This window comes from Bacillus rossius, chromosome 11 (genome assembly GCF_032445375.1).
Source record: "Bacillus rossius redtenbacheri isolate Brsri chromosome 11, Brsri_v3, whole genome shotgun sequence".
Taxonomy (NCBI): Eukaryota; Metazoa; Arthropoda; class Insecta; order Phasmatodea; family Bacillidae; genus Bacillus; species Bacillus rossius.
Window position 1 is genome coordinate 59,605,895 of NC_086338.1, and position 60,948 is coordinate 59,666,842.

General features: G+C 37.1%; 1 protein-coding gene across 6 annotated transcripts; it reads right to left on the bottom strand.

Moving 5' to 3' along the window:
• Window positions 1-38,352: 38,352 nt before the first annotated feature.
• LOC134537106 (gastrula zinc finger protein XlCGF8.2DB-like) lies at window positions 38,353-60,005 on the bottom strand. 6 transcript variants are annotated; one of them, XM_063377392.1, is made up of 5 exons: window positions 59,868-60,005; window positions 52,086-52,183; window positions 50,068-50,121; window positions 45,228-45,399; window positions 38,353-40,028 (listed from the first exon to the last, which is right to left on the bottom strand). In XM_063377392.1, the coding sequence occupies exons 2-5, from the start codon at window positions 52,098-52,100 to the stop codon at window positions 39,100-39,102; spliced, it is 1,170 nt and encodes a 389-aa protein (XP_063233462.1). In that variant the 5' UTR covers window positions 52,101-52,183; window positions 59,868-60,005; the 3' UTR covers window positions 38,353-39,099. The 6 variants fall into 6 exon arrangements, 5 of the variants coding, with proteins under 5 accessions (XP_063233462.1, XP_063233461.1, XP_063233465.1 ...); XM_063377391.1 differs by having other exon boundaries at window positions 59,761-59,979; XM_063377395.1 differs by lacking the exon at window positions 50,068-50,121 and having other exon boundaries at window positions 59,761-60,005.
• Window positions 60,006-60,948: the final 943 nt, after the last annotated feature.

The window sequence follows — 60,948 nt, forward strand, 5'->3', positions numbered from 1 at the left end:
TATGTTTACTTTAAAGTGTCTACGCTCATACTAATAATAATAATAAAACCATTAATATTCAAAACTTACATTAAAAAATTAACTAATGACTAAAACTTTAATAAATCGTTTTTGACCCCAGAGCTTCTCGTCCATTCCAGCGTGTATTTTTTTTTTCAAAATCATTGCATATTTACCCAAAATTAGTGTGAGTAAATAAATTAATTTAAACTAATTAAATAAATTCCATACATAATTAAATAAAACAAGTGTTGATAAGATAGCCATATATGTAAATATATATTATTATATGGATTATAACAAATTTAATACAGTGTGTGTTTAGAGTTGGTTAAGTGTAAGAACAAGCATCTTTTCAGCCTTGATTTTGGAAATGAGAATACAAACATTTACAGGAGGCGATTAATTTTAAATGCCTTTTGTAAGGGGCTGCAAAAATTCGCAGTTTCAATAACCTCTAGAATATACTCCACGATCCTCTACGTATTCAGGCAAATTACACCTGCTCATTGGCTACTGACTCGTGATACCAATTAACTGGGATGCTTGTGACTCGATACTTCTTTTATTGAGAGTTTTTCATTGGCTCAGAGGCCTTCAGGTAAACTGTGGCCCAATCACTGAAGCACCAAAAAGGAAACTTTTTGGATTCGATTCCATTGCAAAATGAATATAAAATTTTTCCAGGCTCTATCTTTCGTACCTTCTGGAAAATAGCCTCAGCTTTGCAATAAGTTAAAACAAAATATCGTAACCAAAGTTTTACGCAGCAAAATTAAAAATATATCACAATTAAGCAAGCTTTCTATAATTGTGGTGTACATTAACTATCTACGTTAAATATGAATATAAATTTTCTTGTTCGTGTAAATGTATGGAAATAGGTTATGCATATGAAGTTAATTTTTTTCTAGAACCTTTGCTAACATTTTTTAAATATAATCTTTTCCCATTGTAACAACTTAAATATAAAAATTACTTATTTTGAGCAAAATTAATTTTTTTGGCTAAAAAAATCTGGGTTCATGGTTATATTTTAAATTCTAAGATGTTGATTAGCCGATGCCAATTTCTGAACTAACTATCTTTTTGAGTTTCACTAATATGCTAAACGTTTTCATAACCCAGATTACAGATAGTCAGTAGGTTGTCTATTGTCTCAAGTCTTAATTTTATGACAGTTATCTTTCAAAAATTAAAATACCTGAATAACAGGTAGGTAATAGGGGTTGATAAAAGTACTTTCTAATATTTCAAACTAATGCTATTGAAATAAGTATTTATTCGTATTTTTTATATGTGGCGAAGTTTAGGCCTTGTCTTTCACTTCATTACAGATTTCAAAAATAAGTATATTACTTTTTACGAATACAATAAACATTAAATGGAAAAACAAAGAAGTGATCACTTAAAAAATTACTAAAATAAGAAAATACCTCAAACTTAAACTACAGAAAAAAAGTAATTAATTTTTTTCCCAACATGTGCTCTTAAATAGTGGTATTATTTCTTACATAAAAAGTGCACAATACAAATATAAAATAAAAAAATTATTAAAAAAATAATTTTATTTTTTAACAAATAAAATTATGTAAAGTATACAATTTGACTTAAAAAACTTAAAAATAATTCATTATTTAACCATACACATTATGCTAATTAACTTATAACTTAAAATGTATAGGCCAACCATACACAGACCTCTCGTACCTGAAGTTGCTTGAAAAAAATTTCAAAAAAGGATCACATTCACTACCCTTTTCAATTACGATATTATTTTTATTATTTCGAACCAAATCTTCTGTGAGCTGAGTGCACAAGTTGTTGGCTTGCCGGCCTTCAAGTGCACTCCCAACGCGCGCTGCAGCTGCAGAGAGGGATTTGGAACATCCGCTGCAGTGATGCATAGGAATCAACAAAGCCAAGTTTCTCTCTGAACGAATACCGATATTGTGACGGGAATTTAGGAAGTAAAATCTATTAGCTAAATGCAATGGGATTAAAAAAGGGAGCTTAGCACCAATATCAACATAAAAAAAACAGTTATAGCATATATGACTGCGTCCATAACTGTTATTTTAAGTGTTTAAATAACCACTGCCTACTACACGAATACTGGCGACATAACTACTCGCCACATTCTTGTCGGCGTTATGACGTCTTCTCCAGCGAGCGCCGGACTAGTAGTCGTTACCTGCCTCAGGAACGAGTAGACTCGAAGTCCATGCCGGTCACGTCTGTGCAGGTAGACGCTTTCGGGAACTCGCTTGGAAACGCCAAGCCAATGTGGAGGTCAGGCGTACGCTATTCCTTAACCAAGCGAGTGTCACTATCTCATGATGCGTAGTAACGGCTCCTCAGGGTTGCTTGTCGTGGTCTGCCCTGGAACTGGGGTGGACTCGTCCTCTTCCTCGTCATGATCAGGTGACTCGTCGCCAGTCATGATGCTTCGCCAACACTCGTATCCACACTCGTCAAGCGAGTGAGACCATGCCATCAAGAACACATCCCAGGTAACTACTCGCCTCGCCCATGCCATCACCTCGTACCCCACGGAGTCACAGGCTCAACAATGTTACCAGATCCTTACTCGCCGAGCGAGTAACCTCTTGCTCTACAGGACTTGCGCCTGGAAACCACAGTCATGCTTCACGGTTCAACCCTACATGCTTCACGGTTCAACCCTACATGCTTCACGGTTCAACCCTACATGCTTCACGGTTCAACCCTACGGCGATGACGGCCATTGGTCGGCGCGGCGGGCGGACAGAGCTATGCGTAGTCCTGGGTAGCAGCGGGCGGTGGTGATGCGCTCTGTTTTCTGACGTGTCGCTACACAAACAGGGGTTTGTAGACCCACCAGGGGCACTGGTCTTGATAGCCGAGAATATTCTAGATTCTGCTCGTTCAAGGTGTGCGGACAGCCTACACACCGACGGGAGTTTCGGTGCCACGTTGCGGGCAAATGAACTCGCTCAAGCTTCGCGGGTCCGCTGAGCCACAGGTTAGCGCTGCGGGTTGCGTCCAATTAGAGGCACATCACAATACACACGGTAAACGTCTTAAAGAAGAAGCGTGACGGGTCAGTGAAAAACATCCCTAACACTATTATTCAAGGGCTATTTATGAAATTTTAGCTCCATACCTACTTCTCTTGAATTCGTATTTCTATCACTAATATTATCATTGGATAGTCACTAAGTGTAATATGATGGGTGTAAAAAGCCACACAAGTGATTATTATTACGATCACTTGCAAGATATTTACTCCTATTAATTTGCACATTTTGTAAATCTGTTAGAAATTACTAGTGACAGAATAACAAAAACATAGGAGGTGTTGCGTTGCAATCTGAGAAAAAGAACTTAATAATAGAAATGACGATAAAATGTAAAAAATAACTAGCGTTACGTACGCGAATGCTGTACGTCAGTTCGGTGCTATGCGTGTAGAGGTGAGTAGGCTTGTGACTTGCAAGCCAGTGTCGCCCTTATGGCCGCGAGCCCAGACGGAAGAGCCGAAGGCACCTCCTCCAGTGGCTGTCGTGAAGGTATCGAGCGACGAGGCTGGCTGACCGGTGAATTATTCGTCGTGAGGAGCGAGACTGGGGTCGCCTCCGACAAGCCTCGTGACGACGACCAAGGCGGAGGTATGGACTGTGCTTCTGTGAACCTCATCGGCGCGCGCGTAACGTCCGCAGAACCTCACCGCGTGAGAATGGCGTGACTCACGGCACCTGGGAAGATCAGCGGGGATGGACTCCACAGTCGTCTGTATGCTCGGGCGAGTATCACCTGTTCATTTGCTGCTCGCCTGAGAAACGTCTCTCCTGGATTGCCCCTGGTTCGATACCGTTCTCAATACCGTTGTCCATTAATGGGGTTTCCTCATTGGCTCACAGTACTAGTGGGTCCTCTTTCCAGAACTGACGAGAGCGGCCGTGACGAGTCGCGTCATCCCGGGCCGATATGACGCCCGAACAGTCCAGAAGGGCAGTGTCCATTCACGCCACTCCGCGCGGCGGCTCGCGGAATTTCCCAGGCCGCTCAGCGATAGATATAGGAGAGAATTGTGTTGCTATCCAGATGAGAAAAGGAGAAGTGGGTTGTTCTCATTTTGACTTCGATTATTAAATTGGTAAAGATTGTACGCACAAACACTAAAACTTCTTACTCAACAAACGCACGTGTAATTTTGGTTAAACCAGTTACGTTGATAATATTTAATTCAATGGCGGAGCTATGCGCAGGTCCACGAGATCATGACTCTATGCTGTGTGTCGCAGACGTGGGAGACGTGAGCCTCGCGCCCTGGAGTCCGCCGCCACGCCGCCCGGCGCGGCGCTCAACGGTAGCAGCGCCCCTGGCGGCTCGACCGGCAACCTCGCCGACCCCGGACAAGATGGCGGACCGTACTTGGCGACAGGTGCGGTGGCCAGGGGGTGACCACGTCTGCGTGACTACTTGGTATACGTGTGAATCCCTTCAGCTCATTGTTGCGCCATATTGGTTAGTCGCCCAAAACATTGGCTGACGTGTAGTGTTTGCACTTTAACTATATTATAATTCATACCTACTAGACATCATCAGATGTTATCAATCGCCATTTTCGCAAAGTTTTGGGCGAAACATTATGGCGATGGCGAGGTTTAAAGTGACCCTAGCTTCATGGCGATAGCCGTCTGAGTGAAGTCTCTATATATTATCACCACTTTTTACTTTACTTTGCATACCAAATCTAGTGGTTGTTTGTTTACACTGAAAGATAAATCCCGACTCATGCTCTTTGTAAGTAAATTGTTGTACAAAATGTTACAAAGTCTATTTAAATGACTATGTGAAAGCTGAAATATGCCGGTGCTACCATTGAGGTATTAGTTCGCAGAGTGATTACCTATTCGGTAGTTGAATTCAACTGGTTAGCAATTGGAAAGCAAAATAAATCATAGCTGTATAAAAGCTAATATGCTAAAAGGTTATCCTATAGCTTGAAAAAAACTTGCTAAAAAGAATAGTAAAAATACCATCATGAAGGAGTAGGCTATTGCTAAACAAAGCTGTTAACAATATGTCAGCAAGGACTCTACCTTAAACTTCATTATTAAAAAAAAATAATGGTTTTGCTATTCAGGGCGGTAGTTCCCATCTTCACTTCATTTAATAATAAGGCAAAGAATGCGCGGAGCCATTCCCTAACTTCTTACCTCCATGTTACTGCATAATACAGACTGATTCAGATGTCATACAATGACCATCTGGGTAGTTCATTTTAACTGCTTCCACCTTTCGCTTTTTACTTCACTTCTCTCGCCCAAGCATACACATAACATGTATGCTCCATGTCTAACGTCCCTTATGCTGTTGAGCGTTCTTTACAAACATGGCTCTAATATTACCAATATTTACTATTTATGCGGGAAAAGAATGGCTGTACTGGACTCATCCATCTCTCTCGTGTGCCTGAAGCCCCAGGCTGCACATGCTAAGGGCAGGAGGCGTGTCTGCGCAGGCGCGGACGGCGGCCAGACGCGCAGGCCTCCCCCGGAGCCGGCCCCCGCCATCATAGTGCGAGCAGAGGAGGCGCTCATCGTGTTGCTCGTGCTGGTGCTGTGGGTGGCCGCCATTGCGCTCTTCTTCAACCGCTGGGGCAAGATCCGCATGCTGGAGCCGTACCAGCCCAAGTTCCAGCAGGACCACCGGCCCAGCTGCCCCATGGGGGACATAGCCGTGCCCATCGGCCTGCAGGTCTCTCACTAGCTCACTCTGTGGTTCCATCATCACATGTAGGACAGTTCCAGATGGACCACCGGCCCAGCTGCCCCATGGGGGACATAGCCGTGCCCATCGGCCTGCAGGTCTCTCACCAGCTCACTCGGTGGTTCCATCATCACATGTAGGACAGTTCCAGATGGACCACCGGCCCGGCTGCCCCATGGGGGACATAGCCGTGCCCATCGGCCTGCAGGTCTCTCACCAGCTCACTCGGTGGTTCCATCATCACATGTAGGACAGTTCCAGCAGGACCACTGGCCCGGCTGCCCCATGGGGGACATAGCCGTGCCCATCGGCCTGCAGGTCTCTCACCAGCTCACTCTGTGGTTCCATCATCACATGTAGGACAGTTACAGCAGGACCACCGGCCCAGCTGCCCCATGGGGGACATAGCCGTGCCCATCGGCCTGCAGGTCTCTCACCAGCTCACTCTGTGGTTCCATCATCACATGTAGGACAGTTACAGCAGGACCACCGGCCCAGCTGCCCCATGGGGGACATAGCCGTGCCCATCGGCCTGCAGGTCTCTCACCAGCTCACTCGGTGGTTCCATCATCACATGTAGGACAGTTCCAGATGGACCACCGGCCCGGCTGCCCCATGGGGGACATAGCCGTGCCCATCGGCCTGCAGGTCTCTCACCAGCTCACTCGGTGGTTCCATCATCACATGTAGGACAGTTCCAGCAGGACCACTGGCCCGGCTGCCCCATGGGGGACATAGCCGTGCCCATCGGCCTGCAGGTCTCTCACCAGCTCACTCTGTGGTTCCATCATCACATGTAGGACAGTTACAGCAGGACCACCGGCCCAGCTGCCCCATGGGGGACATAGCCGTGCCCATCGGCCTGCAGGTCTCTCACCAGCTCACTCTGTGGTTCCATCATCACATGTAGGACAGTTACAGCAGGACCACCGGCCCAGCTGCCCCATGGGGGACATAGCCGTGCCCATCGGCCTGCAGGTCTCTCACCAGCTCACTCGGTGGTTCCATCATCACATGTAGGACAGTTACAGCAGGACCACCGGCCCAGCTGCCCCATGGGGGACATAGCCGTGCCCATCGGCCTGCAGGTCTCTCACCAGCTCACTCTGTGGTTCCATCATCACATGTAGGACAGTTACAGCAGGACCACCGGCCCAGCTGCCCCATGGGGGACATAGCCGTGCCCATCGGCCTGCAGGTCTCTCACCAGCTCACTCGGTGGTTCCATCATCACATGTAGGACAGTTACAGCAGGACCACCGGCCCAGCTGCCCCATGGGGGACATAGCCGTGCCCATCGGCCTGCAGGTCTCTCACCAGCTCACTCGGTGGTTCCATCATCACATGTAGGACAGTTACAGCAGGACCACCGGCCCAGCTGCCCCATGGGGGACATAGCCGTGCCCATCGGCCTGCAGGTCTCTCACCAGCTCACTCTGTGGTTCCATCATCACATGTAGGACAGTTACAGCAGGACCACCGGCCCAGCTGCCCCATGGGGGACATAGCCGTGCCCATCGGCCTGCAGGTCTCTCACCAGCTCACTCGGTGGTTCCCCCACCACATTAAGGACAGTTACAGCAAGACCACCGGTCCAGCTGCCCCATGGGGGACATAGCCGTGCCCATCGGCCTGCAGGTCTCTCACCAGCTCACTCGGTGGTTCCCCCACCACATTAAGGACAGTTACAGCAAGACCACCGGTCCAGCTGCCCCATGGGGGACATAGCCGTGCCCATCGGCCTGCAGGTCTCTCACCAGCTCACTCGGTGGTTCCATCATCACATGTAGGACAGTTCCAGCAGGACCACTGGCCCGGCTGCCCCATGGGGGACATAGCCGTGCCCATCGGCCTGCAGGTCTCTCACCAGCTCACTCTGTGGTTCCATCATCACATGTAGGACAGTTACAGCAGGACCACCGGCCCAGCTGCCCCATGGGGGACATAGCCGTGCCCATCGGCCTGCAGGTCTCTCACCAGCTCACTCGGTGGTTCCATCATCACATGTAGGACAGTTCCAGCAGGACCACCGGCCCAGCTGCCCCAATGAGAGACATCAGTAGTATATAATAGTTCCTCCGGCGGCTGGTGCCAGTGCGTGGTTTCGTTTCCACCGTCTTGGATGATGACTTCACGGCGTCCATATTAGATAAAACTTTAACTTTTTGTTTGACCTCGCCCTTTAAAAATTGTCCACAAGTTACTCTTAATTTATTAAAATCGTCCATATTTTCGCCTAAATACACCATTTTTCCTGTTTTAAGAAAAAAAAATTATCAAAAGATCTCAAAAAATAATAGATATACAAATTTTACTTTTTCGCAAAAGAGTTCTTGTGAATGGAATAATTTCTCCTATTTGTCCTTCCAAAAATTTCAGAGGCTTGAAATGTCCTCCAAACAGTTTTAATTCCTCATTTACAGCCTTTAATAAACCTCTGAGGATATTTGAATTCATCTATTAGCATTTCATGTCCACCATCTTGAATTTTGATATCATGTCCTTGAATTCTGATGTCACGTCCGCCATCTTTGATTTGATGTCACATACATATATATATTTTTTAATTATGACATCTTGTCCACCATCGTTTCTTCTGCTGAAGGTAACCATTTTTAATTGTGACATAACCGTTGCATTTTCCGTTACAGCTGCTATCTTGATAATCGGTAATTATTAACAGAAATTATTGTAAAACACTATGTAATTTTTAAAAAATTTAAAAATATAATTTTTAATTAAAAACTTTCCGCAATTTTGTTTCCCGTCTTTTTTAATTTATGTTGTCACGTTTGCCATCTTTAAAATACGAATTATTGTCCCAAAAAAATTCTGTAGGTACATGCTTCTAGGAACGCTATAGTCACGTAGTACACACATCGTCTTCTTGAGACTGCGGCCGACATCTTGTTTTAATTACAGTAGAGTCCCGCTAATCCGAACTAATTGGGACCGAACCCTGTTCGGATTAGCGTAAATTCGGATTAGGCGGAATTTTCTTATATAATGCCATTTATGGTCTTTATGAGGCGTGGGCTATTTAACATCTGATGTGTCAAATATTATAGATCAGACACAAAACACACCTTTATTATTTAGCGTATTTAGCATAATATAAATACGTAAATATTTAAGTACTATGTACGTAATCATATTTTTTTCTTTTTATTTGAAGGAGAAATAGATAAATAATTTCTTATGTACATATTAATAAACGTAAGACATTACTTGAAAAAGAACTTGTTTTTCTTTGCTTTTCAAGGTTCATAATTGTTATAAAAATATTTCTTTTTTCGTCCTAGCACTGTTCGGATTAGGCGGATTTTCGGATTAGCGGGGTTCGGATTAGCGGGACTCTACTGTACTTCCTTCCGCTATCTTGTCGACCGTGTTAACTGCCATCTTGGAAAACCGCTTTCATTTATCTATAAATTCGGGAAAAATTCCAAAATCATCAAAAATAATGCAACTACATACCTAATATATAAATTTAAATATCGGAACCAAAATAACTAATATATCATGAACCTTATTAAGTGTCACCCATTGTTTGTGAACTTTAAACTGTCATATGAACATATGTAATAAACGGCTTGGATTATCACGGTTTAATTTGACCTTTCAATGTTATTTTTTCCGTGCGTCAATAAATCATAGTTAACTCAGAACCCCTGAAATTTATCCCTTCTATTATAACGGCCTGTCACGGGAGTGTTCAGGCTATTATTCATGACGCTTAGTGGAAAGCATGGATGGCTTACATGGGCGTGGGCAATCACGCCATACATTGAAGGAAATGTTTGAAATATTATATTTCCTAAACAATTCGAAAAAAAAAATTATATCTAGCTGATGACCTGGTAGGATTCTCAAGTCCTTGAAAAGAGGAAATTGTAATAATGACACTGGTTTGTCTTTTTTCGAAAATGGGCAGACAAATGTAACATTTAAAGGTAACGAGCGGAACAAAAGGACGCCATATTGGTTTAAACAGTGTTTAGGACATAATACTTTTCTATCTTTTGGTTTGCAAATACTTTGGCTTCGTTTAAGCATGTTATATAGTTTAGTGGAATACCCGAAGTCAATGGTAGTGGCTGCAGCAAATAGTTTACTTGTTGAATTTACTGATGTTTAACGTTCAATTCTTTCTTTTTTAATTACTACAGCTATAATAATCCTGTCAACATACCTACACAATGTCATTGGCCTTTTTCATTTCTTAATGTGTGATCTTTGCTTTAACACGCGCCAATTTTCACAACAAAAAAAGTTGCTGTGTGTACTTACTTTTGCGCGTTAGAAATTTTACTTGGCGTAGTAAATAATTAAATTAAATTTTGAATGCAAATAATTACTAAAAATAAAATAATTAAATGACTGGATGGATATGACAAATACTTTCGGTTAAATATAAATTCAATCAAATTTTTAAAAAGTTAAATAAAAACTCAGTTTTCGGTAGTAATATAAACACATGTAACAAATTAATTATTAATTTAGTAAATATTCGAAATTAATTTAATTAATAATTTAAAATCAATATTTATGCTGAATATTTACTATAATTTATTAACATTAATTATTTATTAAATATTAATGAAATAATTTATAATAAAAATAAATTATACATACGGGAACATAACTTTTAATATAAAAATTCCCTTGAATAGTTTACGAACACAATTTCTATATACAATATTCACAATAAATGAAGGTTTTTAATTATATGGACCAGTATTCAATATAAATTACCTTAAGTATAATATTTAAAAGCACATTTATAAATATTATTTTTATGTAGCCTTTTTTTCAGCCTGTGAAAATTTCGATAAATGGTGCGCGTGCATCGTAATATTTACTCTTTTTTTTTTTTTTTTTTTTTTTTTTTGCAAAGCGCGCTTGAATATTTACCACTTCAATATTGAATGCCATTTCTAAATTGTACGGCATAAAGCTCCTGTGTTTTTTATTTTTTATCTCTTTCCCCTTCATTAGTGACTTAACATTTGCAAATTAATTGCATTGTGAAATTGGTTCACTGCAATCCTTCTTAGCTACTGAGAAATTGCCTTCCTAAAATTTAGTGATAAATTGTTAATTAATTCTTAATGGCCGATAATCTATAAGTCTACTTCACGAAAACCTTTCAGTGAACCTTTTTTAGTCCATAAAAATTACTTCTGCTTATAGTTCCTAAGTTTCTTCACCGAAGAGTAGCATATTTATTCTGTGGACAACACATTTCATATCCTAAAATTTCTTCGAAACAGAGACATTCACTCAGGCTTAAAATTCCATTGTTCAAGATAATTTTTGGCTGGTTATTAAATTTTCTGCTTTTCTGCATATAATATGTTTTCAAAAGTTAATCCTGAAAGCCGCAAGTGTTGTTTATTAATGTGGGTCTGTCGTAGGGGGGGGGGGGGGGGGGGGAGGTTAAACATGGATTCAACCTTTTAGTTCCTGACGGTTTTCATGATTATACAGTAGCGAAAACCAAGTGTTATATCATTACTGGTAGCATATTTGTGAAAGCATTTGATTTTCGCCATTTTGAATACGATGTGTAATAATTGTGCGATTGTTTCTTTGTTTATTGTGTTGCTGAATGTTGCAGAGTGATAGGTTGCTTGGGTTAGGTGTCTGCATTAACTAAACGTGTTTGATACGGCAATGAACATTTAATACGTATCACTGTAGCTAACCTAACAAAATCTTCACACGATTGTACAGCACTATAAATGTAGGTAACCTTGTTACACAACCCAACGAATTGTTAAAACAGGTAACTACTTGTAAGTTTCTTGAAATATTACAATGCTCCTGCACATATTTATTTTTTATGAAGTCAGAAACTAATGAAATACATTCTTAATCCATATATACTCTCTTTTTTTTCTTTTCTTTTTTTTCCGAAGCTCCGCCATGAGGTTTTCACGCCAAACGTACGCATCCAAAGCCACCCCCGTAACATTCGCGATCATTTATCCCCTCGGGAGCAAATTAACTTCCTCGCTGTAAGCCAGGGCGCGCTCCCTTTCATGTCGGGGATTCCAGGGACCTCTGGCGCGGAATCCACTCGCAGGAGGACGAGGGAGGTCCTCGAGTCTTGACAGGGACACTTGCCACCGGAATGCACCCCCCCTCCCCCTGCTTTACCCATTCCTCCAGCAGGGTGCGACATACCAGGAATTCTCTCCAGCCATTGTATCCTCCCCCCCCCCCCCAATCCCTTCCTTTATCCAGATCTATCGCAAGAACACAAAGTTTGAGGTTTCTTGGCTTGCGTGTTTTCATATGCCCGCCAAAATCGAATAATCCATCAACGTTTCGGTCGGCATTGCAATCACCATCATCTATTTAACCGACTCAGTACGAGACTGTTAACTGATTTTGGCGCCTGCAATGAATTTTGTAATATTATGCTGAAAATAACAAATTTCTATATTTATATGCATGTAGCATTCACAGATAACTTAAAAAAAATATTTAATAAATTTTTTTAAGAGGTCGAAACTGTCTGACAGGTCCATTAGAAACTTTACTTTACTCGCTATTTTTTTAAATGTTAAAATATTATTGTAAAAGCTAAATAGCATACATGCTAATATGATGAAATTCACTGAACTAGATGTCTAATGCCAGAAAATCAATTACATATAATCTAGTATTCACAAAAATTAAAATACTTATCTAAAGTTTTCTGTGGGTGAAAGTGACGTAAAAATAATCATTTTTTAAATAAAATCAAAAACTCCCAGTTGTTTCCATTTCTATTGTTACGATGTGGTGGTTTACCCACTCCAGGATAAGCCAACACAAGTTAGAAACCCACCTGGGAACGGTCTCCAAAATAATTAAAAAATCACAATTTAATTTTTTAATTACCTAATTTTTGAGGTGATTTTTCTCTCTGTTCCTTTAAGGTGCCCCTAAAATCAGAGCAAACTAATCAAATACACAAACTTTAAGGTTAGAACCAAATACAATCCCCTTATTGGAGGAAATTACGCAACTAGAAAATACGTTGAACACTTAATTCAAAATTAACTCTAACTTTTAAAATGGTTCCTGTAGCATGCAATGGATAGCCTGCATTCAATAAGAGCTACAAAATATTTTCTACTTCTGTAAATTTTTTATATATGTACCGACTTACAATTACCGCAAAAGTCTTAGTAAAATTCAACCTGTTTATCATACTTAAGCAATGTAAAACTCTACACATGGAAAATACTCATAAAACTATTTACGCAAATACTTATCAAATTGTCCTATACAATAAATTTTACATTATTCGACCCGGGTCTACTAATAGTCCACGCGCCGCGGTAACGCATATTTTCCTCTCGGGGGCAAGTTTTCTTCTTTTACTTAAAGTAGTTCTACTGGCCATAAACTTCACTTGCGATAACGTTTAATTCAAGTTTTCAGGGCGACCCCCAGCTGACATGAAGTCGCAACACTCGCACAGTGAATGCAACACAGCAGCTGACTCCGTCCACGGGGTTGCGAGGGCTTACTGGTTCCTTGAAGACTGCGAACCCCAGGTCTCCTGGCCCAGTGCGACCCACAGGCAGCCACTTGAAGGCTTGCAGGCTCGTGGAGACTCGGTGGTCGGGCGCCAATACTGTTGTCCAAATCCGTAACACTTCATTTAAGTATAGAATATTATTCTCCCAAGTTGCGGTAATTATTGCCCCATAGATGTTAGTCCATGTTGTGGGTTTCTGTTTTGGTATTGAAGTAATTCTTGTTAGCAATTGGTTAGTAAAACAAAAGGTACATATATAAAAATACTAATACTAGAAGTTTGTTAGGGAGTTCATAAGGAACACGCTTCAGAAATAATAGTAATAATTGCCATCACGAAGTGAGTGTTGTTATACAAAGATGTTAACATGTCAGCGATAAAATCTCAAACATGTTTCGCTTCGCCACGGCGGGCTTGATTAATTGCCGTTATCTGCGATACGACCGCATCTGCCGCTCGCCAGCCGATGCCAGCGAACCCAATCTGCGCCTCTTGAATTATAGACCGCGCCCAGATAGTGGTTGATGGTTAGGGGGGGGGGATGGTCAGTGCTTTACCCAGATGTGAAGGATATTCGCAGCGAGACGCCTGTGGGGTCCTGTTAATTAGACGTATGCGCCGTCCGCTTTTGGTAGCGGCACTGTGGCTTGTTCATTTATTTATTTACATGCCTTGGTGCCCATCACTGAGGTGTTAGACTTCCATTTCATCACAAAGCATTCCGATTAACTCAGCTACGATATATTTCACTATCGCTATGGAAATTATTGATATCAGCAGTATCATCACCACACAGTGAAAGCAAAAGTATATGCTATATTAGGTTTATCTATTTTATCATTAAATTTAAACTAAGTAATAATGCAAACGTAATGTTTATTGAAATTTTAAACATAGGCAGTAACGTATCCCAATTCTTATCGCTAATGAAGCTCGTGTCGCTGTACTTTATAATGACATACAAACATAGTTCGTTGTATTTGTATCGTTTTACTCAACGTTACACAATAAAACAGTCAATTTGTTTGTTTTTGCCATTACATTTGGTGGCCGACGTTAGAGACTACGGAATGTCCACTTGTGGCAGTATGGCCCTGTCGTTATAAACTCGTCCTACACTTCTCCGAAACAATATTAATCACTCGACTTTTGGTGCTATAGTTGTTTACAAGTTCAGCAGCGGAGCACACGTGAGCGTCCTTGGTGAGTGTATTCTCAGCGCTCGCGCCCATACTGCACAGGCTGCTAGTCAGCATTTATGAGCACCGAGCAGGAGTCAAGATTGTTTGGGGTTCAAAACACTTTTGGGGCTTCCATCGTCTTTACCACTGTACGCAATTGTTTCACTTAAACAACCTTCAAACAAAAAAAAATTAACCAGCCGAGTTCTAGTAAGTATGTGAATTGTAGCCGAGACATGAAGCGAGTTGTGAGACACTGGACCAAGGTTCTAAACGCCAGCTCTGCAAAACACTAACTTCTGTGTCCCAAAAAATCCTGAAGTCAGTCAACGTAAACTCTGATATGGTTCCCTCACTTATAATTATCAGTAAATTTAAGGACTTTACAACGTATATTGCACTTAAAATAAGCCCCGGGTTCTTCGTAGATCCAGGCAACCCTACATCGGGTTCCGACTTAACGAATCATTTCTTCTGTTATAAACAAGATAAAAAGGGGGTTGCCTGTAAATTCGGTTTACGGACAATAATTTTACGTGATAACGTCATAAGAAATCATTGATGAAAAATTGCATACTTTTTTCATTTTAAAGTATTATTTTCAGTTTTTTTCAAATTTAATCTAAATAATTTGTTTAAATATAATCACGAACAATTAGTCATAAAGCCCGCCTTAACCTGTTTGATATTATAGAAGATTTTCTCGCACGGTATGTTGGCCGGTTCTTGCACGCTCGGTTCAGGCGGAACATGACAATTTTTCGTGCGTGCAGTCGGCGTTCATCGATTTATAAGACGTTATCACGTCAAAAATAGGCAGAATGAAGAGTAGTGTATTTGATGTAAAAACCAGTTTGTTTAATATTCCAAAATGTTGCTTGTCGGTTGCTGGTCAGAGTAAGATTCCTGGCTGGTTCGAGGAGCGAGTGTGACCGCCTGCTCCCCGTCTGCCCGCAGCACCGCAGCTTCTCCAAGTTCAACCTGAGCTGCGTGGAGCCGCCGGCGACGCGCGCGCTGCTGCGGCCGCGCCAGAACTCGGTGTTCGTGGGCTCGTCGACCCTGGTGTCCATGCCGAGCAACCCGCCGCGCAAGACCAAGTCCGCCGTGGACATCCAGACCCTGGTGCTGGCCGAGTGCGGGCCCGGCTACTGCGACACCCTGCGGGACTGCCCCGCTAGGCCCTCCTGCAGCCGGCTGCACATCACGCCCGTTTGAGGTGGGCCTTCTCGCCAGCTTCCTGCCCTGCGGCACAGTCGTTACCCCCTTCTTCCCAGCTGATGGCAACCTTGCTTGGGTATCCTCTCACATCCCAGCTGATGGCAACCTTGCTTGCCCTCTCACTTCCCAACATACGGCAACAGCATTTATCCTCTCACATCCCAGCTGATGGCAACCTTGCTTGGGTATCCTCTCACATCCCAGCTGATGGCAACCTTGCTTGGGTATCCTCTCACATACCAGCTGATGGCAACCTTGCTTGGGTATCCTCTCACATCCCAGCTGATGGCAACCTTGCTTGGGTATCCTCTCACATCCCAGCTGATGGCAACCTTGCTTGGGTAACCTCTCACATACCAGCTGATGGCAACCTTGCTTGGGTATCCTCTCACATACCAGCTGATGGCAACCTTGCTTGGGTATCCTCTCACATCCCAGCTGATGGCAACCTTGCTTGGGTATCCTCTCACATCCCAGCTGATGGCAACCTTGCTTGGGTATCCTCTCACATCCCAGCTGATGGCAACCTTGCTTGGGTAACCTCTCACATACCAGCTGATGGCAACCTTGCTTGGGTATCCTCTCACATCCCAGCTGATGGCAACCTTGCTTGGGTATCCTCTCACATCCCAGCTGATGGCAACCTTGCTTGGGTATCCTCTCACATCCCAGTTGATGGCAACCTTGCTTGGGTAACCTCTCACATACCAGCTGATGGCAACCTTGCTTGGGTATCCTCTCACATCCCAGCTGATGGCAACCTTGCTTGGGTATCCTCTCACATCCCAGCTGATGGCAACCTTGCTTGGGTATCCTCTCACATCCCAGCTGATGGCAACCTTGCTTGGGTATCCTCTCACATCCCAGCTGATGGCAACCTTGCTTGGGTAACCTCTCACATACCAGCTGATGGCAACCTTGCTTGGGTATCCTCTCACATCCCAGCTGATGGCAACCTTGCTTGGGTAACCTCTCACATACCAGCTGATGGCAACCTTGCTTGGGTATCCTCTCACATCCCAACAGATGGTAACCTTGCTTGCCCTCTCATACCCCAACATATGGCATCATCACTTGCCCTCTCACACCCCAACATATGGCAACAGCATTTATCCTCTCACTCCCAACCGATGGCACTTACCTTACCACTTACCTTCTCACTCCCAACAGATGGCAACATCACTTACCTTCTCACTCCCCAACAGATGGCAACATCACTTACCTTCTCACTCCCCAACAGATGGCAACATCACTTACCCTCCAACTTCCCTAACAGATGGCAACGTCGTATCGCCCACTGTCTTTCCTACTAATTGCGTGCTTTCTCGCCCTCTTTCTATTCAGTAATTATCTCCAACACTTTTCTGGATGCCATCACTGAACAACTATAACGAATAACTGAATAAAATTAAGTTTCAGTCATTACATATGTAAATATTGTTATACGTGTTTTTTTTTGTCTCATAATGTAACATGCTTGGCTTATAAAGAAAATTTTAATAATATTTTCCATGCCATTATAAGTTGTCTAGCCACATTCAAGCTTATTTAAAGTTCGCGAATGTTCATTTTTATTATCAAAGTCAATCTTGAGACAAGCTGGATGGAGCTTGATATGGTAATCTTGCATGTGATTTTAAAATGCAGATTTTTGTGAATGATTTATATGTGGGATGCTAAAAAAACCAAACTATAATATGTGCGACCCCGGGCTGGTCATGCATATTATGTCTAACAGGTGACACTAATCTGCTCTGCTGCTGCTCACAAATCCCAAAGATTTTATATTAATATAGAGCGTGAGTGAATCTGTGCAGTACCGAGTTTTATTGTTAAATATCTCTGTGCCTGCAAAATAATTAGCTTCATGGATACGTACAAATAATTGGGGGTAAAGGAATTTTTTTCTTGATTTGATAAATTGGTTTGGCATCTGGGTCCTGATAATAGAACCACCCATTACTAGAACTCTGGCCACTCTCTGTTCTTTTTCTGAATTTAGGGGGCTTAGGTACGTGAAGAAAAAAATTGTTCCAGGCCATAGAGGTTCTACACAAGCTAATGCTAAATACTCCACGGCAATCAGTGGGACCTTCAAAAAAAATGTTAGTTGATTGGCCACATGTTTTAGCCACTCATATCTTGTAATGAAAGGTGGATTCAGCTCACCAAGGCAGGCACTTAGGTGCGCTGCGGCGGTAAATCCCAGGGGCTCGAGCTGCTTGGGACGTCATGTCGAGGATATCGATCACGCATTCTCCCGTAAGTGGCTTATCCAACGCCGATGCGTCATTCTTTCTCGGCTCCCTTCCTTCCGTGTCAACTACACCGCCCCTTCCCTCCACAAACCATCGATCCTTGGTTCAGTGCTCCCCCAAGACGGCGGATATCGCCTGTCGGAGCGCCATCGGGGCAGGAAGACGCCCCCCGCAGAGATCGGGCACTATGAAGCCGATATCAAGTTTTATTTATCTCGGTGCCCCAGATTCTGGCAGGGACTGCGTCCCAGTGCGAGGCAAGGCGCTGCGTTCACCGAGGCTGCCACGGACCACCGACACCTTCAGAGCATTCATACCGCCCTGATACGTTAGTAGCCTAGGGATTCACGCTACGGAACAAACAAAACGTGAAATATTAATTGGGCACTGATTCGAACACTCCTTAAAATACTTATATGAGGTAATCAAATAAAATTGAATGTAACCTTCCGAACATATGTTTTAGTTTGCAAAATAATAATTCATTATTGCATTCTTGAATTAAATAAAGAATTGGTAAATATTTCATAATGGTTCATAACATCTGGAACGCATCACACACCAGTTATAAATGATCAAGTATGAACAGCGCGTATTCACGGGATATCTTCCTAAGAGGAGGCTCGCGAACCGTAGATGCCCAAAATGTTTGCCGTAAATGTCTGCAGTGTGGCGGAACACAATTTGATAAGCAGCGCTCGAGGGTGAACTTGCCACGTGGCATACTAAAAAATGCTAAACCTTCCGCAACGTGGAGTTGCCAATCAGATTGCAGGCCATGTTCGCAGTCAGCGCTTTGTGACCAAGAAATTGCGGTAATATTTTAAGGCTTATAGGTAAGAAGAGTATAAGTCACAAATTACCCAAAACATATAAAGTCAACGGTCTGCTAGCAGGAAGAGCCTGTTCTTGTGCTCTTATCAGTAAACGTCGGCAGTCAAACAATGTTACGACATAACATTGATATTTTACCCTGGTTTCCGTATTGTGACTATCATGTAACATGCTATGGTAAATCAACACCGACAAGATAGACAGGAGTACAACAACACTTGGTTGTTTTGCGGAAAGGGAAAAGTTGCGGCTGTAGTCAAGTTCAAATTACGATAAGTTCAGGAGGATTTCCATTGAATATCTGTCATTGCATTCCCACAGCTTAATTCTTTAAACATACTTTGAAATAAAATAATTTTTTGAAGATGATTTGATATTATATTTTAGTCCAGTTATAAATTACTATTAGAAAATGTTTGTAATTTGTTTCAGTTGATTGTGTTAATAGTGCCTAATATTTTGTAAACAGGCATATTGATAGCGTTATATACGTTATATGCCATTTAAATAATTAAAACCATTCTGAACAGTTTAAAGTCCTCCAAAATGAGTGAATAAAAACCATAACTGTTTCTGTGACACCCGCAAGACTGCTGTTGCCCGGTGGTTAGTCCTCAGGCCACAGCATCCACCTCCTGTGAGCTTGTCTAATGACTTCGCTGTAAGGAGGTGCGTCCAGTTTCAGGCGTTTGTTTACACTTGCGTTAAACACTGTTAAATTTGTACTTTTTAGTGCCTTAGATATTACAAAATTTAAAAAATAAACCCTCTCCCCTTCCCACAATTTCCTTCTGCGCAGAAAAACAATTTTTGGCTATAATGAAGTTTAACCCTAATTTCTTGCAGGTGTTTAGTAGTATGTTTGTTCAGCAATATTCATTACTTGATGGCATCTTTACGATTATTCCTCGCGAGATCCTTTCAAAATACTAAACAAATGTATAGCATATTATTCTATATACAGCTACGATCTGTTTTGCAACCCAATTGCTAACCAGTTGACTTTAACTTAAGAACAAACAACCACTACACAGGCTAATTAATGCCTCCATAGTTTTAAAGGTCAAGCATGAAAAATTTCATAGAAATCAAAATACAATGAGTTATCAGTGCAATGGTGAAATTTTATAAAGAAAAAAAAATTGGTTGTCTGTAAAGTCAGTTTACGGACGATAGTTTAACGTGACGTCATAACAAATATTGATGAAATGATTGATCCAGAAGAAAATGAAATATCATATTCGGCCTGAGACTGAGCCGTAATAAGTTTTTGCAACCAAACCATTTAGGCATTAAAAATATTATATTCTTTGAGGAAGGAATTTTTTTTTTTAATTTTTCTATCTTTTGTATGATAAAATTTACCTCTGCATACTTTTATGAATAAAATTGAATCACTTTTATTGAATTATCACTATTTTGTATGGATACAAAGAAGGAGTGAAATTAAATCTACAATTTAATTAATAAATTTACTATTATTTGCATTCATTAATTCAAATATATTTATTACTTTTGAAGTGTCGCGCGCGCCGTATTTATTTTTACAAGTACAAAAAAAATTGCAGCGACCGGGATTCGATCCGTCAACCTTAATATTGGAAGTCAGCGATGCTCACCGCACGGCCACGAAGCCATATTGAATATTATTATTTCAGATGTTATATATATATATATATATATATTTATAAAAATTTTGTTTTATGTTGTGGAAGTTTCAAAAACGTATGTAGTCCGACATGTTTATTTCTTATAGTGGTAGGCGGGAAATTAAAAATATATTGTCAGCTGCAAATCGGTGGACGATCGTTAAATTGCATAATATTAATAATTCAAACGACGAAATTATGATTGAAAAGTCAAATCGATTGTTTTTCCAATCGAGTGGAAGAGAGATGCCACGCATGCGTACAATGAGCATAACAGGACACATCCGTAGTGGGACATCCGTAGTGGGACAATGTGCGTTACGGGACACTTTTTTGTGCGTGCAGCCGACGTTCATCGATTTATTAGACGTCGTCACGTCAAAATTAAATTATGCTTTAAGGAATGGTTCTATCAGAATCTCACCTAGAAAGTGACCTTCCCCGTGTTTCGAATGTCAAGTGAGCAAAATTTAATCGGAGTAGGATGAACAGTATGGCAGCGCATAAAATACGAACAAATAAACATTAATTTGTATATATTTGATTTAAAAGCAAATTAAAACCATTAAAAATAATCTAAAAGTTGAACAGTGTTTAAGGCACCTATAAAACCTGAAACAGGACCCAAAAGTTCAATCCTTTTTATTCCATTTCTGGTTTTTGCAGTCGTCACATGAGCCTTTAGTGTTGGCATTACACCTCCGCCTTGTCCCCTTATATTCGTTCCACCCTTTTATGTCCTCCATTCCGTTTTCTCATTCTTCTGCGCCATATTCGCCAGTCTCGGTTGGCAGCCCTGGAAGAGTGGAGTGGTTGGAGGAAGCCGTTCTGCTGCGCTTTTTTACGAGCTCATATTCCCCGCCAGATGATGGTCTTTCCCCCCCCCCCCTTCTCTTTTTGGACGTGAGTGATGGTCCCTCGGGGCAGAGGGCTGTTCTCAGGACAATGAACGCTCGCACGCATCCTAGCGGGGCGGGCATAGACTCCCTCCCAGAAACCTTGATTCATCGCGAAATTTTATTTTTGTGCCAAAATGGTCGACGATACACTGTATATTTTTTTAACGCATTAAAGAAAACAAATTAATCAGTTTATCGTAAACGAAGCATGGACGTTCTAAAAGATACTATAAGAAGTTAGGGAGTGGACATTTGCTCATTTTGCCATGTTTACAACTGTAGCAAGACTGTGGTTATAATGAAAGGGATGTGAATTCAACATCGATGTTCAACAACATGCACTCTATGATAGAATTTTTACGATATTTCCTAGCGAGTTCCTTTAAAGCTATTAAATAAACTCCTAGCTCTAACCTTTAAACAGATAATGTTTGTTTTACAAAACAATTGCTTAAGATAGTGACTTAAACTTTAGGACACACACCCCACTCCGTAACTGATACCTCTATATTTGGTCTAGACATGCAACAGCGAAACAGTTGTTGCAAACACTAGCGAAGGGAACTGTAGTTATTCCACAATATTAAGTAAAATTTTTCAATGATGTATCATCGAATTTCATAATTTTCAAGGTAATATTTTGTTACCTCAGATTAATTTATTGAGTTACAAGAAATTTTACGCACCTAACTATTGCTGTATATATTTTTTTGTTGGAGTTTGTCATTTAATAAAATACTTGTTTGAAATAACTAACAGAAATATTTTTGTCAGTTCGTCACTTACTTCCAAATTTAGGTCATATTTAAGTCAAACGTTTAAAATTGTCTCCCACTTTTTAAAGTGGGATAGTTTTATTTATTATACCCTCATTGTTAAACTAGATTTATCTGATTCACAAAGTATTTTTTTTAATATTCACAAGAAAGCTGTTTAGGAACTATTTTATTATAATTTTGCAAGTAATATATTGTGTTTGATTTAGAATGCGTTGATGCGGGAAAAAAACCAACGTAATGTTACGATGCGGCCAGAGGTGGGTGGAGCGTTTTGCTGGCAGGGCGTATCTCTGGGGAAACCCCACCGTGACACAAGTAACAAGCGTCCCTCCCCTTCCGCTACCACTACATGGACCTCCCATTAGTGGGCGTCTTTCTGTCCCGCGGAGTCTAGGCACCTCTGTCTCGTCTGGAGGGTTTCATACGGGTCCCGGGAGCACAGTCGAGTGAAGTGGCGAGACTAGGACGCCGTTGTTCTCACAGCTTCGAATGTGAAGTCGAGACACGATACTTCTGAGGGCTACGAGACATTCCACGGGTGATGCCGGCAGGTGAGTGAGAGGCTGGTGGCGCCGCCGGAGAATCCTTGGAGTGATGAAAGAGTGACGTGAAGAGGGTGAGTGAGCCCTTGGCGAGCGATAGTGGGTAGACGAGGTACGAGTCTCGTGTGCGAAGATCGGAGCATCAAGGACGGTGTTGTGGCGCGGACTACTGAGTAGAGCAGCCGTGGGTTGGGACCGAGGCGCATGGTAAGAGTCTAACAGTAGAAAGAAAAAGCCACCGTGTTGAGCTTCAGTGAGGCGAGTAAACAGTGGAATTTTGGAAATGTGATCAATTTGACAGTAATTTAGATTGCTGTAAATAAGGTAAAGTGCTTAATAAATAAACTCTAACTAACACATCTGGGCTATCTTATCTGAACCTGTTTCTCATTCGCAACAGTATTTTGTAACATTCTTGTTTAATCATAACCTACCTTTTCAGGTAACACATTTGTTTAACGTTTTATAACGACAAGAATGTAATGTACAAAAAAATATTTTGGAAAGTATTTTTTAATAAATTTCTTCGTAAATTACACAGTTTGTTTTATGTTGCAGGCCTACGTATGTGTTTTACTGTTGGCCTAATGGCGAACTGAATGATTACGTTCGTTTTCGTTGTAACATTATATGAGCCAAAAAATCAAAGCAGGGAATTTTAAGGATTGACAAAATTATATCTTGATAACTATTAAATTTATTTATTTTAATTGTTACATCCGTTCACTTTATATGTACGGGTGGTTTAAATCCTTCTTAATGACTTGAATTAAGTAGTTATACAGTTCATATTTCTTTTCTTTTTTCGAAAACTAATTACATATTATTTTGTCTTGTGAATTGAATCGGATTTACATATATCAGGAAATTGTAGACTGATATGACTAAGGCATAATTTTGTACCGTTACCTCACACTATATATATATATATATATATATGTATATATATAATGAGACAGAGAAAAATTATCACAATGGTTTGACCATTATAATACTGGAATGCTCCAGATATGTTTTGTTTTTTTCAGAGGCTGGGACATCCATCACTCGCACCGGCTTCAAGAAAACAGCCAAGTTCACGCAACATCAAGCCAAGAGATGATTTTCCACCCGCCTGGGGAAACTTCATGAACGAACACTTATTCCTGTTATATATGACGATTGGAGACTCCAGGGTTTCGTGACGTTTTTCTGTGGCAGGCAAACCTTATAATGGGTTTGTCTCTGTAGTTTCGTTCCTTTAGTGACAGAGAATAGAGCGTGTCCTTGGCAAGCTGCCTTTGTGTCACGTCAGGTAATGAGACTTGCTTGCAAGTCTACTGGAGACACATTTAGTCATAGCCCATTACGGCTAGTTACATAAAGTGGTTTACAACTTGAAAAGTGCAGAAAATTTTAAAGGGTTTTTATTAAATCAAATTTTTTTATAAAAAAAAAATCTGTTCTCCGAAAACCTTTAAAGTCATTACAAGGAAAACGAATAACCCTATGTTCTCATTTAATTCTCGCTCAAACATCCTAATGTTATTTTTTAGAACTTCTACACTAAGAACTAGTTGTGTTTCGACAACATTTTAGAAAAATTTATCACCACCAGCATGATTATTTAGGCTATTTTGCAACAGTTTGCGAGTCAATTATGGATATTATTTTAGTTTATAGCAAGAATTTTAAAAACAACTAAACTATCTGAATAACTTCAATAGCGATGGGAATCGTCTTCGTGATATAAAACAAAGTGGTTTTCAGTTTCGCATCATTAGAAAAATAATTGCAAAAGGGAACACAAAAACGGTTCCATGTTTCATCATGAACGTTTTCGTACATTAATGGTGCATATCTGTATTTTTTTTAGTCATTAGGATTTTTAAAATTGCAATGTAATTTTCTAACCAAAAATTGATTAAATAGATACCGTCTAAGCTACAAAATTTAAAGTCCCATCTGGAGGAGGGGGAAAAAAGTTTTATCATCACGCCGCTTGCGTTCGACAGTGTTTACTATGCTGGTGATGGTGTACAAAAATTATTAGATCACTTAATTCTTTAACTATAACAAAAAAACCGAAATAATTACGTACTAGTTAATGGGCGGACAAGATAACCAAAATCTTAAAAGTACATTGTAGTAACAACCCTTAGACTCGATAAAGTTCTAACTTTCCACGGTTAATGTCTGAAGGATAAAATTTTTCGCCGTTTGGGTCCACATCATAGTCGTCATCTTCAGAGCAGCAGCGTCGGAAACTGTTTTTCCCAACTTTACGTGGCAAAAACCCGCACGCAGGCCAAGGCGTTTCCACCATTTCCCATTCATTTCATTTCCCCTAAGATCAGGGCCGGTGCAAGGTAAATTGGCGCCCTAGGAGAAAAACCTTAATGCTCCCCCCCCCCCCCCCTGGGCCTGACACACCAAACAAATTTTTCCTTTCCTCAAAATACATCACGTAAGCCTAAGATTTTGTCAACAATGAAATATAAGCAGGCTTGTGTTTTTTTTTTTTTACTTTTTTACTTATTACAAATCATAAACAGGTCACCGTGGACTTTAAATAATTACTTATATAAATATAAACATTCCAAACTGTTACAAAAATCAATTTTGATCTAGTTAAACATATTAAACATATTATATCAGCTGTTATGTGTCGTGCTGCGCCGCCTCCAGCTACTTGGCGCCCTGGGCGGTTGCCTAGTTCGCCTATATGGACGCGCCGGCCCTGCCTAAGATTTATTGTTAAAATTGTTCAAACTATTTTCTGGTGACACAAACTACATGTACAGTGATAGCGATTAGCTCACTCGCCTCGAACCCAGGCCATCTGGGTTCGGCGACGTGACGGACATTTCCACGAGCCTTCGAGTAACCGCTTTCCCTCGAGCATCACTTCGCATCTCTGATATGTTGACGAGACGCTGAGATTAAAATATATGCGTTCAATGTTCGAAGCAGTTAAATGTTATGATTAGTAGGTATTTATCTTACGCGCATGTGAACAGGTTTTATAGCGACAGTGCCTATCGCTCACTTTCATGACTAATATTATCGTGACAGAACACTCGTCCTGTCAATCAGGCATCGAGTTCTGCTAACGAGTACTTGACACCGCAAAATTTCGCTCTCCTTATCGAAAAGAACACTTTAAATATGAGTAAAATTATAGCAGCTGAATGCTCTGCCAGCGATCCTGCGAAATGAGTAAAAAATAGCTGATTTCTTAACCTAACATGTGTCACTGAAGTTAACTGTTGAATTTTACAGATGCAAGTGAAACAGTTTGGGCAGATTATTCCGTCAAAATTTACAGATATGGAGCCCTTTTCACTCGTTATAATTCAGAGCAGCCTTTAACGAACGTTTTGCAGGGCTGTGTATCTAGTTTTTCCAGAAAACACGACATGAAACGGTGGAGTCTCCCCTGCTGATAGTGCCAACAAGGGAAGTCTGTGCATGCGAATGAATGGTTACTGAAACCTGCATCGCTTTCCTCTGTTTTTACTGCAACTACAACGCTGAATTGTTAGTCAATATTTCTTACATGTTCTATGATATTTTTAAAGTTTAGTCATTTAGTACATATGAAGTTAAAACTGTTACGTGTAAGCAATTTATTAGTGGGAGCAGATTTTTCTAAATCTGTACAGTAACTTTTAGGTAAATATTTTGTGATATAATACTAATTAAAATAATATGATATTTTATGTTATGTAAGTGATTTTCTCTCAAAAATATCGTAACTAAATCCGTCAAATTCCTCAGTCCATCATGAAACAGTCATTAGGGGCAAGTCTGTAAAAAATCATAAAGTTTGAATAGTGTATCTAAATTAGTCGTATGATAAGTTTGGGTAGGATAATCAATATTTTAAGTTAAATTCCTAAATCATTGGTGCTTTTCAAAACTTTGTTGCCAAGAGACTACGCAGTCTCAGTATATGTGGCAAAATTTAATTACGACAAGACTAGAGAGCCTAAGCGACAGGTTTTTAACGGAGGCGTGTATTGACCTCAAATATGTGAAGTGACCAAATGATAATTTTAAAAAATTAACAGTATTATCTTAATATATTACTATAAAATTTACATGACTCAGTATTTAGGAAAAAAATTTAAAAAATGTTTCTAAGCCAAAACAAAACAAATATTTTATGTAAATGGAATTTCTGCGATTTTACATTTAATATGTAAAAATATGTTTTTCTCTAGCACTTTTTAAATATGAGTCAGAATCAATTTTGTAAAAATGTGTTATTTATGCATTTGAACTTAAGAATTCGTAAAGTAGATTGTTTGTTTGACATTACTTAAATAACTGGAACTAATTTCACGCATGATCATTAGCATAGGATAAAAACAACAATTAAGTACTATTAAAATCATGGAATATTGTGTGTTTATAGATATATTTTATTATTGTACATGAAATTATGTGAACAACATACATCACTAATATCATATTATTGTGCTAAGCAGAAATACAGTATTTCTGGTTAAAAGTTAGTTACCTAGTTTTTTGACTTTTAAGTACTTTTAAGTAACATAAAAATAAGTTATTACAGCAGTTTTATATTTTAAAGAAAACTTTTTGACGTTTCTCCGTCATAATTTAAAGTAAACTATTTATTCAATGTGTAAAAATATATTAATACTTAATTATTAATGTCTGATTACTAACAACATGTTTCTAGTGAATAGGGAACGGTGATTAATCGTGAAAAATTTCATAGCATTTATATTTTTTAACATTTGTAGCTTTCTATTGTATTTGCAGGAATGGATGGGAAAATTTGTTTCTGACAGTTGACCACCAGTAAGGAAAAAAACGAAACATATAAATTTAAATGTAGCATAACGTAATTTAATAAGATATCTATTTTTCTCGATAAATCACTGTTTTCTTTAATTATACTTCTTGATACAGAATATAAAACTGTTCTTCATAAATAAAATGTGAGAAATTATATTTGAATACTGTGTATAGATATTTTACACCGCATTCTGCGGAAAGAAAATGATAATTAAATAGTTTTAAGTCCGTCCTAATTAATAATTATTAATGTAAAATGTTAGCCTATTCTGTAATATGGACCCTGGATATCGGTAAAGATAAAAATGTGGTTTTGCAACTACTCAATAAAATAACCTTTTTCTGTGATATGTAACGAAACCTATTCATTTTATTATAGTGTATCCCTCTTGTTTTTCACGTAGTAAGCTAGCCTCTTCCTGCTATCTTTATTTTATTAGAAACTTTTAAAGTGTTTCATGTATTAACCATATTTAAAAGTTACAAAGTATCCTAAAGCGTTTTTAATAACTGACAAATAACTATTATTCACAAAATGAAACTTTCTGACACGTAAAGTACACTGATTACCTACACTAGCCTTCATCATGACAACATGGAGTTCTAAAATTACTTAATAGCGAAATTAAAATCAATTTCAAGAAAATTACAAAATTGATGACATTGTGTGGTAGTTAATAATCAAAATAAGGTAACCATGTGTTTTTACATGAGTGGAAGTCATGATAAATAATTCGTTTTTAAGTATAGTAGAACATTTATATTTGGTTTACCATAGAAGTATTATCAAAGGAACATTTATACAAATCCAACAAACAGTCAGTTGTAATTTGGCAATTATTATCCAAAAATTGCTTTGTAAAAACTATCGCATTTACTACCGTGAATATATTGAAGAGCTATTTGTGACACGACAGATAAGTATGTAGGGCTGAGAAAATTATCATGTTTTCAATAATAATTTATTATTTTAAAAGTCTCAGTTTTTAAGAATATTGTTTAAAACAGAGAGCTATTATTTCAGTAGACACTCGCCGGTGATGTGTTAACATGTAACCTCGGTAACAAGCAAACTCATGTGTTCTCGTGTTGTTCGTGTTGCAAAACTCGGACACGAAATTTGACGTATAATTCTTTAAAATAATACCAAGCTGACAAATAAACTTATAAATAAAATATTCATTATTTTAAAAAATCAAAATGTCTGAATGCGAACTACACACAAACTTTCTGCACCGGCCGCTAGATTTTTTTTTTTTTTTTTTGCTTAAACGACTGAGATTAGTCTTACAAACAACCTTTACCTTACTGAGCTAATTCAACATTATTATAGTATATTATTATATTTTAATTTTATTTAAAAACGTAAAAAATATTAAAAACACCTACAGTGACAAGATTTGAACATCGCCACTTGAAGTTTCCAAGTGCGCGATCTACTACTGTGCTAGTAAGCTTCTTGGTATTTTCGATGGAGAATCTGTATTAAAATCTGTGTAATGCCAGTTTTCTTAGGTAGTTTAAAACTTGTGATTACTTTTTGATACGACTATTTTAGTTTACCAAAATTTATTCCAGGTTAGTTTCACTATCAAAAAGTTCAATTTGGCACACAAATACATTTGGTATGTCCCCTAATGTTTACGATAATGTTTACGAATTTTTGGGTTTATGTTGCTACACGCAGGTCCGCCATATTTGTGACACATTTCCTTTCATCGACTTCCGTTCCATTTAAACGAAATTACTACTATCAAGTGCCGTATACCGAGAGCTAAGATGTTTACACAGGAATAAGCAGACGAGTATAAATCGATCTCTAGAAATGACCTTCACGGTCAGTCTTTGCAGGCCTGAAATTTGGCAATCCAAACAGAGTAGTGGATGAGCGATCTATTGTTGCAGAGTTCCTCCGCACTGAAGTTGTGTTCAGCATTTAAAAACAGAAGAAAAAATTATCTGAAATTGTATTATCTAAAAAGTACTAAAATATTACATAGCATATGTACAATCATTTTTTCATACCTGCATGCGTGTATGTTTGAAGTTATTCTCAAGAAATAAAATCACGCATACACCAAAAATGAAACACAATTCTGAAACTTGCAAGAATACTTTTCTCGACTAAAAATATATTATTTTGTATAAAACAGTCTGCAACTGAAACTGATACTTAAGAAGGTAGGAAAAAATTATATTCCTTAATTTTTTGTTATTTTGATAGTTTGAATAATATTTATGTATTCCTTCTTGCCACAGCTGTAATTTCACTGACCTAAGAACTCAAAGTTTAAATAAATTTTTTGAAATGAATGATCTCAACGGAAAGGAAACCAAAATTCATGTTACCAAAATTATTAAAACTGTTTTTCTATGTACTGATTCGGCAGAGCATGCTCTAATTGAGCATAAACTCAATCAAAAGAATGTTCCTAAAACAAAACTTTACAAGCAATGTTTTTTCGAAAAGGGAAGGGGGGAGAATATTCGTTATACTAGAGAGTCAGCGCACAACGTATTCTCGATACTTTAACAAACAAAACTTTATAACCTAATTATATTAGTCTAAAAGCGTTTCTTTATTTGTACGTTCTAAAGTTTCAAAGAATGTATTTAGTAGAAACAATCAAAGAAAAATACTCAAAACTGAAGGTTCTGATGATCGTTTGCGATGCAACAAAAGCCAGTTGATAAGGAGCGAGTTGCTACAAACTGTGCCAGGCAAAGTCAGGAGAGAATAGAGAAAATTAAAAAGCAGGGATCACAAATAAATTTGTTGGAGAAGAAAGAAGAGTGGGAATGAAAAAAAAAGGAAAAAGTAAGTGAATCATTCCTATTAAGAGAAGCGAAGTTTTCTTGTTTCACGTGAAAAGAAATCTACACACAGGGAAAAGAACTAAAGTAGACGAATACGAACAAACAATTTTAAATTAATTTCCTTTGCGTCCCTCGACACAAATTAAAAGAAAGTTCTGTCCGTGCTCTTGTTGCGTGCTCTGCTAATCTACGTTATTAATTTACTTCATCTTATCTTCTCTTTCGTGTCCTTCTCATAACAGAGCCGCAATTCTGCTTGTTAGTTTACATTTCAGTTTTCAATAAAATAATTAATTGTCTTAATTAATGTGAGTGAAAAATATTCCGTAAGGAAATAATTAGTCCAGTTTTACCGATCCAAATATCCTCTACAATTAATGAAACAAAAAATATCCGGCTAAGATTATTCATTAGAATACGTATCCTTTCAAAATATTAATTATAAGTTTTAATATATCTGTTACTGGCTAGACCAAAGCTCATTCTGTTCCGTACAGATTTACGCATATAATTATTGTATAGTAAATTTATTAATGTTTTTTAAACTAAAAAGGGAGTGATTTTAAATAAATAAATATTTAAGAGATGTCTTAGAATTCAAAAATTGTGGTTAATTTAATTATTTAAATCCCTTTGAGATTATGCAAACTGATTAAGCCTTTTTTTTCAAGCGCTGTAAAATATCTGCTGTGCTACTTATTTAAAGATTGGACAAATACGTTCCGTCCAATTAGAGATCAGCTCGGGAAAATAGTGAACCACAGCGGGATTGAAGAAATGCGGTATTATTTATAACCATGCAAAGTTTTTTTTTTTAATTTTTACAATGTACTTGATGAAATCTATTTCGTAAGGGGAGAAGGATTGTGAATATGGTCTTAAAATTAAGAAAAAAAGCTATCACAGATACATAAGTTTATTTGGATCATATGGAAGCACCAAGAAATAAAATTCCGTGTCCTTCATTAATAATGTCCAGTGCAGACATCAGTAGCCTCGTGTAGCAGAACAGTTCTGCTGGCTGTACGATCTCTGCCGGGAGGAGGGGGAGCCGATGGGAAGCTGTCATGGGGTCGTAACCATGGGCAGTCAGGCCCCGAGGGGGCCCCTCCTCCCCCTCCCCCCCCCACGACCCCCCGGAGCTGGCCGAGGGGCAACTCGATCTCCCTCGGGCGTGCTTCCGACTCCTGGAGTTACTGCCGTCCGTTCCCCCCGCCCCCTTATCACCGCTCTCCACACGCCACTGCGCCACCGGTCAGTTCCGGGCATTGCCGAAGTTCGCCTGCTCGCTCGGGTAACTTCGCGGTCAGATTTAGAAAAAAAACTTATATGTTGAGGTTTCGTTCGTTTTTAAGATTTTATATTATTTTAAATGCCAATGCGCCAACACTAGCCAAACTTTTATTTCAGTTACGATCAGCAAGACGTACGAAAACCTACGCTCCAGAGGAAAAATAAATAAAGAACTATTTTTTGCGATAATCTTGTGCTGGCGGCAAGGGGAGTTTCTCGGACTTGAAATTCCCGCCGCGTCGTGACGTCACGTTGAGGTCCGAGACTTCTCCTTTCCCCTCCCAAGTGGTCATTGATGGCCTCCCCTCCACTCCCCTTACCAGTCACTGCCCGTCCGCGCATGCGCCGTGCTCGTCGGTTATGTTAATGTGTTTTGAGGACGTATCGCTCTTCTTCGTGTAACAATGAACGAAATGCATTAGAAATATGCAATAGAACTAAATAAAATTGTTTTACGCAGTAGAGAAGCGATTATATTTTCTAAATAAAATGTTAAAATATATTTTCTTTAATTTACTTTTAAATTGACAAAATCATGAAACTATAGTAACTCCTTGCATTTTATGTTTTGCCCTTCATCTTGGTGCTTTGCAGTGTATTGACTCGCATTCCAGATCGCCATTCGGCTTATAATCTCGTCTCTACTAAAGATTTATGAGTGATAGTCATAACTAAGAGGATTCGAGCCTTCATGACCTAAGATGTCTGGCAGTGTCCTGTCTTCGTTTTGTGCACACACTTTTTTGGTTAAAGGTTCCTTTTTTATTATTAATCTCGTTTCCGGAACTGTATGTTTGCAAATTGAGGACTGCTGAAGTTGCTACTCATTTAATAACAAACGACTTTTCCCGCAAACGCACACGTATACGTATACGTAGTGCGCGTTTCTGATTTCCTTTTGTCTCTGTGGACTGTGGTTCGACCGAAATACCTTGTCGTTTAATTATTCAAGCCAATATTTCTGTTCCAGGAAAAGACTCGCGTCACCTCTCGGACAGAGACGTAAGACAGAGAGATAGAAAGGATGGGGAGGGGGAATAGAGCTGGGTGCATGAGCGATGGGTCCTTTCATATTTAATTTCGGTGGAGTGATTTTTTATAAATGTTTCCTTGCATCTGTTATATCTATTAACTTGTGTGTGTATGTGCATGTTCCCGCAAATAACACGGAAAAGTAAAGTCCTGCAAAGGTAAAATGACAATAAAAATATTTCTTATTTTATACTTTCAATCAGTGATATTTGAATGTAAAAAAGGAAAGAAAAAGACTAATCGCTAAATGCACAATTTATGCACGTTTATTGGTTAAAATTATCAAATTACCAAATCAACGAATACATCAAACTTTCAGTACACGTAATATTTGATATTCGAGGGACAAGATTCGAAGAAAAATATTTAAGAAAGAGAAATGTAGAAATTCAAATAGTAGGTAGCACCTGCGTTGTTGAAAGAGAATACATTATAAATCTGTAACAAAAGCTATCAACGAAATTTTTGTATTTGCAAAAGGCTACTGAGCTCTGGGAATTATTGTCGGCTACAGTAATCTGGGTTGTGAATTATTTCAGGGAACATTTTAAAATCAAAAATATTTTTCTCGTACTAAACTTGTATATAGGCATGTATTTTTTGTTTTGAAAATAAAACAAAATCAATGAGTTGAATATTTATACAAAACTGCAATTTTTGTTCTTTTGCACATATTATTTAATAATATGATAAACATCGCTTTCAGGTATATATCATAATAAAAAATTATGAATGCATGCATAAATAATATATATTTCCAAACTTGTCTAAGCTGTTATCGTCTGTACCTATGAAGAGGCTCCAAACATTTAACCACTGTGTTAACCGATTATTTATTCCACACAGGTGGCTGCAGATAGCGCAGTAATGATACTTGTTCACAAATGCTGATTGAAGTAAGGCCCGAGAGTACATTCTGTGGTTTGGTGACGCATACTACTGAATAACACACCTGGACTACTAACTACACAAAGACAAAGGGTGTTTATCCAAGTTGGGGAACCAACATTTTAAGTATCACAAATTGTTATGCCGGTAAATGCTCTTCAATTTTTAAAACACATGACTTTGTTTTTTAAAAATTTGTTAACCTTTGCACTGCTTAGTAAACTTAGGGCCAATTTCACCATGCGGTCGTTAAACAATGTGTTAACTAACGGTTGTTTAAAGTTAACACTCCGTTCTTAAACAACCGTTAAGCTTTTTCATTTCACCACGCATTTCTTACCATTGATTAGTTACACCATTGAATATTCAATGGTTACACCTTGTTTTAAGTTTTATTCGCCTAGAAGATTCATATAAAGAAGGCGGTGGCGATGCTATATTGTTACGTATGTGTTGCAGCTTGGTGTGATGTAAAATAAAGTGCGCTATTGAAATTTAATATTTGTTTTGAAACATGGGTGAGAGACGCAAACGTTCTGTTAATTTTACTTCGTATGAAAAGGAACTGCTAGTTGAATTGGTTCAAGAACACGCGAGTACAATAGAAAATAAAAAAACGGATGCCGTTACAAATAAAGAAAAAAATAAATCTTGGGAAATTGTGACGAAGCTATAATATAGGTTCTGGACGATAATTTCTTTGAAGTGATCAATTAAAAAATATTCATTGGAACACAAATTTATGCGCATAATTTCAATATACCTACATTAGTTCACACAATAAATAACCAACTTTTTCTTACTTTTCTTGTGTTGGAAAAGATAGCTGATGTTCAATTTGCTGAAGCACGATTTCAGCTGAATGCTTCGAGAGCCGAAAATGCTTGACAAAGTCAACATCATCATATTCGTCCAGATAGTTTGATCTTTCTTGAACCCATCTATGCCTTCTTCGCACATTATCATCATCCTCTTCAAAAATTAAATCGTACATTCGCGCGGCCATTACGAGACACAACTCCTCTTTAAAACAACTGTTTAAGACTTAACCGCCCGAATTTGGGCGGTTAATGTTAAACAACTGTTAACGAACTTAAACACTGTTTAACTTTTGGTGAAATATAATTCACAACTAAACGATATTTAAGTGTTCTTAACCAATGTTTAAACTCCTTAACCGGCGATGGTGAAATCTGCCCTTAATTGACATAATCTGATGTGAGCATTACATAACACCGCGACATTCAACCGCAAAGCCAGAATATTTTTTTTTTTTTTTTTTTTAAATTTATGTGGCCTACAGCTTTCGCCAACAGCCAAAGGGTCATTATTTTCATTGTGAATCTCAATTTCAACACGTTTTCAAATATCAGAATATGTATGGTACACCCATGCCTTACCCGGGACTCGAACCCAGGACCCCTCGCACCGTAAGCCGGTGTGCATCCGACTACGCTACGGAGGTCGGCAAGCCAGAATATTGTCTCAAGAACTTAGTATGTATGAACTTAGATTGTTCCCTTGGTTCCAAAGAGTATTATCACCTGAAGCAGCGGCGATTTCGAAGCAAAAATCCAAGAGGTTTAACGAAAATATACTTGACTCCATATCATTGGTTCATGATGAAATGGCTATAAGATTTGCAGGTGACAAACCTCTGAAACATAAATTATTTTTTTTGCATGTTACAAGTTAATTATAATCTAATATCACTGGACCTATCATGAGTATATGCTATTTTAAATTTTTAAGAATTGTATGTATGTGTTGACATATTAAAAATGACTTTTGTTTTATTTTCTGTCTAAATTGTGAACTTTGTAGCAGTGAAGGATTAACTAAGAAACTTTTCTTTCGAGTACAAATCATCGCTAACTTAGACAATAAATAAAATTAAACAAAAAATAATTCAGAAACATAGTGTATTATAAAGTATATTGAAAATCATGTTTTATTACGAGGATGACGGTGTATTTCATTGTCACTCGCTGTTAGAAAGTCACAAGACGGTAGCGTTTTACACCCTTGCTACTAGTCCTGTGTGTGCGGCCAGCATTAAAAATGCAGAAGATAAACGGGGTTTTGAAGGAACGAGGAAGAACGTAGGAAAGAAAGAAAGAGGAAAGATACAGGAGAATAGCAAATAAGCACTCCACAGTATAAGTATATATATTTATAAGCTGCTGCAGGAGTTTTTATGGCGTGGTTATTGCCATTTCCTCTTTCAAATTCCTTCCGAAATAGCTTCGACAGTTAACGGCAGCGGATACTTAGACTTAACACTGACTCAATACACGATGACTATATGACTATACTACAATATTAAGTTATTTTGTCTTTAAAAAAAGTCATCTGTACATGGACAAGCAAATAAATTAAGTTGTTTTAGTTAATTATTTGGCTTGGGAAGTATATCACGAATCGTCTCAAAAGGGCTGATTTTCAGGTCAAAGGCAATTGGTTCTGTTTAGCCAGCTAACACTTGTATCGTACCAACCATTAAGGTAAGAAGTCGGAGAGAATAGGTGTGAAATGTTCGCACTGGAGGGAAACTGCCAAGGCATGATTCCACCGGGAGTCGAACCCGCAGCTACTTCGCACGAGGCGCATCACGTGACCACTTTTCTTCGTGTTTGACCAGTTGATTATGTTCCTCAGCAACGAGCCAGCCATGTCGCGTGACTTACCACATCTGCTTGATTTCACAGTTTCGCTGACGTGGACATATTTGAGATAACATTCGACGTTACAAAGTTACGCCCTTGCCTTACCTGGACTCGAACCCGTGTCCCTCGCACCAAAAGCCAGCCTGCTCCAGCTGCGACCACTGCATCCTGCATCCTGCACTGCTCTCAGCGAGGGAGGTGGCTCTATGCGTCGATCTGTCTTCTCTCTTTCTCCTTCCTTCCTTTCTCTCTCTAGATATAGCGTCTCCCTTTTCTCTTTGCACACACACACATATATACATCCTTGTGTGTATAATGTGCGCAGGCTTTCACTGCCATTGTCTGAAGTAGCTCTGCTTCTGGGTTGTAGCCGTGTCCTAGCAGTAGGCAACTGCTCCCTGATGGCGACTGCAATGTCGACCGAAACGTCGGTGAATTATCCGCCAAGGACACAGCTACAACCCAGAAGCCAAGCTACTTCATCCTTGTGTGTGTTGGAGGGTGTCCTACTTGATGTTGGGCCGGTGCTCGGTGAATTTAAGTAATTGTCTCTCGTCTATGAGTTGTTTCCAATGAGAAAGATGTTCTTTGGAACGGGCTACAGTTACAAATTTATATAAAATTATGCCCAATCATAAAATACACCATGAAAACAAATGGTAAACTATTCTCAATAAATGGTAGAATACTTCTACAATTATTCAGTGTGTATAAAATATATCACAACAGATTAAATTTATCTCAGCAAAACAAACACCATAAATTGAGCTGGTGAAGCGCTAGAGAGTGACTTTTGTAAACGATATAAGCGCGCAGTTCACAGCAATCCTCGTCTCTGTGCTGTGGATCTCCGAGTAGATGGACTCGCACACAAACCAAGAGAAGGCCGACATGCGCCACATGTGTGTACTGGCTGCGGGCGGGCAATGTGAGGAAGCACAAGATATCGTACCGACAAGATGCATGTGAAGCCTGCATCACGTTTGGTGACCGCCATTTTTAATATTCTTGTGATGTAGAACGTTGTAAGTTGTTGAATTAAACATTATTAGCATATTTATTGCCGTTCCGCCACTTTCTGGCATCTTCCTCGTCTTTTCATAACATCGCTTCGCCGGTTGAATTCCGAGTATATATTGTAAAGTTATTTGTACTTGTCTAGTTTTTCTATCACCTCCTAACGTATGTACCACGAACTTTGAAAATACCTGTATATATATAAATATATATTTATACACATATATTCATAGCTAATCACTTTTTGCTGCCAACAACTTTTATTTATGAATTCCATTAGCGGATCCTGATTTTATAAAATCCATTAGTGGAAAATGTGAAATGTTTGAAGTTCGGCATGCACTGTAAATAATCCACTAATTTTTTATTTAATGTTTCCACCACAAACTCTGTCCCGTAAGACGTGCTTTCAACGGCAATGCATAAATAATGGACGCTGATGCGCTGAGCATTAGTGATGAAGCTATGTTTTATACCGAGGTAGAAACAAAAAAAATTCTAGACCCGAAGTTTTACTTTAAAGTACTATATTCCCTCATTATTAAAAATTAACACGGCTTCTCTTAGGCTTACGAAGGTAGATTTAAAGCAAAATGCCGAGAACTTATCGGTGAAATAATGCTTGTAGTGTTGTGTACAATATCTCCTAAAAGTGTATACTAATTATAACTACGTAATCGTCCACGGAAGTGACATCACGAGGGCTGTCCGAATCAGAAGTGAAGTAAGCAGGTATGTGAGTAAATATAGTCAAGCAGGCCTAAGCGTTTTTAACGGTTTCTTATTCCCAGTAGGTCCATTACCAAAGCCCCCTCGCCCCCCCCCCCCTTTTTTTTTCACTGCAGCTACTCCAGGTTCTAAATTTTTTATCCGGCCTCTTTCGCAGAAGTGTCTGCCGTCCCGGGCAGAAATGAGCACACAGCCCTGAGGTGGTGTGTGAAACAGAAGATGTGTTTCATGACCGCGTCTTTCTCGAGCCCCCAGGTCGAGAGCGAGAGAGAGAGAGAGAGACTGCATTTTCCTTTCCGTGGCTTCTCTCTCACACGGGTAGCTTCATCCTTCATTCGTCCACAAGCTGACAAGTAGCACTAAGTCTTAGTAAATAGTAATACGTTTTACACGGAGAACTTCTGCCACTGAGTAGTAGTAGTGTGGTATCAATAATATCATACTTTAGCAGGCAGTTCAAACAATATGTTCTTTTATTAAACAGGACTGCAGAGAAAAACATTTAATAAAAAGACAATCTCATGCAATACTTATAAAAACAAGCAATGTAACAATACCTAATGTAAAAATAAGTTTTTTTTATAAAAAAAGTTTATCTTGCATGTCCATTCATCATGTCCATATATAAAAAAAGTCAGTAATTTGAACATAACTTCAAATAAAATTACAGCAACCTGATGCAAACTTAAATACATCTTCATTATTGCTGCCAAACACTAAAACCATCGAGCCGTGATCACGGTACTTAACAGTAATAACACACAGCTTGTACGGTAAATAAAAAAGTGACCATTTTTAATTTCAATGATCTAAAAAAACTAGGACAATATTAAGTAAAAAAATTGCACTAACTTATTTATTGCACATACCTATTTCTAATGTACATGCTTCAAAATTCTACTTTAGTAAGCTTTATATATATATATATGATTTAAAAGTTACACATAATTTACAATCATTTACAAACTAAAATACTCCCTACAAATTAAGACTTGGCATCTATGAAAAGTGAGATACAATTAGTGTTAGTAGCTATGTGGGAATACGGACTACCTCAAAAGTTAGTTAACTTGAATGCCAAAAAGACTGTCTTCTTAACTGGAATATAGCATCAATTTTGTACTTGTGTACAATTGAAACATCTAGCCATCAATATAGTACGTGAAAGTTTTGTATCTGAAGCCTACATGTAAGAACTTAGCTCTGAGTGCTGGGCAAGGAAGGTACGAAGGAACACAGGTGTCTCTCCAGCTCGCACCGCCGTGCGAACTTGGTGGTGCACACGAGGCAAGAGAAGGGCAGTCGGCCGTGCGTGCGCGTGTGGTCGTTCAGCTCCGACTTGTGGGTGAACTTGGCCGTGCAGAGCGTGCACGAGTAGCTCTTCTGGCGGATGTGCGTGTACACGTGACTGCGCAGGGAGTCCTTGTCCCCGAACTTGGCCGAGCAGATGGAGCACACGAAGGGGCGCTCGCCGCTGTACACGCAGACATGCCTAGTCATCTCGCACTTGGTGGTGAACTTGGCGCTGCACAGCGAGCACGAGAAGCCCTTCTCGCCGGTGTGCGTGCACATGTGGGCACGCAGCGCCTCCTTCTGCTTGAACTTGGCCGCGCACACCGTGCAGGTGAGGCCCTTGTCGCCGTTGTGCATGCGCATGTGTCTCGTCAGGTTGGACTTGCTGAAGAACTCGGCGGCGCACACGGGGCAGCAGAAGGGCTTCTCGCCGGCGTGGCGGCCGGCCGCCGACTTGGGCGGGTGCGGGGCGCAGAGCGGGGGCTTCGAGTCGACGTGCGTGCAGATGTGGTTAGTCAGCATGTACTTCTCCTCGAACTTGGCCAGGCACATGCCGCACGAGAACTGCTTCTTGCTGCAGCCGGCCTCCGCGCTCTGGTCCATCATGCCCACGAACCTCTCCGTCTCGGTGCCGGCCTCCGAGAGCTTCTTGTTGTTCTTGGGCATCTCCAGCTGGCCCTGCAGCCGAGTCTTCAGCTCGGCCGCGTCGAAGCCGTGCCACGCCTGCTGCAGCATGTTGCAGCTGCGCTGGACGCAGCTCGAGGCCATGTAGTGCTGTCCTTCCACCGCGATGCCCCTGACGTTGTAGAGCGCTTCGTCGCTTCTCTGCATCGCTGGATAAAACAAAAATAAAATACAAATAAGATACTAAATACACCACAATAAAAATAAACCTTTATCCTTTATCCTATATCCTTTAATACAAGATTTAGAGCATCTGTGTGCAAGCTTTAATGTGCATCTGGTACCTAATTCAAAATGAATTAAGTTGATTTAACTTTTGGTTTGTATTGAAAAATTCTTATTTTTAGAAACAAATAATAGGACAGATTTTAAACCACTGGCAAACAATCCAACTACAGTGGCTTGCCAGCAGTCATTAATTATTTCACTTCACAATAACAAAACACACCTACTGGTACAGACAGACGTCTGTGCATTCCTGAGCGGAGGGAAGTGGGGTAAGCAATGCGAGGGGGGAAGAGATACCTGCACAGGTCAGACTATGAGCTATTCTACAATCAGGGTCACAGAGGTACGGAAAATTATCCACACCAGTGAATGTGTAATAATTAGTGGTGTGCAGGATCCCGACCTTTCGGGAAAAAAGTCGGGAAAATAGGCTTCGCGAAATGCCGGGCGGGAATTTTATTACTCCCGAATATTTCAGGAAATTGTTTAAAAATTTACAAATGTTTACTAATCATGTGAAAATGTTTTCTATCAATTCAAACTGTTTTTACAACAATATCTTTTATGGATTTGTACATTTTTGAAGGGTTTCCGTACTATTTAAATGCAAAACATCTTTTAAACGTATGCCGATCGTAGCGACAGCTGTGGTGTGCAGTGAATTATGATATTCGTTTACACATATCTAATTGGAATATAAAAAACGTACATGGAGTACCTTAAATATTGAATGCGTTCATAAATATATTTCTTCAAGGGTACAAATTTGCAAGATACGTGAATAGTCAGTTATATAACGTTATTGCCGTCACCATCGAATACTTAACCTAAAACCACTGTGTGTTCTTGGACACAAACATAACACATGCGCAATCCAACCTTTTCGCCAAAGATATAAGAAATACTAGACTTGCGTTACATAACGAAGCGTAACCGTTCTCATTACTTGATAGCAGTGGCGATGTATAGAACTCTATTGGCACTTTGAAAAATATGAAATCACGTAGTTTTACATCACTGCTCACGAGTATCTAAACATCTATGAATTTGCTTTGGGATAAAAAAATAGTTGTTTACTGTTTAGTTTGGCGGGCTTTGTCGGCTGACGTTACGTTATTAAGGCTTGTGCAAAGTATCTGTTCCTATTTTCGATGCCGTTGTATATTAAAACAAACTAGCAGCCTACAATTAATGGATGTTGCAACCGATCAGCTTGTTACTTGTAAACCTAAAAGTGTTTGGAAGTATTTTGAACGTCTGACAGACAGTTAATCCCTGGCAAAGTGTGTCTCGCGTGAAAATTTTTTTGAGATGCGAATATGGTAGTACGTCTGGCTATATAAAAAGAATTTGAGGATGCTAAACAATATGAAGTCGCCGCTGAAAAAAGGGAAAGTGAAGCAGACAAAAGAAATATCAGCAAAAAAGAAACAACTAACTTTGCGAGAAAAGTTTAAATGGCCATCTTCTCATATTATAATTAAATTTTTTTTTTTTTTAATTATCCCGATCCCGTCCCGTTTCCCGCGGGAATAATTTATTTTTCCCTAAAATTTCCCGCAGTACAAAAACCTATTCCCGCACACCCCTAGTAATAATAGTCAGTGATTCCGTGTTGTGATTCAGAGGCTAAAATAGGTTGTCTTCTCGAGCAGTTTCAAAAGGCAACAGCAAAAGCTGTTAAATATACCAGCGTTAGTGAAAGAGCCATGTGCAATATTCATAAAGTCAGCAGGAAATGGCCAAACAGGCCCCACAAAACCCCAGTACCCCAGGGAAAAGCAAAGTATAGTGAATAAAATTTTTAATACATGCAAAAACATTTGTGTGAACAAATATAGCACAATGTCAGTTCACACTGTTTAAATATTAACATTTTTAATGTATTAAAGGATGTCATCACTGCAGTGACTAGCTGCCAAATTTGTTGAAATAATCTAGCCAGTATAAACTCTAATAGAACGCAGTTATATAGTCTAGCAAGAAGGAGGGAACTCACGTGCAATCATAACAGTATTAATATTAAAATTACAATATTATTATTATGATGATGATGATGATGATGATGATGATGATGATGATGATGATGATGATGATGATGATGATGGATGATGATGAAAAAATACATTCTACTTCTCGAAAAATAAAATATTATGTCAACCTGCAGGATTAAACACTCTTAAAAGTAAAAACATAATCTAAATATAAAATAATTTAATTCATAATATTTTTATATGCAATAAGAGCATGGCTTGCAATCCTATGATTAAAATTTCCTAACTTTTTCAACTTGGTGAAATTTTCCCTGACCACTAACGTTAGTTAGTCGCCAAAACTAACCAAAATTCAAAATCACTAATCTAACACCTATCAGACTTCACTAATGCAACAGGCAACTAGCAATTATTTTATTGAATTACTGTCGATGGCATTAAGTTAATGCGTGTGGCAGAAGTGCTGATATACTTATGATAGAAATGTGAGTGGGAATGTTTCCAGGTAGAGCTCGCGCTATACAGATCAAGCGCAAAATTTTAACTTGGTTCAAACAGTCACTGGAAATGTTTTTTTTACATTTTTTTTAAATAATATATAATTTATGTATTAATAATGTTGAATCAGCTGAATAAGGTTAAGGTTTGTTTGTATGAAGTATTTACAAACTAATTACATTTTTTATAGCAAAAACAAATGAACAAATATATACTTAGCATTATAATAAGGGAGTATTAAATATGTAATGAATTTTAACAAGAGGGACAGTATTTTAATACAATTCCTTGTCAAAAAAAGAATTCCAAAGCCGGGGTTTAGGATTTGTTCAAATCTTTTATGTTTTTATCGCTTTTATAGATTAGAATTTCTGTACATTTCTTGCTGCTATCAGCGCAGTGTGGTGTCTAGCAATGTTTACAATTCAGGCAGCGATGTGTGATTCGCATCCAGAAATTTTGGTATTTGAAAAGCATTTTATTTATAGTATATTTATCACAATCAGCATTATAGTAAAGATTTATATGTTAAATCTTGTGTCAGAGTTTCATTTTTTTGCAACATGAACAACATAAGAACACATGAATTTGCTCATTACCGTGGTTTTATGTTTACACATCACTGTATACTGAAAGACTCAATCACATTTTATTTTAACTGTACTTGAGCATTTATTATGTCTACTTACTGGATTATTACTTAGGTACAGATGCTTACTGAAACTTTGCTTTTAATATTTATTTCAACAGAATAGAGAAAAGGGACACATTTCCAGACTAAAGACTTGTAATGGAACTGTATATCTATGCATATTTCTTGTGTGATGTTTTGGAATCTAATATCTGTGTGTTTTAGCTGCCATGTGTACATTATTATAACCAAAATTGCAAGTAATTTATGTGTAATATATGAAGAACCTTTTAGCCTCCAGTTAAAATAAGTAACCGGTTTGATTAGCAGCACGATTAGTGCAATATTCAAATTATCTTTTAACTCTTGTAATTGACTGGCACTGTTTTGAAAATTATGTGACAGTGAACTAGTACGTAGAGATTAAAAAACAGGCTCTTCTACCATGCTGTAGGAAGAATGTATTGAATTTGTCTTGGTCATTTTAAAGTCCTGAAAGGTAGATTAGTCATATATATAGTTTGAATACTGGTTATGTTAAAGCCAAATGAACCTAAAAGTGTTACTCATAAGTTTGAGTGTCGAAATTATTACTTGGAAGTTATTCGAGTGTAAAATCAGTGACTTGATTTTATTAATGGTTATAGCCATTTTGCTTATTCTGTGTGAGTAGAAATTTTCACCGAGGCAATACAATTATTTTTGGCTGCATTGACATATCCCAATTAAAGTCTTAAATTGATGGGATTGTTTTAAATGATAATTCCAGTGATAAATATATTGTGCCTGAACTTACAAAATATATAGTGTATATTTGTTGTGGTCCATTATACGTATTTGGTGCTGATAAAAATACAGTTTAGTAAAACCAATCAAGTTTTGTCATATCTTTGGATTTTCTTGTCATACAAAGGTAGCAGGTTTGAAAAAAAATTAAAAAACCAAACAAACTGTTTTTTGGTTTCAACTTTTTTTTGGTTTCAACCAGATTTTTTTTATTACATTAGTTATTTTTGGTTCTAGCATGTTCAAATGAAAGCCACACAACATCCCACTTTCTGCCACTCATGTCGAACCAAAAAAGAACTCAAGTCCACATCTATCTGAGTATTTAGCTGAGTATAATTTACAACTTGTGGTTTAAATCAGCCAATCCCGAAAGGTAGTAAGACAAGACAAAACAAAACATAAGGAAGATGACAACACATCACACTATGCACTATATACTATAGTTCAACTGACATACAGAGCTATCACCACACAGAGCAAGCTACTACTCATTACGAAATAAAACTGTGGATAAATATGTCAGAAAAATTTTAGTTCGAGATAAAATCAACATAACATGAGGAAATTAAAACATTCTGTCAAGGACAGTTATTTACTGAGCTAGGAGCTTCCATGCTGCATAATAGAACACGGCGGAATACTATTAAGCGCCTCGCCTATCTAGGCATACATATGGTGTACACAGCTACATAAAAAACACGCGTTATGAGAACTACACGATATCCAAGGGGGAGTCTGTTTGTGAAAAGCATTTAAGAATGTGCTAACAGCAGATGAATACTTCTGTTTGTGTATTTTGTTTTTAAATTTTATTTTTTGGAGAGTGAAAAGGGCTAAAACACATGTTTTCAGAATAATATTTAGAAATAAAATGCATGGTATAAATCCTTAAAAGCACTCAAGTGCCTTCCATTAAACTTCATTTCTCCTCCATTTAACAGTATGGCTACTGCTCATATTTCATAACTGTGCTAGGCACGACAAGAAAACTGCACTCCAATCCACAACCTTGAGATTAGAGGCTGAACCAAGCTAGAAGCATTAGCAAGCGTCACACCTATCATCCCACCTCACTAACACAGATATGTCCCCGAGTAGGCGGGCCCCTTAACGCACTATGTTTCAGATCCCGACGCGACAACTCCATAGCAAAGGTCAGGAATATCAAGCAGTGCTACAATCTTAAGAACACTAAACAGCACACGTACCTCTAGCATATTCTGAATTGTCACCAACATTCATAATTTCTTCTATGCTTCTTCCTTCTTTTATGTCTTTTCTGTTATCGGGCGCTGCCTCGTTCTTCACGCACAACTTATCGGCAGAGTACAATGGCAATAATGTGGGGCTGTTCAGTTGTTGGTGGAAGCCATGCTCCAACTGCAACAATTCATTCAACAACACTAACTACGGATATGAAGAGAAACCTTCTGAAAGGTTCTACCCTGGCGTTTACCAGGGCAATAAATATAATTAACACCTACTGGCCAACTTCATTCAAAAGATTAATGCAAAAAAAAAATGCACAGTCAAGTTCAATATCAAAATACTTGTAGCATCTGGTGGTATTTAAATGCATTGTAATCTATGTATCAGGAAACAATTTGTAGGCAATGTGAAGGAAGTGATGAACCATCAAAAAGTAACCAAATTACCAAAACTTCTACCCAATGGACATTTAGGATGTAGTTTTAGGTTTATACAAATAAAAAAATTTTTATAAATGCAATTATGTTGAAATAAACTTTGAGATAGAATTTAAAAATTGTGTAATTTCTAAAAATTTCTCACGGAGTACTGTCTGACCAATTTTTTTGGAACAGTATTCATATTTTACTTCACCCCCCCCCCCACTCTAATGTCAGCATGTGTATGCCAAGGATGTAGCCAGATAAAAAAGGAAGGAGGAAGCGTATATTTTGGGATTCAACCTCTTTCGGGGGGAGGGGTGTCCATGGTGCCATAAGATAATAAACAATAACAAAGAAAAACATGGTTTATTAAAAAAAATTAACAACAGTTTATGGGGATTACTTAGAAATTTTTTGACTATAGTTCCTGACATCTCAGATGGCATGTAATAGTAATAAATGTGAGTTACATAGAGTTAATCTTATAATAAATCCTAAGATTATAGTTTTTAACTTTTTTTTCTTTCATTTTTTCCCACTTTGGAAGCGAAGGAAGCTGCCGCACAGAATACGACCTTATGTGAATGTGTGACAACAGTTTTACAACTGTGTGTGAAACTGCATGATTTAGTGCTTAAGCAGAAACATTTTAGTTCTGAAAACAATAAAATAAACACATTTCCATGTAGTTAACTGAGCAAAACATTCCCTTTTTTATGAGTTGTTGTTGTGGCCTGGGTACCATTAATTCACTACATTCCTCTTATTCATTTAGTATCCTATAACCTTCAGTCCTGTTGAAAGGATGAAAAAAATGTATTTTACACATAAGCATTTAATAAAAAAAAAAAAACTTGAAGGTACAGTAAAACCCTGGTTAACCACACTAAAAGGGGAAAAGTAGTTTTGGAGATTTTTTTAGTTAGCTACTATGAACATCTAGAACTATAACCACATTTAAATTAACTTACTTTCTTGTCTGTCTAGTCAGTACAAATTTTGCAATCGATTTTAAACTTACTTCCCGATAAGATACAGATTGCTCAGAACATAACTCAAAAATGGACAAAAAAAAAAAAAAAAAAAAAAAAGACACAAACAAAATATATATGCATAAATAAAAGCTACTAATATATTATTTATAACAGCTCACAACAATTTAATTGCATTTATTTGTTGTCTTGGTCCACCTAATTGTTACTACTTTGAGCTGTAATGATCTGAATTGGCTTGAGATGCACAAAGCATTTTTGATTGCAGAAGGCACCATAAGTGAGTCACATATTTAAAATTGGTAACTAAAAAAACTCTGGGATTAATTTGGTTTTGATATTTAAATAAAAATGTTATAAATTTTATTTTACTTGCTACATTATTTTATTTTTCAGGAAAATAACAGCTAAACAGATTAAAATATTATTGGTAGGTAGGTATGCAGTATAACACTTTTCTATTTCAGATATGATCAGGTGAAGAGAAACTGAAATGAACCAGAAACTTATGGTTAACCACAGTTTTACTAAATTTAATAAAAACTACTTCTGTGATTAATCCTCTGAAAATCCTCACCTCTGATGCTTTTAACTACATTATTATTATTCCTGCCACACACCACAGCAATTCCAGAAACCGGTAGCACCAACAATGCTGCTGATGGCACGGTGCTACCGTTTTTGTCATTCATAGTTTCAAATTCTTTGTTGTCCACTTCACACCATACTTTCACACACAACCCACCAATCTTGGTTCGAGCTACAGTTTACTCAACTAGAATATGCACATTATTGTAGTCAGTCCCACAAACGAGTGCCACATTTAAGAGTAGGTTAACCCTTGACTGACCAATCTTTCAGTATCTCTCACCATACCACAAATGTAACATTCTAGTGACTAGTGTGTATGCATCAAGCACAGGTAGGCCTAACTCTCAAAATATCCCAAACATAAATAATTTTTAAACTAAATCCTACAGTGAATATCATAAACCAAAAAATACATATTTCAGTGGCCAGCCATTTTTAAAATTTTCATCCAAAATTTTTTTAAGTTCATTGCATGCATTACAATTTGTGTGTACAAGCATGTTTAAAAAATACAATACAATGATAAATTAAACAATGTTTTCTTCTAATCTTCCATTATTTAAAAATGCCCCTGGCTCTGCAAGCATCTGTAGTCCGTCAGCAATCTCAACAGTAAAAAAGAAAAGAATAGAAGAGAAAAATGCACCAAACAAAATTTACAATAAGATGTTTCTATTTTTAAATTATAATAGAAATATTCTTTTGACAAAATAAAAAGAATGACTAGCAAAGTAGTATTTAATTTGTCCTTCAAAGAGTGTATATTTGAGGTAAATAAATGGGCAGCTTGATAAAAAGCTTGCTTGCTGAGTAAGAACCTTTTTGTTGCAAAGTTAGGTTTACAATAGGCATATTATGTCAATGGTTTTCATTTCTTGTGTTGTGACGTTTAATTATGGAACTAATTCAGGGTGCCAACAATTTACGACTTTCGTAACATGCAGACACCGTGTAATTTTCTTGATTTGCTGCCAATGCCACACTGTAAAATCCTGGTTATTTTAGCATTGCAATTCTACAGGGTTTGGACAGTGAATTTTTCCACAGATTGGTTTCAAATGTGTTCACATAAGCATAAGTGAATAAACGAATAAATGGTGTTCAAAGTCTCAGTGACACATTGAAGTGTTGGAGACAATGATGGGTAGTGAGATGACAACCCAGGCTCACAGAAACTTACACCTTGTTCCCAGTTGCGAGGAACGCAGGTGTGGCCCTAACTGGGAATGGAACCCAGATAACTTTCGTTACCTGACCACTTGACCAGAATGGACTGGATCCAACGTCACAAGCAAGATTACCATTGGTCTATTAACATTTTACACAATTAAAACTGTTAAAATAATTGCCAAAGCAAGACATCACACTTTACATTTTGAGCAGATGTAAACAGTCAAAAGAAACTGTTAACATCAGGGGCATTGGAGGACCGTCGAGAGAAACCAAGGGGCCCAGGGGCAAAAATTTATTATTGGTGCCCCCTCCTGATTATTTAAATTACAACTTTTTACTAGCCACAATTTAAAAAATAATAATAAAACATATATTAACATTACTGTGAACATAGCTGCAAATGTGTTGTGTGTATGGCATAACTTGTACGGTTTCCTGCGAATTTTACAATCTCCCAACTCAACCGGGCACCCATGGAGCCCAGACCTGGGGATTTTCCCCCTCCACCTCACGAGGCTCTGCATTGCTTGGAATACCATTAGAACAGTCTAAGCTCAACTACTTCATGAAAAAGTGCATTCGTTTATTGGATAGACTAAATACACAATTTCCTGGAAGTGTAAGTTGATTAATTTCACAAGTACATATGAGTAATATATTAAATAAACATTTAAAATGAGATACATTCTTACATTGCAAAAATATATGTCTTGACATACACTGTGAAAGTCTTGAAAAAGTAAGTCAATATTAGATTAAGTTTACATTCCAAATATCAAATTAACTGTAACCACCTAAAACGTAACATGCGACTCTATTAGGACACACGAGAGAGAATAAAATTTAATATCCTGAGTTAGTGAATATATGCTCCTGATCTGACAGTTGTGGTCATTCATAAAAACAGTTTTCATACACAATTGTTCCAATTAGAAAAAAAAATCAGCCAATCATTGATAACTCAAAGCAATCCATCGAGTTAAGTGCTATGCTTTGTGAAAGTACAGTTGTTGATTACTGCACAAACTGATTCTAAACTTTAAATATGCATTATGACTTGGGGTATCTCACAACATTAATACCAATATTACTGGCTTTATGTTCAACTACCGCCACGTATACACAGCTACTGGAGAGCTGAAGTTGGTGCTAAAGCATGATGAACAAAATACACAAATGCACAAACTGAGTTCAACGAATACATACTGGCAAGGTCAACAGCAATTATAATAAATTTTTGTAATTTCAGCTTTATTATATTATTGCTAATGAATGAATATTGGGAAGTCAATAACTTACAGAAAAATTTTATATTATATAAAAATTAATTTTAAAAATATTGAATTTTTAATATGTATTGTAATCAAAAGATAACAAAAAAGAATTTGCTATTATTTTTTCAAGAAATTTTGAATATAAATTTATACATTCTCCATTATCTTTTATTCTGTACGCAATTTTGCCAATCTTTGTATAGGATGATTTTTATTATCATCCTGACATGAGAGGGCTATTATTCGACTACCATGAATAAGAGTTCTCAAATGGTCACGAATGCATGAGCCACTGTGAGAAGGGATGCAGTTTCTCGAGCCAGCGGTGCATGCAAGTACCTAGGCACAAAGACCCGCCACCCTGCTACTGAGATACATGTTACGTACCAGGCTGTTAAAGGCGAAAGCTGTAAGATGTTTGCTGTTGCCTGGCACATAAAGCTGTAAATAGATAAATAAAAAAAAATGAACACCCCAACCATCTTGTGCTGACAAATTTGAACAAAAAAAGACTCTTCGGAGAAGAAAGCCAGCATTCTTAATCATTACAGAACAAACTTCACTTAAATTTGCAAATTTGGTTTTTACAAACAATTAATAGTAATGGTCACAAAAATTGAAAGAAATGCTTAAACAGAAAATAAAATATTTTTATTTAAATATTTCTAAATTATGTGAAAAAATTACAATTTTTCTCACATCATGTTGACTATGACACAGTGCTTGGGAAAAATCTAAAATACCACGATGATAACGGTAATAAAAAGCATTAATATGTTCTTTCAATTTCATTCCATCTACCACACGTGGTAACCACACACTCAAAAAGATGTAAAAAAAATGTTAAAATGGAAAAAATCACACAACAGCTTAAATTTCCAAATTTGATACAATACATGAATTTTTCTTAATTTAAAAGATTACCATTGTGATAATGTTAGGGGTGGGGACATCAACTAAGAAATGTTTGGGTGAAAACATCTCATTAGGGTGCTACTGAGAGGCAAACGACATCATCAAAGTAACAGTAAGAAGGCGGGTATCGCAACATTGCACAAGGTGGGGCAAGATTCGTACGGGAATGATTCAACGCTGGTAATGTATAAAGCAGAACTAAACAAACCATAATAGCCCCAGATAATGGTGCCTAAACCCAACGACCTCCTACAAAAAAAAAATACTCCAAACCCACCGGAAAGGTGTTGCGATACCGACTACTTACATTCACACTAGCGACACTGCATGTCTAGTGTGTTGTAAAGAAACACTTCCGCCCAAATATTTCTTAACAAATTTTCTTCCTCTTCGAAAATTCGACCACCACCAAATGGCATAAAAACAACAACAATTAGAAGCAAAAAGTAGCCTAAGTATATATATTTATTGATCAGTTTTCATATATTAAAAAAAATTCCCACAGAATATGATGTATTTTTGGAGGATACCAGGCAAAGGTATAGCCTGGCTGTTTTTAAAATACACAATAGCTGCTGGAATAATATGCAACCACAAAATGACTTAATGTTATTAATTACTGATACTGTCAACCACTGTCATTATTAAAAACTATATCAATTTTATTAATTTTCAAATTAAATTAAATAACGATAACATAATAATTCATCATAAAACTCTGTCCAATTCAACGTATCTACCTTTCTGAGAAAAATAATAAAAACTGAAGTAACCTCCCACTAAGTTATTTTTTGGAATAACTAACTACCCCATGGGAGGAAAAAAATATCATAACTTAAATCTCTACATCATAACAGTTATTTTATTATTATTATTATTATTTGAAGGCTTTTCCTATTAATTTATCAAGATAACTCATGCATTTTCTGTTTAGTCTCATATTTTCTTATCATCACTCAAACTCGTTACAGCTCCAAATTAATGCTTAGTAAGTAACTGGTCAGGAAATTCATAACCAAAAAAACAAATGCAAGAGTGCTGTCAGTAAAATGTTTTCAAGGCTAATCCCTTATTTAACAGTAAAGACAAGAAAATAAAACAACACTTCAGTGAGCAAGACAGACCTTAGTCAAGGTGATATTAAACCATTTTAATACATTCTTATTACCATTGATATGTACAAGAAACATTTAATCTGGCCTGATAAATTTTATCCATGTAATTAGGCTATACGAAACACAAATAACAGAAAGTAAGAGTACTGAAAGGAAACTGTAACTTATTTTCCATTATTACCTTCAAACAATACTGCAAAAAATTTGCTTAAAATTTTTCTAGTAGAAGGAACAATAGCTATCCCATGGCCCCACCTGATATTTGCCACATAGTTGATGTTCACGTATTAAAGTATAATTAATTTTAAAACTCCACAATTGTTTAAAGAAAATAAATTTTTTCCTATAAAAAAAAGCAGAATTATTATATGTTACCTTGTATTCCTCCATTGCTTCTTAAAATATTTCAAAAAAATTTCATTATATTTTCATTATACAATGTTCTCAAAAGCAATGCTTTCATTCTTCATTTCCTGAAGAAAAAAAAAAATCAAATTAATACATAAGTTTAAAAAAGGCAATAAATAACGTTAACAAAAAATATGTACGTACGCCTGTGAGTTGATAACATACACTCGCTGAGACACTCAACGCACTTCCAAAACAAGCACCATATTATTGTTGAGTTGCCAACATGCCCTATGTGTCTAGTACATATTAGGATTTGTGAGCCACAGTTTACTGAATCCTATATATCATTATGCTCATCAATAACTCACTGACTATGTAACACCAAAGAGATATGTATACATTGGAGACATGAAGCACAAGTATTAGCCTACTCCATACAGATGTGTATAAAATATAAAATGGTAGTGTAACAAGCGAGTAACATTTGAAATACAACTACATAAGTGGAACACACCATTATTAAATTAAAGGTTTTGTTATATTCATCATTTTTCAATAGGCACCTGAGGCACCTTACTAATAACTATGCTTATAATTACTAAAAAGGCTTATATCTCAGAAAGTTTAGATCCAAACAAATTATGGTGAAATATTTTCCCTTTTTGGAAATCTAAGTTTGCGTCACTGGTAATATTTTGACGATAGCACACATCTATAGTGGCGCTGGATTGAGATATAATGACACAAGTCGCAAACAAATGAATTCTATATTCCAGACTATTGCCCGGCAGTCTAACCAGCACCTCCGCTGGAGAAGCAACCAACTACAGCATATAATAGATATCAAGTGGTGTTTGTGTGATAAAATAAAAAATAGTAATAAGATTCAACGTTATACTTGTGTGCAAGTGTGTATCTACTTCATACCAACATAACGAATGCATAGAAAAGGTTACCAAACTAATTATTCTACTCAGTTCACTCTTAGTTACTGTTGCTATCAAGAAATAAATATTAATGGGTTTTCCAAAATAACAAAATGTATTTTGGTACTATTACATTGTTAAACAAATACAACAAAATTATCCATTTTTTTTTTTAAAACATATCCATAGTCTGAATATCAGTAACAATACTTCCTTTAAAAAAATATATATTACTGAAAATAATTGATCGTGAAGCTAGAGACAACCCCGTATATGCACTAAGAGCCTCTTTTAGTTGTTGTCCTTCAGTGTAATTAATGGTAGATGTTTCTAGTGGTAGGGCTTATGACAAACGCAGGCGTTGTTAGATAGATGAATTTCAGTTGGTTCGCAGGTCGTCGTATTGAGGATATCTGGACAAGTTCTCAATGGGAGAACAGCAGCAGGATAGCTGAAAGAAATGTCTCAAGACTACGACTACAGCTTCTGCATCAGGAACCAGAATTCAGCGAATTCCGTGGGAGCTGCAATATCCTACAGACAGGAACGTTCTCACCAGCATCATCCCCGTAGTAACTGCTAAGATCAGTCTTAGTCTTGAAGCACACCGACGCAGCAGGAATCAACGGGTTCAAACAGACTCCCTGAATCTGACTTAGTAAAATCAGATGTCCATAATTCCTTCATACTAGTAAAGAACTATCAATGGAGCAGTAGGTACAAATCTCCTTGTCGGTCGTGCAGGGCTCCGAGGATTCGGAGACCCTCACATACACTAACGACATCTTCGCTCCTTCAATGGGGGACATCTTCTAAAATAAATTTCATCGTTCAGTTTGTTGTGGCAACCAATGAACAAGGCTGCTAAGAGAACTGACTGAAGACTGAATTTATAACAACTCGGAGGCATGAAACCATCTAATAAACTGTGCTTGGTACATGAAAATAATAAAATGGATTATTCAACTACAGAAATAATAAAATTGTAGATGAGACTCCAACAAACATTAAAATATAACCAAATTAATGACTCTAGATGCAATGAGATGTGATTTTATCAGGATGCTCTAGTTCACTTACATACATATATCATCATATCTAAACATACATTAATTTAAAATAATAGTTATGATAACAAAATATGGGAACAATAACTGTAAACAGGCTTACCTACTGTTTACAATGATCTTTTTAATTTCATACTTATGCCGTATCGAAAATACTTGTACATTTAAAATAGGTATTAAAATGTATGAATAATTGCCAAACTGAATTTTTATATTCCTACTGGATTCTGAAAAAATTAGTAATTGTGAAGGGCTGCTAGTTTAAAACTTTCAGAGGTTTAGTAAATAGTGTAGGCTAAAAAATGATGTAAAATAAAATCACAATCATTAATTTCTTATAATAATTAGAATGATTTTTATTTTTTAGATTTTAATGATTTTTTACTGTATCATTTTCCTTAAAGTCATGCTCTCCTGACTATACAGTTTTTTTTTTCCTTTCAGTAAAGCCATTCACAATTAACCTTCTCACGATATAGCTATCAAGGAAAGAATTGATAATTCCCTATTGTGAAGTAACATTACAGCATGTGCCTGAAGTGATGTCAGGGATATTGATATCAAGAAGGTTGGACTAGGGTTCAAAACCAGGTCCTTTCGAAATACCAGTCCTGTATCTTACACTGAACCATATCACTCCATGCTTGTCGTACTTTGACATACCTACTGAGAACGTAGCTTACTGTTCAGACACATGGTTACGATTCTGTAATTCCAAAGAGTTATAAGACTTTTGATGCCTCCTGAAATAAAACGTAAGATTGAAAAAATTTTCCAGCATACTAAATTTCACACATAATAATGAACTTTGTGAACTGTGTTAGCTGATTGTTTATGTAAAACTAGCTGATGCACCTGTACTTTGCTACGGCAATCCACAGGTGGACACTATACATGCCCCTTCTCCTGGGTATGCTACTGCTGCATTAAACAAAAAAAAAACAGTTGTTCTAACTAATATAACTGGAAGAAATACTGGATTGAACAGTTATCTACGGACCTTCAAGTTCAAATTTATTTAACCGATACTACCTAGCTGCAACACCTGCTACCCTGAGTTGCCAAGTAAGAACATATCACAATCTTCTACAGAAAAATGATCTGCGAGCCCACCATCAGTTTAAGGCAGTCCAAGGGCATTCCTGGCACATTTAACAAATTCAAATATTAGCACCTGGCATTAACGATGCAATAACCATTACCATGGAGACAGGAAGCATCAACTATGCAATAGCTGTTGCCATGGACATTATTGGGAAAATGTAGTCAAAAATTAAAAAAAAAAAAAAAAAATTAAATAAGACACACAGCCACTTCCACCGAGCCCTCTTAGAATCTATGGTAGACCAAGGTCTATCTACCACCACAACCACAGTGAAAGGTGGTGAGTTGCTGTGAAGAAAATTAAAAATTTACAAAAATCCCCCTTTTCTTTTATATAATTGTCGGTATACTGCCAAACATCACTTAAGTCAAGAAGTTGCAAAAATTAAATTAAACAATTACTATTTTCCTAATAAAGGGGGAAACTGTAACTTGAAAAATATCCAAGTCAGTACCTAGCTCAATCAGTATACAAGGAATTTAAATATTATTAATCTAAACAAGATGTCACTAAATGAAATATTGTTTGTAAACAATTTAAGGCATTAACTTACTCCATTTTGCTACTTTTTGACTTTAATCAAGACCCTTTTACCTGCAAAGGCCTTGACTATGTTATTAAAGCACAAAACCAATTTACTTCACTGTATTAAGATTACAAAATACTATCAAAGTGGGGGGAGGGGGGAAAGTAGTGAAATGGGAGGGCTCCTTGCCCCCAGGTGAAAGCCCACTTACGAGCAAGCGTAACAATCAATTCAAATCAAACGTTTCAGCTAACTGACTCGAGCATGGCGGCAGCCGAGTCACCACACCGGCAAACGTGGTACCTAATCATAATCATAATCTTTATTGTCGTTAAACACAGAGTGCAATAGACATTGTCAAGTCAGAATACATAATATATAATATATAAGTTTACATTAGTAAATTAAAGAGAAAACAACTTAATTTTCTTATACCTTACTCAAACTTAATGTCATTAAAATTTAAATTGTTACATTCATCTAAAGAGTATAAAGGTTTAGCTATTAGACATTTTTCTAGGCTTTGTTTAAACCTATCAATGGATATAGCCCTAGCACACAATGGTAATCTATTAAAAAAATTTACACTTACATTTTCAAAACCCATATGAGATTTACGCAATCGTTTATAACTAACATCAATAAGATATCTATTTCTGGTTTTATAATTATGTACATTATTTCTTAAAATCAAAGTTTGTAAATTACTTTTAACATACAATAAGCAGTGTAATATAAATATACAAGGTAATGTAAGTATTTTCAAATTTATAAAATGTTCTCTACATGATTGTCTTTCAGTAATTCCAGCGATAATTCTTATAGCTTTTTTTTGCCATATAAAAACTCTTTTGGCTCCGGGTGAATTGCCCCACAGTAAAATACCATACATGAAAAAAGGCGTAGTATGAATTAATTACTAATTGTTGACTAGTACAATATTTCAACTTTCTAAGTAAATAAATTACTCTAGAAAGACGTTTACATAAAGCAGTTGTGTGTGAATCCCAATTTAATTTACTATCTAAATAAATACCTAAAAATTTAACAGTTTTAATGTCTAGAGAGGGTTTTAATGTAAAAGTTATAGCTTCTGTTTTATCATTATTTACAACTAACTTATTGGTTTTAAACCAGTAATAAAACTTTTCCATAGCTTGTTCAATTTTAGTTCTTAAAATATCAGGATCACTATCATAAGTTAAAAAAGTAGTATCATCAGCATATAAAATACATTTCCCATTAAACATATAATCAGGCAAGTCATTTATAAAAATTAAAAACAACAAGGGCCCAAGAACTGATCCTTGTGGTACACCATTTTTATTAGGCAATAGACCTGACTTTTTATCTTTTTTTTAACTGTTTGCATCCTGTTATCCAGATAGGATGACAATAACCTTAGTTCTAAGTGTTCTATTCGATAAAATTTAAGTTTTTCAATTAATATTTTATGATTTACTATATCAAAGGCCTTACTTAAATCTAAAAATATTGAAGATACATTAGTATTTGACTCAAATCCATCTAAAACATATTTTACAAGATTTTCAACCGCTTTACATGTAGACATACCATTTCTAAAACCAAACTGTGATAGTGTAAAAAGATTGTTATTTTCAAAGTAATTCACTAATTGATCTTTCATAATACTTTCCACTATTTTAGATATGACAGGTACAAGCGATATAGGCCTATAATTATTAGGGTTCTTTTTATCACCTTTTTTATAGATGGGAATAGTCACAGCTATTTTTAAACAATTAGGAAAAATACCTTCCCGAAACATCCAGTTTATCAATAAAGTAATCGGAAATATTAAAACATCTTGTAGTTGCTTGATTAAATAATTTGAACAACCATAATAATCTTCTGAATGAGAATTACTCAATCTATTTATAATCTTGCTTACATCTTTTATTGTTACTGCAGACCATTTAAAGGTTTTTACACCAAGATTTATTTTTTTATGATTTAAAAGTTGTAAAACAAGATCTAAATTAACATCATGGTCATTAGGCCTAACACTTTCACACACATTTGTAAAATATAAATTAAAATCTGTAGCAGATATAGCAGTATCATTATCCCTAAGGTTATTATTGTTTATTTCTGCATTAATGACTCTCCAGGCTGACTTGCATTTATTTCTGGAATTGTTTATATAATCATCATTAGCTTTCTGTTTAGCTATCCTAATTTGGGTCTTATATTGAGATTTTAACTTATTATATGTAGATTTAAATTCATGGTTTGCTTTATATAATTCATGACATAAAATCACAAAAGTTCTCAATATATGTAATTCAGGTGTAAACCATTGTCTTTTCAAAGGTGTATATCTTTTTCCATTTATACAATCTTTTTGTATATTAGGACAATTTTTATCAAATAAGAAAGTAAGTGTATCTAAAAAATTTTCAGTACCTATATTTATATTTTTTACATCATTAAAAATCTCAAGCCAATTTACTTTGGCCAGTTCCATTTTAAACATACAAATATTTAATTTATTAATATTTCTGTATAGCATTACATTGTTTTTATTCAAATTTGTAGATTTGACATAAGGTATATTTACTTCTTCTATTACATTAAGTTCTATCCTTATACCAGAATGATCAGATATATATGGATGAACCACTGCACAGTCTATTTCAATTAAATGATTATTTGATATTACATTATCCAAGCAGGATTTAAACCTTGTTGGCTCTTTGTTTAGACAATATAAATTTACGGAACGCAACATATTAAGAAATTCTAGAGTTTTAAAATCACTATTTCGAACGTCAATATTTATATCACCAGTTATAACAATATTATAATTTTTATATTTAGTTAAATTACCAAAAAATATTATCACACTATTTAACATTCGTAAATTCCTCAATATTAGTATCAGGAGTCCTATAAACAGTAGCAATAATTAATTTTTCATTCAGCAAGGCAATACAAGTTACCTCAAACTGTTTTTCAATACAAAATTCACTTACATTAACCAACTCAATGGTTTTAAAACAATTTTCTTTAACCAAAATAGATACTCCTCCATGAGTATTATTTATTCTACAAAAAGATGAAACTAGCATATAACTTACAGGAACATATATATTTATTTCATAATCATTAAGCCAATGCTCATTGATGCATAATATATCAAATTTTGTTGTTTGAAGGTATGCTTCAAGTTCATACATCTTATTCTTCAAAGATTGTACATTTAAATGAAGTATAAGAATTTTCTTTACGTTACCCCGGGCTTCTCTAGGGAGTGCCCGTTTAAAGACATCTTGTCATGTTGTTTTGGCTTCTTACTGTAGAACTTTGACACAAAAACTTTTGATGGCCAATATGATGGTGTATAAACTTCTTCAAAAAGGTGAGATGGCACACCAATCTTGAAGGATGAATAATGTTCAGGATACTTAGAATTAAGTTTTTCAACTGTAAAATTATCTACTTTACGTGAATTCAAAAAATTTTCAATGTCTTCTTTTTATGTTTGTGGGGAAAGTCTTGATATAAAAAGAAACACCTTTTTCTCACTTGTTGACAAACCCAAACCACCCTTAATATTATAATTAGAAATAAGATAAGGAACTCAATAAATCCATTTCCATGTATTTGCCTTTTTTTACATAGGCGCCCCTACAGTAGATAATTTTTAATAATTGTATTCTTTCACAATTATATTGTATTAAATATTTTTATTGTTCATTTAAATTATTGGAAAAACCCTCCAAAATTACCGAAGCCGGTTGAGTAAAACTCTTACCCATTTGACAATAACCGTTAACTTTTAAAATTAATTAAATTTCTCGTGTGTGTGGAAACACTTCTAAACTCCAGAACGAAGTCGTTTCAAGTGTTAATCAAAATAGGTAAAAAAATAATTCATATGAACTCATATTTGTTTCAGGCAAATTGGTACGTAAGATTCCAACAGGCCGCGTTCGGTTCTGTTATTAACTGCCCAGGCAAACTAAATAAGTTTGTAACAGCGTTGAACACGTGACTATTGTTTATGTAACATCAAATAACAGCTATACGAGAACATTTATTGTTTACATACCGTAGGCAGATGGTTTCTGTGAAGATAAATTAATAACAATATTGTTATAAGTGTTGTTGTGCGCAAAAATTATTAGTTAATCAGTCTGTGCCAATATTATAACTTACTTTAATGCTTCTTTCACTTAGAAACGCAAAATAACGTTAAATTATAGCACTTATTGAAAATTGATAAACATTCACCAATGGCGGCTACTTCGACCGCTTCGACCGCTCTTCACCGTCCTTGGTCCATCATGACGCTTCGTTTTCGACGGCCTTTGATTGTATAACGTGCAGCAGGATCTATTTAATACTCAGTATTTTTTAATCTTTTAGCTTATTGAAAAACATTTTTAAATAAAGCTTTCATATAATATAAACATACAATATAAACTTCATACTTTGTCCATTCATCTATTTAAAAAATTTTCTGAACCATTTACTCGTCAGTGAATATATCCTTATTCCCTACGCGCCCAAACTGTGAAGCCCCATATTTTTGAGTCCATCAAAGATGCTTTAATAATAATAACATAATGGACACAACATTATACGACAACAAAATATTACGTAATTGGTCAAAAAGCGAGTTTTCCTCCAACGACAAACAAAAGAAAAAAATACATGTAAAATGTTTCGTCCATTAGTTACACCCATGGTCATCTATATGGTGGTACTTACATCTTAGAAGGGGGGGGGGGGGGGTTGGCCTTGTGTGCATGATAACATGCTATGGCCGATATTCCAAGAAACAAAAATATGGTCAGGAGTTTAATATGCCACAACTGTGCCCTAACCATATTCCTAGTGCACAGTAGGACATGGCCAGTCCCTCATTTTTAGGTAACAGATTTTTGTATCCTATCTATTGCTGTTCTGTTGCTCAAATTACGTGCATGTGCAGAACTCACTTTTTCGTTGATTTCGTCCAGATGACTGAACTGCATCTGTCGCCAACTCGTAAATAGTAACTAGGAGGTTGTAAGGCATGTATGGTGCCCATTCTAAAAGGATGAATATTATTAAAAATTAAAAATCTTTTAAAATTGTGCGAATGAAAATTTTTACTGATATACACATCTGAAATTATTTAAAAATTCACAAATAAATTATATATCTATATTATGTGCATCTGTATGTGTTGCCGTCACCCGGCCTCTGTAGAAGGCCCGTGAAGTACCTGACGGGTGCTACAGGCGTCGCGGTG

What these genes read in the sequence shown, in the direction of transcription:
- LOC134537106 (XM_063377392.1), bottom strand. An exon ending in CTTTCGCCTTTAACAGCCTG is followed by an intron (nt 45,400 to 50,067) that starts GTACGTAACATG and finishes GAATTGTTGCAG; the next exon opens with TTGGAGCATGGCTTCCACCA. An exon ending in CAATTCAGAATATGCTAGAG is followed by an intron (nt 40,029 to 45,227) that starts GTACGTGTGCTG and finishes TGTTTTATCCAG; the next exon opens with CGATGCAGAGAAGCGACGAA.